Source organism: Lolium rigidum, chromosome 6 (genome assembly GCF_022539505.1).
Source record: "Lolium rigidum isolate FL_2022 chromosome 6, APGP_CSIRO_Lrig_0.1, whole genome shotgun sequence".
Lineage (NCBI taxonomy): Eukaryota > Viridiplantae > Streptophyta > Magnoliopsida > Poales > Poaceae > Lolium > Lolium rigidum.
Window position 1 is genome coordinate 297,788,351 of NC_061513.1, and position 72,089 is coordinate 297,860,439.

The window sequence follows — 72,089 nt, forward strand, 5'->3', positions numbered from 1 at the left end:
TTCTCCGGGAACACAACATCAATGTCAACCTCGATCAGAGTTTGACCCATACGTAGGTTAATTGTGATGCTAAGATGTCTGAGTACTTGTATCACCAATCATTTCTTCCCCACCTTCCCCACTTGAAATAAGCATACATACTAGAACTGTATATATGTAGCAGGGGACAATATATGAAGTCTAAACTCACGTCACTGTACTGTGGCTTAGAATTCGCTTTCACCTTTCTTCCACGTTCCTTCTTCTGCTCTTGAACAGGTTCATCTTCATCCTTTATTTCAATAGCTTTTGTCCTAGCCTACAGGTAAGAACAACATTGTGAACAAAAAAGGGCAAATAATTAAATAACAAGTACCGAAAGACATAAATAAAATGGTGAGCACACAGTGAGAGACCCGTGCAGTTGTGATATGGTCCTTCTTATCAAGTAGAAATTCCAAATAGAGCTATGTTTGTGTCAGCAGCTCATCCAACTTTCTGAACCATGCCCTAAGCATCAAAAGCCTATCTTGCAGCCTCTTCTCTCTTTCTGACCTCCTCTTCTTTTTCGACCTTAAGCCAGGCCTGATATAACTCGTCTACCTCCATCATCACCTCCATGATGAGGGATGCATTTTCATTCTTTATCCAAGCAGCCGGGGGTGGCCTCATGGATCAAAATCCTGCCTTGCGGCATCTTCTCTCTTTCGTGCATCCTCTTCTCCTTTGGCCTTAAGCTGGGCCTAGTATAACTCCTCTTCCTCCGTCATCACCTCCGTGATGAGGGATGCATCGTCATTCTTTGCCTGAGGGTAATAGGCAGAGAAGAAGTTGCATCCACAAACTCAAGCAGCTGTCTCCTAGGCATAGTTCATATCAGGACAAGCAAATCAGAATTGTATAAGCACTGAACTAACAAATGGTGAACAAGTTCATGCAATAGATATGAACACAAATGCAGCATTTGAGTCAACCGGGAATAAGAAGGTATCTTTGAATGTCGGTGGGCTTTGGGGCGAGCAACTTGACACTACCTGCATAAAGATATACACTTGGAATTATGAAGACATATTCAACAATATAGAACTTGCATTTTCACATACAAGCATAGCTAGTTCTGGACGGCGACGTACTGGACCAGGGTGCGGCGAGTGAAGCACGGATGGGTCCTTGGCGGCAACGGAGGGCAGCATGAAAAGCCTCACACCCTAACCGATGGCACCGCTGGAGTCTGTAGAGCATCACCAGCACAGTAAATGGCAGGGCCAGGGGCAAGTCAAACATGCACGACGAGGGAATCGACCGCGGAGAAGTGCCCAGAGCTGCATATCAGTACATGAAAATATAAGCTTGACAGTCTGAATGCTTGACATAGAGAATTTTCAAGTACAATTTATTTTGCTTCAAATCATTGCATGTTGTTTAACTAACAAGCACCACTTTATCAGGGAAGTAAGGAACTTAGAACATAATAATTATATATATATATCTAGTAATGACTGCGGGTAGCAATGTTCTATACTAGTAGACTGTCCGCTGCTACCAATTATTTTTTATTAAAATCATACAAATACATGTTTCATTTCATGCCAAACAAGCCAAGTGAGTAAATACGGCAGATTCATATGGTACATTTAAAGGGGCCAGAAGACAGCAAAACAATGACAAACACACATTCAACAACAGATTAGCAACGGGAGTGAATCTAAGTGGGACAGCCATTTTCCAAGACTAAAGGGAACTCACTTTGCATATTTTTTCCAATCTTTTAGTCATTTATGTATATGATGTAGAAACTTCAGCAAGCACAAATACGAGTAATGTGAACTGAGACACAATCCAACACCTAAATATGTACATCAGTTTTGACACCATGGTTCAGAATTACTGTTCACCATTTGAATAGATCACGTTAATTTACAAAGAAGAAACTGCAGACCAAACCAAGATAAGGACATTATTATTTCGAGTAAACACACTACCTTCACTACTTCGGACCAGTGGTGCTGTTGCCTTCGCTCAGCTCCAGCCGCTCCACACTCCGGAAGATGCCCTCTCCTTCTTGCGGACAATGACACATACTTCAAAGCACAAGCTCTATGAGCTCTCTGCACATTGCAAATTGCATCAACATAACAATATATGTAGTGAATGCTAATTGTCGGTCGTGAATAGAGCACGTATAAGGGTACGTTACAGTTTGGGAGCGGACCTCCCAGGTGGCGATGGCGCAAGACAAGGTCTTGCTCTTCGAGTGTCCGCAGCCTCTGTCATCATCGTGGCCGCTGACACGTAGACCCGGGAGGCAGGGAAAGAGTGAGAATAGTAGCAAGCAAGCCACCAGAGAGGTAAATCCCTTGTCATCTGAACACCTAACATAGCCAGGCTTAGAAGTAGCAAAATAAATCAAAGCAGCAGCAAAAAAATAAAATGTCAAAATGAACCATTCAAATTGTACAAGCAGAGAAATATATGTGTAATCCGACTGAAAAATATGTGCACATTACATATGTTCAGATAGAGCTGATTTGGTACTAAGAGTTTCTGCACCTAAACGCGAAAAGCAGTAGCATTCAAAGAAAAAAAATCCTTAGTATTCCACATGAAAGATATTTACCTAGAGAAATCAAATTGCCCATTTGCATCGCATATCATTCATATCAGTAGCTGATCCTATTAATGCTAGTTGCTCTTATTCCTCCTCCTGTACACAACATGTCATTCATCCATTATCCCTGTTAATAGTTCATATCAATACAACCGAACTAGTGAAAAAAGCTATCTTTACCTACATACTTTCCTCGTGTATACGATTATGAAAAATGGTAACTATACGAATTATTAAATACATAGCTGCCAATTTAAATTGAATTAATAAGATATTAACATAAAAAAACACCATGGAAAATGGTATACTATAAGTATTATTACGTACCTACATAGCAGCGTCACCGGTGCACGCATCCTAAACCACTTCCTGGTGCGTCTTTCTTGCTAACTAACTTCCAACACCATTGCTGATTAAGCAGTTTAATGACAAGTTTTGTTTATTGAAGAAAATCCTACTGATCTTTGTAATAGCTATAAGGTGCCTAGCGAGCATTACGTATGCTTACATAAGAAGATTACACCTGTCAAAGTCTCAAATGTTTTGAACAAATTCTCATAAAGTTATCCATCATTTTGTACTACGCAACATGAATCAAAAAAATGAGTATATATATATTTACACAGTAAACAGATTGCAGTATTCTAACTGTAATTAAAAGCAGCAATCCAATCAATTAATTAGCCTTGTTCAAAAAAAAAAAAATCAATTAATTAGCAGCTACAACAAACTAGGCAAAAGACACAGCCTGGTCTGATTTATATCTCACGGTAATGGGACAACTACTCACAATCCAGTAGTTGGACACTGGTCATAACCCCCAGAGCATGATCCCCTCCACGGTCGGGTGCGCGAACACCTCCCGCAGCACCGTCTCCAGGTCGTCGGCGCGCATCGCCTCGTCGGCCGCCAACACGTCCAGCTCCGTGATCCACACGGGGAGCTTGGTGGCCGCCAGCTTGTCAAGCGCGTCGCAGATCACGTCGCCGACGGGGTGCGTCACATGGCCCTGCACCCCGATCCCGCCCACCGACGCGCCCCGCTTCTGCAGGTCGGTTATCAGCGCGACAATATTGCAAATGTTGACAAAAGAAGTCAACATAACTCAATAGTTTATATATTGCATGTGACCTATTGAAAAGTAAAAGATTTACTGCATGATGAATATAAGAAAAGTAATTTGGTGTTTCTGAACTTTGGATAAACATTAAAGAAAACCAGAAATAACTAGAAAAAAATCACAGCATGTATCTGGATTAATAAAAAACATCCACTTCCTTAAAAGGTCACTGCGAGACTGACGCATATAGGCGTCTTTAGATGATGGAAGTGGCATCATCATCTTGGTAGCAAGCTCATCAATCACGGTTTTGATCATTTTCAGTAAAGGCTCAACAATTTTGGTCTACATATGAATAGCAATAGACCTCAGCAAAACATACTAATGTAGAGAAAATGATACAACATGTAGTAGTAGTAGTAGGCTTGTTATTTTTTATGTTGTTTATCTCTTTGTTTCCTTTTATTTTCTTTTTTATGCTTTCTTATGTCCTTTTTTGTTTTTTTGTTAAAATTATTCATGTTAAATAAATATCTATCCAATTATGTTTGGACTTTCTTGTGCACCAACTTAAATAGTAACACATTAAATAAACCGGTACATCTGTCATTTATTTACCACAATCCGCGTATATGTGAAGTGTGTGAACATAAAATAGTAGATATTTTAAAATTTTAAAATGTGTTTTTTACACCTTTTTTATAATGAGTGCATCTACGGCTATAAACCAAAACACCACCTCCATAAATTTGTTGTTTATTTACGGCAATCCACGTATACATAATAAAAAAGTACTACAATACCTTCCCTTTTGCACACACGTAATTTACATAATAAGATCGTCACAAGGATTAAAAAAACACTAACACGTCATTGCTAAGGTGGTTTATACAATTAAACCAAAGTGAACTTATATAGGAAACTACATGTCTTGCTTAACGATTTTTGAGATAATCTTGCTTGATGAATTGTAAACATAATTGTTTGAGAATCCGCAGTTTATTATCTTCATTTTTATTTGTATTCTATATGAATACTTTAGATGCTATTAATATGAATAGTATATATTATACTGACATAGATTGAAATAATATATAGGTTGAAAGATTATACATATAAAGTAAGTAAGACATATTAAATAAATAAAAGGAATCGGCGATGTACAGTATAAATCTGTTCTTTATTTACCACAATCCATGTATATGTAAAAAATACTACGTACAATACCTTCCGTTTTGCACACACTCTGAATAAATAAATCATCTGCCTAATGGCAAAACGTAACCCCATCTCTTCTATATAGCTAGCTTACGTCGTCATAAATCATCCCAATCCCAATCCCAATAGTAGCCAATAATAGTGGTATTCTGTATCGCACGTACACGTGTAAGTGCGTCGAGTCGGTCACTACTCAGAGGTTCATGTCGAGCACGAGCGGCGCGTCCCCCTTGTGCACGTCGAAGGCGCGCCTGACCTTCCCGCCGGCTCCGGCGGCCAGCTCCAGCACGTACTTGCCGTGGAAGCCCCTGAACTTGAAGTTGCCGTTGGCGTCCACCGTCCCGCGCGCGTGCGACGTCCACTCCGTCCTGAGCCCGACGTACCTGCGGCCGGCCTCGCTGAGCGAGCCGTCGGCGTTGAGCAGCTGGCCGTTGGCGCGCCACATGTGGCCCTGCATGAAGCCCCAGAGCATGATCCCTCCACGGCGGGGTGCGCGAACGCCTCCCGCAGCACCGTCTCCAGGTCGTCGGCGCGCACGGCCTCGTCCGCCGCCGACACGTCCAGCTCCGTGATCCACACGGGGAGCTCCGTGGCGGCCAGCTTGTCGAGCGCGTCGCAGATCACGTCGCCGACGGGGTGCGTCACGTGGCCCTGCACCCCGATCCCGCCCACCGACGCGCCCCGCTTCTGCAGGTCGGTGATGAGGGCGACGTACTTCTCCGGCGTCGCGTTGGGGTCGTTGGCGTTCTCCACGTTGTAGTCGTTCACGAACAGCGCCACAGCGCCGCGGTCGATGGCCGCTCTCTCCAGGAACATGTGCGCGTCAGATGTCGTCGCCCAGTCCAATTAAGCCGAAGAAGGCCGGGTTGTTGCGGAACGCGATCGAAGCCTGCGTCCATCCCGCGAGTCGGCAAACTCGTCAAGCCGCGCGGGACGAAAGCGATGCGTGTGCATGCGTGCTGGACGGCAAACGCAAAGCCGCGCGCGGAACAAAAGCCCCGATCAGCAGCTGGACACATTTCTCGGGTGGGTGCGGGCGCAGGGATCCGGTTGACTTTGACTAATTAATTAATTAGATCCGGCTGACTTCATCGCTCGCCCAAAGAAACGGAAAGGCATGACGCGCGCAGCTCCTCCAAGTCCAACCAAGGGCAGCCACGGTACGAGATTTTGTTCTAAAAACATTACAGTAAAAAGCACCTACTCAACCAAGATGCGTATCAGATCGGACCAAACAAGTAATCAACGTGCTGGGTGCCAAGATGCGGATCGACTAACTTTATTTCTCCACCCACCCATCCGTGTCCATGATTCATACATACTCATAAATCGATTCATATATGCAGCAGCCCAGAAAATGCCTAGCTAGTAGATACAAAGCAAAGGAAGCGATCGAAACGATGATTAATTACCAACCTGATTGTTTCATTCATCGTGCCGCGCCGCGCCTCGCCGGCCCATCTCCCGCCTGCAGGACTCTTCCTCCGTCGAGCAATGGCACGGCACGCCGGCTAGTGTGATTTCGACGGCATTGGCAGCCTCCCTTCCTCCTCTCCTCTCCTCTCCTCTCCTCTCCTCTCCTCGACGAGTAAAGAGTCAAAGTCTAAGTCACACGCGACGCACGCGTTGGCTATACCCCTCCTTGTATATATAGATGGGAGGGCAAGGTTAGAGGAAAAAAAAAGAGCGGCAGATTGGAGCTCCCCAAAAAATTCGTGAGGCGAGCTCGCCACCACCGACCTGCCCATCTGGCTCACCGAGCTCGACGCATGCGAGACCGATTTGGACCTCCGTGCCGACGACTACGAGGTGGTGCTCCGGGAGGCGTACGCGCACCCGGCCGTGGAGGGGGTGGTGTTCTGGGGGTTTATGCAGGGACACATGTGGCGCCAGGACGCCTGCCTCGTAAACTCCGACGGCACTCTCAATTGCGCCGGCGAGAGGTCGGTCACCCTCACAAACTACGATTTCTACTCGTGATGCATTTGTTGAGGATTTTTCTGATTTACGACATGACTCGACCGCAGGTTCATAAATCTGCGACGGGAGTGGACATCGCACGCGCGCGGGAAGATCGACAAGTGACGGAAACTTCAAATTCAGAGGGTACCATGGATCGTACATCGTGCAGCTCGCGACGGCGACAGGGAAGATGCACAAGACGTTCAGCGTCGAGAAGGGGGACACGCCTCTGGTGCTGGATATGGATGTGTGACGACGGTTAATGCACTTACCTCACATATATAGTTCATACTGATAAATACACATACAAACACACTAAATTTTAACCAATGGTATTGGGAAAGGAATTGTACTACCACTTATAACAATTATAGTTTTACATTTCCACATTTGGGTATATATTTGGAGTATTGAGAACTACAAGGTAATTAAGGTGTTGTACTGGTCAAAGGTAACGAACATGAATGAATAAAGTAAACGAGCTATTCCTCGTTTTGTACCGATGAATGATGTGGACTTCTAGGCTCTGTTCTGGTATTGGATGTTTTTGTTTCGAAACAAAGACTTAATGTCTCAATTTCTAATCGTTTTACAACCTTCAGTAATGAAAATAAAATGATATACAGAGTACGTGAATCGAGACATAAGAGATTTTCATGAGACCTACCCGGAAATAGACTGCCTTGGAGGAAAATATATCTGGTGCACCCGCTTTATTTATGGTTCATCCGGTGCATCCCGAGGTTCAAAACAACCGCTGAAAGTCATCAAAAATACACTTGCATGCTAAATTCTACCATTTTGACCGGTACATATATATTGTGATAAATTGTTATTTAGGTTCAGTTGACTAAAATTAGTAGCCATTAATAAATAAAGTAAAAATAATAATTTTGTGTCAATTTTTAAAATCCAACTCAAGCCCTTACCATAATTCCCAATTTGACAATGTGCATGAACCTGCATCCCTAATCTAGTTTATGAGCCTGATTCTGAAATCACACCTCATATACACTGGCCCAAGAGATCTTTCTGACAACAACACATTAACATTTCTGTTCTTGATAGATTCATGTATAAAGGGCTCATGGCCTTGCTATGCTTAACACCTTGGTACTTCACATGGAAACTTTTTATGCGCATTCTAATTTGCACACATTTTGCTACGTGTACCATTTTCATTTTCACTTGTGTAATAATAAAAGTGTGCGAACATATTTGTCAAAATGATTTATCTAAAGTTTGTCTAAATTCGGATGTACCTAATGCTTAGATACATTTAAATTTAGACAAACTTCCGTTATGTTCAATGGGAGGGAGTGAGTACTTATAATATTTTCACAACTCTTACTATTAGTTGCCTATAGTACGTTCACAAAATTAGAACGAAAATAGACGACAAAAAATTAAAAGAAGAATACAACATATGATTTAGTATATAGTACTGGTCAATGTCCTATATAAAAGGCCAACATAAAATTGTGCGCCTTACATTTTGTGACAGAGAGAGTAATATTTTTGCGGGAATAATTACACTATAGGAATTCGTGAAGGTGCCGACGGGCCCATCCTAGGCCGCCAGCCTTTTATCTCGGGCCATCGGCGTAGGGCTCGAACCGGACCGCCCAGCAAATAGGCCGTCAGCATAGAAAAGCCGTCGACGTATTGCACTATGTGCTGGCGGCAACCATCAGCACAGAAAATCCGTCGGAATTGCCTGGCATGCGTTGCCCCTGGAGTTTTCGCCGTGACGGCGAATCGACCCCCCAAATTGCCTTTTAGTTTTTGAAAGAATATAAGGAAATGTTAGAAATTTCAAAAATAAAATCCTTTCAGATAACCATGTATTGTGTGTTCTAGTTGTTAGGAAAATTAATAAACATGAATTTTAATATACTACGCAAATGCCATCATGTTTCGGTAAAACTGTTTTTCTGGTTGCGGACGATCTCTAATGAAAATGTTTTATATATGAAAATATCTACGGAAATTTTTTAGATTCCTCAAAATCAAAAAGGAAATATGAGTTTTTTCATTCGGTGATTTTTTTTTAAAAAAAAATCAAATTCAGTTTCTTGTTATTTGAATACAAGATTATTACTACTTATTGATTGTTGTTTACTCAAATAGTTTTTTTTGGAATTTAAATAATCTAGAAGTGTGATGTTATGGCCCAAAGGTTAATACGATTGATAGGGTACTGTTGTCAAGGAAAGTATACCTTCTCTGCAAGAAACTCATAAGGAAGGAAGGAAAAAAGTTAAGTATGCTGAGATGGAAGCAGTTTAAGGATGAGTGACCGATGGGATGAGAGAGTGACCATGGGAAGTTTTACTATTGGTTTTCTTTTTTTTTTTTTTGGAAAACTGACAAATGGCCATTAACCTCTATGTCGACGGTTGCCGTCGGCATAGCCTACGCCGATAGCCATAGCCTAAGTCGATGATAACCTCAGCTATGTCGATGCCTTGTAATGCCGATGGCAAAATAGCATATGCCGACTGCTAGAAGTTGTTACAACCTTGACTGTTTCCTCTAGTGTTATAATATATTTTTTTGTCTTTTAACTATTATTTCTCCTTATTTATGTACGTGTACAACAATTTTTTGAGGGCAAACAGAGTTTTATAGATTAATCAGCAAAGTAATACACTCTTGGGCAATGAGGTCAGCAATGCCGGAGGAGCATGAGGTGTTCAGACCGCAAGCTGTCCAGATCTCAACCCCTTGTAGAAAAATCCACACTAATCTCGGTTCGTAACTGCCTTTAGGTTCGGTCGCTCAACCCAATCGGCACTAAAGCCCCCTCTTTATTCCGGTTGTGTTGTGAATTGGAACTAAAGGGTCTCCACGTGATTGATCTAGAGCTCTCGGGCTGGAGATGATTTAGTTATGGTTGGTGGAACACCAACCGGGACTAAAGAGCTCCATGTGTGGAATGCAGGAGCCCCCTTTCCTCTGTATTTTCCTTTTGATTTTTATTTTGTTTTTATCATTCAATTATTTTTCATTTAGTGTTTTTATTTTTATTTGGTTTTTTTCATTCAACTCGATGCTACTACATACAACAATGAAGGTACACAACATTGTCATGAATACAGTGATCGAAGTGACCTCTTTCTTCATGCTTGGTCGAACATATTACACACAGTACATATGCATATACAATATAATTTCTCTTACGATCCCCATTGTCTGAATATAAATTCCCGATGGTATTCTCTGGTTGGAGATATGACCTCCATAAGTAAGAATCCCGCCAATTTTCTTGAATTAGCGCAAGGTCGATGCTGTTGAATGACCTCAGTGGCTGGCTAGGAAGTTCCTGCACCCCGCTGAAGGCACCAGTCGGTTGTGAATTTTCAGTACTTAAACAACTTATAAGAGATGACTCATTTACAAACATAGTGTATGTAGTTTAGATGGAACAAACCCTAGCCGAGTGCTCTATTTTTTGAACTTCTTTCATCCATGTTTTGAAGACGGTCTTCTTTGTTTCTGTTCTCCGTGTTGTGGATTGTTGTATATTGTTGCAGTCACTCAGTGTACCAAAGGCTTTCCTCTCTACCTCCTATTTTTATATTGATTTTTATCGTTTTGATTGGTAATGATACAATGTCGGTTTGTAATTTCTTCGAGCTATAAACTATCTAGTTTTTATTTATCGATTAGGCCATGAAAGACAAACTTCAGTGTAGAATGAGAAAACTAAAATTAGAAATCAGAATGTTACATCTACTGTATTTCAGTACGTTTTACAGTTTAGTTCCTAACACGCAACATTTTGCACTGTAGAACAAACCGTGTAGTCCAATGTAAATAACATTAGCTCACTTAATATAGCCACTTATTTGCCGTATCTTATCTTACTTCTAAAAAATATCCAGATTGCTACTGACCTTGAAGCTCTTTCAATCCACACCACACCACACAAACATTAAAACATAACAATTACTGCATAGATCAGGCATCCCAAATATTACTGGCACGGGCGCAGCGTGCCACAGCACATATGCTTCCTAGTGTTACATTATGTGCGATGAGCTTCTAGTTGGGTTTGAGGAAAAAATGAATATATACAATTTTCGGAGAAATTAGGTGCCTTATTGTTAACTTACCCCTATCGAACAATCATTTAGTCATAGATGCATCATTATGATATTACACTAAGCAAAATTAACCAACACCACAATGCTGTTAATATAAACATATACTATTTTACTACCAAATTATATTTTCTACCATTGAAAATATATTTCTTAAATTTTGAATTTATGTTCCAAGTAAAGTGACATTTTTGGGGTTTTCGAACACTTATGGCAACTTAATGACATGTTGTTTATTTGACTTTCCATGTTGCAGAAAAAATAAGAATAATTTGTATGACACCATATTTCTTTTTGAAATGTATGTATATGTATGTGTTGAAATATTTTTACTAACCTTAGATGTGTAACTCACTCGAACTATAGCATATAGTCAAACAAATGTCTCTGTGTAGTTTCCAAAGTGCATGATTGGATATTAAGTTTAAGTAAATAAACATTTATAGGTATGTAAGGTGTCTACCTACAATGGGTTTGAACTTGAATAATATGCATTTCTCCCATTTAATGGGTTTTTAGGCTAATATATGAATTTGATGATGGGCATCATGATAAGTTTGCATCGCATGTGAAGATTTTTTGTGTTGATCAATGGGTAGGAGTGTCTATATGACAACCAAATTTGTAAAAACTTATATATTCTTAATATGTTAATGAAATCAAAGGCTCACAAACGCAATTCTAGGTTAGAATCCGATATTAACTAAACAACCTACGAAGACTAAGCAAGATATGGCACTATGAAAATAATTGTCAAGAAACAACTAATGGGCAATAAAATGACGTGTTCTTGAAGTACACACAACTACAAAGTGACTCTACGGACATAGGTCAGAACCACCGTGGCAATGGAAAAAGAGGTCATTGCGTGGGCTTTTTAATTGATGTGAAGTCCTTGATGGAAATCGAGATAATAAGACCAATTATATGAAACGGTCTTTGTTTGGTCTCCATTTCAATAATGTCATTCTCATTAGGTATGATTATTATGGTTCCACTTGTTTGCACTTAGCTTTATTTGTGTGTCTACAAAAGTAACATATGTTTCAAAATAGATTGAAATGTTTACATCACACACACTAAAATGACAACAAACTTCATTCATAACATAAAACAAATGTATCATTACATTTTTACCATAATATCACCGATTACACACTGTAATGTGAGTAGCAACAATTCTCACTAAGATATAAGATTTTCTACAAGATGACATACGATCTCCGGGTCGCAAAAAGGTTGGGAAGTTGTTTCATTCTTTTCCAAACCACCCCTTTGTCTTAAAGCTCACACAAAGACATATACATGAAAAATAAAAGCGAGAATATGAGTTCCACCTTAGCTCACTATACATATATAACATAAGAACACATAACACGTAAGAACATACTTACATCTCCATACCATAATTGTCGTCTTTGCAACATTCTTGTTTTGAGCCCTTACTCCTTGTGGAAAATGTGCAGAGCCACGTCTTTTGCAAACAAACCGCAAGGTAAGACAACCACGAAGAAGCAACATGAGCACGAAAGCACGACCAACAAAGTAGCCACTCAACAAACACAACCGCGAGGAGAAATCGATGCATCCCTAGAAAAGTAAAACCCACCGGAAGCAAGACCACCGACGTGCAACAACGAAGGCTGAACCCACCACCAAATGTCGCATGAAGAACAATACACAATTTAAACCCCTGGATGGAGAAAAAAAACGCGCACATGATCAAAAGAAGAGTGGCGAAAAAAGAAAGAGAGGAGCCTTATATGCAACGGCCAAGGCTGTAGGATAACGTAGCATAGAAAACAAAAATTTTCCTACCGCGAACACGCAATCCAAGCCAAGATGCAATCTAGAAGACGGTAGCAACGAGGGGGTATCGAGTCTCACCCTTGAAGAGATTCCAAAGCCTACAAGAGGAGGCTCTTGTTGCTGCGGTAGACGTTCACTTGCCGCTTGCAAAGCGCGTAGAAGATCTTGATCACGATCGGTTCCGGCGCCACGAACGGGCAGCACCTCCGTACTCGGTCACACGTTCGGTTGTTGATGAAGACGACGTCCACCTCCCCGTTCCAGCCGGGCAGCGGAAGTAGTAGCTCCTCTTGAATCCGACAAAGCACGACGGCGTGGTGTCGGTGGCGGTGAAGAAGTCCGGCGGAGCTTCGCTAAGCTATGCGGGCAATATGGAGGAGAGGAGCTTGGCTAGGGTTTGGGAGGGGTGGCCGGCCACTCTATGGGGGTGGCCAGCTTGTGGTCTTAGGGTGGGCGGCCCCCTCCCTTGGCCCCTCATTATATAGGTGGATCCCAAGTGTTGGTGTCCAAGTCTTCGAATAAGACCCGAAACCAAAACCTTCCATAAGAGGGGAAACCTAGCCCAACTAGGACTCCCACCCAAAGGGTGGGATTTCCACCTCCCATGTGGGGGTGGTCGGCCCCCTATGGTGGAGTCCACTTGGGACTCCACCCCATCTAGGGCTGGCCGGCCATGATGGTTCCCACATATTCAACGATGACTTTAGTGATCGAATGAACCATTCACATATATTACCAATTCCCTTTGTCTCGCGATATTTTACTTGTCCGAGGTTTGATCTTCGGTATCACTCTATACCTTGTTCAACCTCGTCTCCTGACAAGTACTCTTTACTCGTACCGTGGTATGTGGTCTCTTATGAACTCATTCATATGCCACGCTGCTTCTTCTCCGCTGCCGGCTTCCGAGATCCATTGGATGATCTTCATGCTCGCGCCCGAGCTGCCTCTCTTCGGCTACTAGTACACTCACGGTTTTCTTCATCACATCCATTTCCGTTACCAACCGCGCCACAACATCTTTTTCCCGATCCATCTTTCTCTTACGGCTTCGTAACCGTACGGGTCATCGTTCGGGGAACCCTATTTTCCACGGAATGGGCCCCATGCCTCGTACACGTCCCTCCGTGTTCAGGATTCCCGAGGGCTTTTGTCGTGGCGTCGTTCTCTCCGTTGAACTTGATCTTCCCCTCTTGAGCATCCCTCATTGCCTCAATAAGCTTTTTGGTGGGTGTAATTATTTTGCCCCGATAAACACACTCCCTCGTCTCCGGGTTCAGCCGATCCCCCATGCCCGTACCACCAGCCTTTGGCCCTTGGGTCCCATCCCTCCGTACCCGGACGGATTCCTCGCGCCCTCAGCCTCGTTCTCCATCTTCTCCCACCTAGGCTGCCAAAAGCGATACCCTCCTGGCCCCATTTTATGATTGTACTCCTTCTTGGCCGCATTTTCCTTATTTTTTTTCGATAGTTCAAGGAACTGCTCCGATTTCTTTTGCTTCACAAATTCTGGCCAATCATGTTGCGGTTTCTCATATTGTCCTTTGAAAACCGGAGTCTTGCCCTGGTTGACAAAGTCATGGGCTAGATTTTGCTTGTATTTCCGAATGCGTTGGCCATCCTAGAAAGAGCGAACTGTTTGACTAGCTTGCGCCTCTTCTTGTTTTCCGCAATCTTGTTACCCTCCTCATCGTATTTGCGGTATTCCGGAGGTAGAACGAAATGTTCCATAAGCTTGTTGAAGCAATCTTTTTTTCTCTCTTATCGACAAAAGTGAAACCAACACGTGCCTTCTTTGGCTCATTCCACTCCTGGCGGGTGATCGAGACGTTGTCTCTAACAACGGCTCCGCATTGGCCGACAAACTTGGTGGCGTTCTTGCTGGGCTCCAGCGGCTCTGCCGGTTGCTTCGTCGACAACATCGATGGTGCATGTTTCTCCCGCTTTCATCGTCTTGGTTGCGCCACGCTTTGACGACGTACTCGATTTTTTCGACGATCCGGCCGAGGGCTAAAATAAGAAAGAGAGTCGCGCGCGTTAGTACACACACATTTATTCAAATCAGTTAGTTGTATCACCGTACGCTCAATATGTATATATATATACCTCGGCGCCGGAGGTGGTTGCTACTTCCAATTGAAGATCGTCGTTTATCGACGTTTCTTCGGCATCATCTTGCTGACGGCGCCCTTCATCTTCACCCTCAAGGTTCAGATAAGAAGAGATATCATCTTCTTCTTCTCCGGTCGGCACAAATGGAATATCGCCATTTATGATGCCGAACATATGGTCTTCAGCGTCCGGATCATAGTTCTCCGCAATCGGGTCAGCTCTATCGTCCGCCATATGTCGGTCCCGAAAACATGTAGTCAAAACAAATTAATTAAGTGAAGAAGGGGCGGTGGCGGTGGCGAAAGGGCGGTGGCAAAAGGAGAGGGCGAGGAAGGGGTGGGAGAGGGTGTCGCGGCGGATTCATCGGACAAGTGCCGTGGCGAGGGGGAAGGGCGACGTGAACCGGTTGGGCAAACAGAGACGGCGTGGGACCGGTGGCGAAAGGGGGGCGGCGATGGCGAAAGGACGGTGGCCCTCACCACACCCCCTCCGTATACGCGCGGGGTCGGTGTGTGCATGCATGTCTCTCTCTCCATCTCTAAAAACAAAAAAAGCGCCGCCCCCGCCCCTCCGTATACGCGCGGGGTACCGGGTTTGACGTCGTTATTAAGTTTGACGCGCGGGTACGTACCGGTTCCGTTTGACGCGCGGGTACCGGTTCCGTAAAATAACTAATTCATGTTAAGTTATTTTTTTGTTAAGTTAATTATTTATCCGTCGTTATTCTGCAGGTCGGTGATCAGGGCGACGTACTTCTCCGGCGTCGCGTTGGGGTCGTTGGCGTTCTCCACGTTGTAGTCGTTCACGAACAGCGCCGGCGCCGGGTCGATCGCCGCCGTCTCCCGGAACATGTGCGCGTCGATGTCGTCGCCGAGCCGCTGCCGGAAGAAGCTGCCGTGGAGCATCTCGTTGTTCACCTCGTAGCACGGGAAGCGGCCGTTGTAGCGGGACACGAGGCTCTTGATCCGGGACTCCACGGCGGCCTTGAGCTGGCCGGGGTTCAGGGCGCGCACCCACGGCTGCACCGAGTTCTCCACCGCCCAGAAGATGCAGTGCCCGCGCACCGGCTTCTTGTGCTGGTCGCAGAGGGCGATCCGACTTGCTGATGCAAGCTCCGATCGGCACGACGTTGTCCAGCTGGACCACCCGGATGGACGCGCCGTTCACGGTCACCGACGCCGCCGCGTCGTCGTTCGCGCCTCTCGCTCGTGCGGAACGAAAGCGATGCGGGCCCCGATCAGCAGCTGGGTGCGGGCGCCGTGACTACGCGAAACCTGCGCGTCCTGGATGGCCGAGTTGCGGAACGCGAATCCTGCGCGTCGCCAAAGTCGATCACGTCGCGCGGAACCAAAGCGATGGGTGACTAATTAATTACTCCGCCGTGAAAGGCACCAAGAACTAGACGCGCGCTCTCTTCTCATCCAATCCAACCAAGGGCAAAGTACCAGCAGACTTTGTTCTAAAAAACAATAAAAAGCACCTACTCAATCAACCAAGATGCGCATCAGATCGGACCAAGATGCGGATCCATCCATCCCGGAATTTACAAGACTAACTCTATTTCTCCATCCACCAATCCGCCCGTCCATGATTCATACGGAGTAGTAGTAGTAAATCATAACCAATAAATCGATTCATGCATGCAGCAGCCCAGAAAGGCCTAGATACTAAAAAAAATAAACAAAGGAAGCGATCCACACAATGATTGATTAATTACCAACCTGCATATTGTTCCATGGCGCCTCGCCTCGCCGGTCCATCGATCTCCCGCCTGCGCGCACGACTCTTCCTCCGTCGAGCGATGCAACGGCACGCCGGCTAGTGAATTCGACAACATTGGCAGCCTCCCTCCTGTCCTCTCCTCGACGAGTAAAGAGTCAAAGTCTAAGCCACACGCGACGCACGCGTTGGCTGTACCCCTCCTTATATTTATAGATTGGGAGGCAATATTAGAGGAAAAAAGAGCGGGAGATTTGGGCTCTCCAATTTTTTTTGTTTGGTGGGAGAGAAAGCTGGAATGGTCAAGATGGAAACAATGGAACGGCCAAGATGAAAATATCCACGGATCGCTCTAGTGTCATGCATGGTCTTCCGCTGGTGGTTAAATGCCTTCCACTGATTATGGGGAAATTAATGGCAGAGAAGCAAACCACCCGTATTCCAAGGGGCAAGGGCTAATCATACTCCCTCTGTACCGGTTTATTAGAGCAAGTACAGTAAGATATATACTCAGCTGGCTATAAGAGATAAAATATCATAAATTTCCTTACTTAGAGAAGAGAGATTAGGAGAGAGAAGAGAAATTTGCGTGAATGCCTGCGTTTAATTACTGCATGCAACCAAAATGAAAGGGAACTCGTGCATGCATTGGTCAAACCCAACTAACGGAGAGAGAGGATCGCTGCTATCCAAGAACAGACCCAATCAAAACACCTATTAATTAGAAATCTAGCCTAATTTCTTGGGACTTTCCTAATTTTATAATAAAACTAGTAAACCTGTATGAAGGGAGTACCTGAGTCTCACCTCATTAAGCCCATCTGTATGTCGCCTCTGTTTTCGGGCTAATCATACCTAAGTCTTACCTCATCACGCCCATCAGACCGTCGCCTCTGTTTTCAATGGCAAGGCACGTATCAGTTGGATTTATTTTCTGCAGCGATGAACTTGCTATCTCTCTTACTAAGCGCAGGTGTTGCTTCCAAAGAGGTGAATTAAAGTTAGGACATTCAACCTAATATGTGTTTTACACGGAGAAAAAAAAATTGTCATCTGGATTCCATACGATTCATTGCTGTGGACCGTAAATGAATAGTACACATTTTTCCTTCCTGCTTTGTTTTCTTTAGTGACTTGTTCCTGATTCAATTCCTTGCCTTTGCATGGAAATATCACCTACAGAAATAATGGCTTTAAGCCATTAACCACAAAAAACTAAGCTTTTCACAAAAAACAATAACATTATCATTATGGATTGAGTTTACACACATCCCACATGTTATATGTACCATCTAGCCTGTGTGGATATAAAATACATGAGAGAAGCCACTACTAGTGTATATGTATTAAGTCGCTAACATGACATTGGGTTTCATGTATATGCCAATCTACCAAAGCACCAAGCCTTCTTCTCAACAAAAAGCCAGCTAGTGCAACCTTGAGCTTTTTGGCGAGACCCTCGATGATCCCCACCCTGATGGTATGCTGCTAGGCACATCCTCGATCACCCATCCAACCGCGTCTTCTCCACCGGCAAGGGCCAGACACACATCCAGCCGCTCCAAGTAGGCACTACACCATGCCAAATAGCAAGCACTCGGGACTGATATGGTCATCCCTGCCATACACAAAAACCTTTCTTCAGCAAAGAGGTAAATACAACTCCATGCTAATCTATACTCCCCGATGATGCTCTCTATCAAGCTGAGACAGTAACAATCATATAGACATTAAATACCCATTCAATAAGTAAACTATTTTAAGGCTTGAAGCTCTATCTCTTTCCGGACTCGACTAAAATAGGTTTGTGCTCCAGTGCTCCACAAGTATAAGTATGCCAAGATCAAGACGGTTGACAGTGGTCTACAAGGCAACAGTTGGGCACGGGACATTCATGGGGTTATGGGCATACACGAGATAGGACAATACCTGAGGCTTTGGCAGCTGGTACAACACACCCACCTTCGGGAGGAGCTAGATCGCCCGCAATGGAGACGGACAGCCCATGGCACATACACAACCAAGTCTTGCTACCTCGCTACCTTCCATGGATCCATGACCTGCTCCACCTGGAAGCTCACTGGAAGCCATGGGCGCCACAGCGGGTAAAATTATTCGATTGGCTCACGGGCCAAGACAGATGCTAGACCGCCAACCACCTTACGCAACGAGGTGTGCAACACCATCCCCGCTGCCCACTCTGTGACCAGGAGCCTCGGGACCATGCAACACCTAATATTGGTAGCAGCATGCAAAGGTAGACACACCCAAGCCCTTGCGCAAGGGACTCGCATCTGCTGCCTTGCTCACACCATTGACCTACAACAGAATACACAAGCATAAGGATTCTTTTTTCAAAGATCACCACAAGCTATAGGCTCAGTACTTCAAAACAAGGTTCTGTACCATTATATAAAGGTGCTCAATGGAAAGGGAAGCAAAGAAACTCCAACAACTAAACCATTGGACACCTATGAAATGATTACCAATTTTCTGAACATGCCTCGAACTGCAAATATTTATGTATCAGGAAAATACATTTGAAAAAGAATGTGTGTAGATGTACATGAGAGAGAATATGGGTTCCCTCCATAACCATGCATGCATAATAAGGATTTACTAGCGTGGCTTCATATTATAACCGCGGCTACTGTCTTAGCCTTCCTCTGAATAAGATTTTCATTTTCCGTAATCAGAAACAAGGTTCGTATATGGTCTTATCACCAATGATAGATCAAGTTATTTCAACCGCTAACACCTGTTCTATTCAAAAATCCATTTGAGCATGTAACACAGACTACAAAGTATGCTGGAGCACAGCTGACAAAAAGGACATGCGCATAATCTAGTATGGTAGACAGCAAAAGCATACATACTAGAATAGTGTATATGAAGCAGGGATAATATATGAAGTCTGAACTCATATCATGATACTTTGCCTTACAATTTGTTTTCCTCTTTCTTTCATGACCGTTCTGCTCTTGCACGAGTTCCTCTTCATCCTTAATTTCAACAGCTTTTGGCGTAGCCTACATGCAAAATCCTCATTGTCAAACAAAGAAGATGAAAATTGCTACAAAGTAGAAACATGTACTGAAAGACATAAATAAAATGTTGAGCAAATGAGAGATGCGTACATCTGTGATCCGGACCATCTTCTTAAGTATAAACTCCGAACAGAGTTGCGTCCATCCAACTTGCTGAACCATGCCTTTGCATCAAAAGCTTGTCTTGGCATCCTCTTCTCTCTTTCTAGCATCCTCTTCTTCTTCGGCCTTAAGTCAGGCCTTGCATATATTGAATTGTATCCAGAAACTCATCCGCCATCTCCTCAACCTTCAGTATCGAACTAATCACATTATGTAAAAGGATCAAAAATGTTACGAGAAACTCGACAGACATAATACAAACATCGCCACCAAACAAAAACAAACAGAAAATCAACAAATAAATCTAGAAACGGAAGCTTGTAGGATTAAATCACCTTATCCTCTAGAACATAAATAGGTTATATTGCACAGAAATGCATCAATCCACTAACTTTTGCCAAAATTTGGTACTCCCGTTACTATAGTCCAACTACCCGGGAAAACCTTCCTATGGGAAAATAAACAAGATCACACGAGAAATCGTGGATGATGAATGAAAGTCTGCAACTACAACTGCTGTTATGCTCCATTTCAATCCCCATATTTTTAGCGCAGGCTAGACACCGAAACTCGGAATAATCTAGTTGTTTTCAGCTAGATCAACGAGATTGCCCATAATAAGTTAAAGATTAAGTATTCACGCCAAACGTCAGCAGCTATTGCGCTCAGGAAATGACCTTCCATGTGCAAATGAAAAAAAAAACAAGACTTTATCAAATACAGCACACATACGAATCGGACTGAGCCACCCAAGTTCACAACTTGAAACAGCAATAAAAGACAAAAAAAAATCAAGTAAAACAAAACAAGTCAAAGCAAGTCGTCGCCACAAGACCAACATGCCTCCACCACCACCTCCGACGACGGCGGGCAGCTGCCAAGCGCAGACCTACCAGCTAATATCCAGGCCGGAACAACAACTCGTCCTAGTTTATCACCGTCGTATGCTGGTGGGTTTCTTGCAGCAGGACGGTGTCAGTGAACAAGACCATGCGAGCTGCTTGATGTTCGTCCTCCATTAGCCGCAATAGCTACCTACACACAATCAAGGGAATAAGTGAATGCACAAAATAAAAAAGTACCTAGAATCCTAATTTACAAGGCAATACTTGGATGAATCTTTTTAACCATCATGTGATGATTACTCTGTACAACACCAGCTGCATGCATATAATCTTTGATACCCAATTGAACAAAAAAAAGGAAATACTTTTTAAGATGCATTGGACTGGCAAAAACAAGTTGTTCTCCCACATTGCCACTAGTTCTAATATTCTTTGGCATCAACTAGTGGCCAGAACAAAAATTGTCTGTCATTAAGGACATAGAATCTCGTACAGGACCGCTCTATGGTTACTAATGAGTGAAACCTTTGCCATCGGAACAAAGAGCTATATGGTTACTTAACCTAGAACGGTACAAAATTCTTAAAAAAAAACTTAGTCTTCTCCGGGAACACAACATCAATGTCAACCTCGATCAGAGTTTGACCCATACGTAGGTTAATTGTGATGCTAAGATGTCTGAGTACTTGTATCACCAATCATTTCTTCCCCACCTTCCCCACTTGAAATAAGCATACATACTAGAACTCGTATATATGTAGCAGGGGACAATATATGAAGTCTAAACTCACGTCACTGTACTGTGGCTTAGAATTCGCTTTCACCTTTCTTCCACGTTCCTTCTTCTGCTCTTGAACAGGTTCATCTTCATCCTTTATTTCAATAGCTTTTGTCCTAGCCTACAGGTAAGAACAACATTGTGAACAAAAAAGGGCAAATAATTAAATAACAAGTACCGAAAGACATAAATAAAATGGTGAGCACACAAGTGAGAGACCCGTGCAGTTGTGATATGGTCCTTCTTATCAAGTAGAAATTCCAAATAGAGCTATGTTTGTGTCAGCAGCTCATCCAACTTTCCTGAACCATGCCCTAAGCATCAAAAGCCTATCTTGCAGCCTCTTCTCTCTTTCTGACCTCCTCTTCTTTTTCGACCTTAAGCCAGGCCTGATATAACTCGTCTACCTCCATCATCACCTCCATGATGAGGGATGCATTTTCATTCTTTATCCAAGCAGCCGGGGGTGGCCTCATGGATCAAAATCCTGCCTTGCGGCATCTTCTCTCTTTCGTGCATCCTCTTCTCCTTTGGCCTTAAGCTGGGCCTAGTATAACTCCTCTTCCTCCGTCATCACCTCCGTGATGAGGGATGCATCGTCATTCTTTGCCTGAGGGTAATAGGCAGAGAAGAAGTTGCATCCACAAACTCAGCAGCTGTCTCCTAGGCATAGTTCATATCAGGACAAGCAAATCAGAATTGTATAAGCACTGAACTAACAAATGGTGAACAAGTTCATGCAATAGATATGAACACAAATGCAGCATTTGAGTCAACCGGGAATAAGAAGGTATCTTTGAATGTCGGTGGGCTTTGGGGCGAGCAACTTGACACTACCTGCATAAAGATATACACTTGGAATTATGAAGACATATTCAACAATATAGAACTTGCATTTTCACATACAAGCATAGCTAGTTCTGGACGGCGACGTACTGGACCAGGGTGCGGCGAGTGAAGCACGGATGGGTCCTTGGCGGCAACGGAGGGCAGCATGAAAAGCCTCACACCCTAACCGATGGCACCGCTGGAGTCCGTAGAGCATCACCAAGCACAAGTAAATGGCAGGGCCGGGGGCAAGTCAAACATGCACGACGAGGGAATCGACCGCGGAGAAGTGCCCGAGCTGCATATCAAGTACATGAAAATATAAGCTTGACAGATCCGAATGCTTGACATAGAGAATTTTCAAGTACAATTTATTTTGCTTCAAATCATTGCATGTTGTTTAACTAACAAGCACCACTTTATCAGGGAAGTAAGGAACTTAGAACATAATAATTATATATATATATCTAGTAATGATCTGCGGGTAGCAATGTTCTATACTAGTAGACTGTCCGCTGCTACCAATTATTTTTTATTAAAATCATACAAATACATGTTTCATTTCATGCCAAACAAGCCAAGTGAGTAAATACGGCAGATTCATATGGTACATTTAAAGGGGCCAGAAGACAGCAAAACAATGACAAACACACATTCAACAACAGATTAGCAACGGGAGTGAATCTAAGTGGGACAGCCATTTTCCAAGACTAAAGGGAACTCACTTTGCATATTTTTTCCAATCTTTTAGTCATTTATGTATATGATGTAGAAACTTCAGCAAGCACAAATACGAGTAATGTGAACTGAGACACAATCCAACACCTAAATATGTACATCAGTTTTGACACCATGGTTCAGAATTACTGTTCACCATTTGAATAGATCACGTTAATTTACAAAGAAGAAACTGCAGACCAAACCAAGATAAGGACATTATTATTTCGAGTAAACACACTACCTTCACTACTTCGGACCAGTGGTGCTGTTGCCTTCGCTCAGCTCCAGCCGCTCCACACTCCGGAAGATGCCCTCTCCTTCTTGCGGACAATGACACATACTTCAAAGCACAAGCTCTATGAGCTCTCTGCACATTGCAAATTGCATCAACATAACAATATATGTAGTGAATGCTAATTGTCGGTCGTGAATAGAGCACGTATAAGGGTACGTTACAGTTTGGGAGCGGACCTCCCAGGTGGCGATGGCGCAAGACAAGGTCTTGCTCTTCGAGTGTCCGCAGCCTCTGTCATCATCGTGGCCGCTGACACGTAGACCCGGGAGGCAGGGAAAGAGTGAGAATAGTAGCAAGCAAGCCACCAGAGAGGTAAATCCCTTGTCATCTGAACACCTAACATAGCCAGGCTTAGAAGTAGCAAAATAAATCAAAGCAGCAGCAAAAAAATAAAATGTCAAAATGAACCATTCAAATTGTACAAGCAGAGAAATATATGTGTAATCCGACTGAAAAATATGTGCACATTACATATGTTCAGATAGAGCTGATTTGGTACTAAGAGTTTCTGCACCTAAACGCGAAAAGCAGTAGCATTCAAAGAAAAAAAAATCCTTAGTATTCCACATGAAAGATATTTACCTAGAGAAATCAAATTGCCCATTTGCATCGCATATCATTCATATCAGTAGCTGATCCTATTAATGCTAGTTGCTCTTATTCCTCCTCCTGTACACAACATGTCATTCATCCATTATCCCTGTTAATAGTTCATATCAATACAACCGAACTAGTGAAAAAAGCTATCTTTACCTACGTACTTTCCTCGTGTATACGATTATGAAAAATGGTAACTATACGAATTATTAAATACATAGCTGCCAATTTAAATTGAATTAATAAGATATTAACATAAAAAAACACCATGGAAAATGGTATACTATAAGTATTATTACGTACCTACATAGCAGCGTCACCGGTGCACGCATCCTAAACCACTTCCTGGTGCGTCTTTCTTGCTAACTAACTTCCAACACCATTGCTGATTAAGCAGTTTAATGACAAGTTTTGTTTATTGAAGAAAATCCTACTGATCTTTGTAATAGCTATAAGGTGCCTAGCGAGCATTACGTATGCTTACATAAGAAGATTACACCTGTCAAAGTCTCAAATGTTTTGAACAAATTCTCATAAAGTTATCCATCATTTTGTACTACGCAACATGAATCAAAAAAATGAGTATATATATATTTACACAGTAAACAGATTGCAGTATTCTAACTGTAATTAAAAGCAGCAATCCAATCAATTAATTAGCCTTGTTCAAAAAAAAAAAAATCAATTAATTAGCAGCTACAACAAACTAGGCAAAAGACACAGCCTGGTCTGATTTATATCTCACGGTAATGGGACAACTACTCACAATCCAGTAGTTGGACACTGGTCATAACCCCCAGAGCATGATCCCCTCCACGGTCGGGTGCGCGAACACCTCCCGCAGCACCGTCTCCAGGTCGTCGGCGCGCATCGCCTCGTCGGCCGCCAACACGTCCAGCTCCGTGATCCACACGGGAGCTTGGTGGCCGCCAGCTTGTCAAGCGCGTCGCAGATCACGTCGCCGACGGGGTGCGTCACATGGCCCTGCACCCCGATCCCGCCCACCGACGCGCCCCGCTTCTGCAGGTCGGTTATCAGCGCGACAATATTGCAAATGTTGACAAAAGAAGTCAACATAACTCAATAGTTTATATATTGCATGTGACCTATTGAAAAGTAAAAGATTTACTGCATGATGAATATAAGAAAAGTAATTTGGTGTTTCTGAACTTTGGATAAACATTAAAGAAAACCAGAAATAACTAGAAAAAAATCACAGCATGTATCTGGATTAATAAAAAACATCCACTTCCTTAAAAGGTCACTGCGAGACTGACGCATATAGGCGTCTTTAGATGATGGAAGTGGCATCATCATCTTGGTAGCAAGCTCATCAATCACGGTTTTGATCATTTTCAGTAAAGGCTCAACAATTTTGGTCTACATATGAATAGCAATAGACCTCAGCAAAACATACTAATGTAGAGAAAATGATACAACATGTAGTAGTAGTAGTAGGCTTGTTATTTTTTATGTTGTTTATCTCTTTGTTTCCTTTTATTTTCTTTTTTATGCTTTCTTATGTCCTTTTTTGTTTTTTTGTTAAAATTGTTCATGTTAAATAAATATCTATCCAATTATGTTTGGACTTTCTTGTGCACCAACTTAAATAGTAACACATTAAATAAACCGGTACATCTGTCATTTATTTACCACAATCCGCGTATATGTGAAGTGTGTGAACATAAAATAGTAGATATTTTAAAATTTTAAAATGTGTTTTTTACACCTTTTTTATAATGAGTGCATCTACGGCTATAAACCAAAACACCACCTCCATAAATTTGTTGTTTATTTACGGCAATCCACGTATACATAATAAAAAAGTACTACAATACCTTCCCTTTTGCACACACGTAATTTACATAATATAAGATCGTCACAAGGATTAAAAAAACACTAACACGTCATTGCTAAGGTGGTTTATACAATTAAACCAAAGTGAACTTATATAGGAAACTACATGTCTTGCTTAACGATTTTTGAGATAATCTTGCTTGATGAATTGTAAACATAATTGTTTGAGAATCCGCAGTTTATTATCTTCATTTTTATTTGTATTCTATATGAATACTTTAGATGCTATTAATATGAATAGTATATATTATACTGACATAGATTGAAATAATATATAGGTTGAAAGATTATACATATAAAGTAAGTAAGACATATTAAATAAATAAAAGGAATCGGCGATGTACAGTATAAATCTGTTCTTTATTTACCACAATCCATGTATATGTAAAAAATACTACGTACAATACCTTCCGTTTTGCACACACTCTGAATAAATAAATCATCTGCCTAATGGCAAAACGTAACCCCATCTCTTCTATATAGCTAGCTTACGTCGTCATAAATCATCCCAATCCCAATCCCAATAGTAGCCAATAATAGTGGTATTCTGTATCGCACGTACACGTGTAAGTGCGTCGAGTCGGTCACTACTCAGAGGTTCATGTCGAGCACGAGCGGCGCGTCCCCCTTGTGCACGTCGAAGGCGCGCCTGACCTTCCCGCCGGCTCCGGCGGCCAGCTCCAGCACGTACTTGCCGTGGAAGCCCCTGAACTTGAAGTTGCCGTTGGCGTCCACCGTCCCGCGCGCGTGCGACGTCCACTCCGTCCTGAGCCCGACGTACCTGCGGCCGGCCTCGCTGAGCGAGCCGTCGGCGTTGAGCAGCTGGCCGTTGGCGCGCCACATGTGGCCCTGCATGAAGCCCCAGAGCATGATCCCCTCCACGGCGGGGTGCGCGAACGCCTCCCGCAGCACCGTCTCCAGGTCGTCGGCGCGCACGGCCTCGTCCGCCGCCGACACGTCCAGCTCCGTGATCCACACGGGGAGCTCCGTGGCGGCCAGCTTGTCGAGCGCGTCGCAGATCACGTCGCCGACGGGGTGCGTCACGTGGCCCTGCACCCCGATCCCGCCCACCGACGCGCCCCGCTTCTGCAGGTCGGTGATGAGGGCGACGTACTTCTCCGGCGTCGCGTTGGGGTCGTTGGCGTTCTCCACGTTGTAGTCGTTCACGAACAGCGCCACAGCGCCGCGGTCGATGGCCGCTCTCTCCAGGAACATGTGCGCGTCAGATGTCGTCGCCCAGTCCAATTAAGCCGAAGAAGGCCGGGTTGTTGCGGAACGCGATCGAAGCCTGCGTCCATCCCGCGAGTCGGCAAACTCGTCAAGCCGCGCGGGACGAAAGCGATGCGTGTGCATGCGTGCTGGACGGCAAACGCAAAGCCGCGCGCGGAACAAAAGCCCCGATCAGCAGCTGGACACATTTCTCGGGTGGGTGCGGGCGCAGGGATCCGGTTGACTTTGACTAATTAATTAATTAGATCCGGCTGACTTCATCGCTCGCCCAAAGAAACGGAAAGGCATGACGCGCGCAGCTCCTCCAAGTCCAACCAAGGGCAGCCACGGTACGAGATTTTGTTCTAAAAACATTACAGTAAAAAGCACCTACTCAACCAAGATGCGTATCAGATCGGACCAAACAAGTAATCAACGTGCTGGGTGCCAAGATGCGGATCGACTAACTTTATTTCTCCACCCACCCATCCGTGTCCATGATTCATACATACTCATAAATCGATTCATATATGCAGCAGCCCAGAAAATGCCTAGCTAGTAGATACAAAGCAAAGGAAGCGATCGAAACGATGATTAATTACCAACCTGATTGTTTCATTCATCGTGCCGCGCCGCGCCTCGCCGGCCCATCTCCCGCCTGCAGGACTCTTCCTCCGTCGAGCAATGGCACGGCACGCCGGCTAGTGTGATTTCGACGGCATTGGCAGCCTCCCTTCCTCCTCTCCTCTCCTCTCCTCTCCTCTCCTCTCCTCGACGAGTAAAGAGTCAAAGTCTAAGTCACACGCGACGCACGCGTTGGCTATACCCCTCCTTGTATATATAGATGGGAGGGCAAGGTTAGAGGAAAAAAAAAAGAGCGGCAGATTGGAGCTCCCCAAAAAAATTCGTGAGGCGAGCTCGCCACCACCGACCTGCCCATCTGGCTCACCGAGCTCGACGCATGCGAGACCGATTTGGACCTCCGTGCCGACGACTACGAGGTGGTGCTCCGGGAGGCGTACGCGCACCCGGCCGTGGAGGGGGTGGTGTTCTGGGGGTTTATGCGGGGACACATGTGGCGCCGGGACGCCTGCCTCGTAAACTCCGACGGCACCGTCAATTGCGCCGGCGAGAGGTCGGTCACCCTCACAAACTACGATTTCTACTCGTGATGCATTTGTTGAGGATTTTTCTGATTTACGACATGACTGACTGCAGGTTCATAAATCTGCGACGGGAGTGGACATCGCACGCGCGCGGGAAGATCGACAAGTGACGGAAACTTCAAATTCAGAGGGTACCATGGATCGTACATCGTGCAGCTCGCGACGGCGACAGGGAAGATGCACAAGACGTTCAGCGTCGAGAAGGGGGACACGCCTCTGGTGCTGGATATGGATGTGTGACGACGGTTAATGCACTTACCTCACATATATAGTTCATACTGATAAATACACATACAAACACACTAAATTTTAACCAATGGTATTGGGAAAGGAATTGTACTACCACTTATAACAATTATAGTTTTACATTTCCACATTTGGGTATATATTTGGAGTATTGAGAACTACAAGGTAATTAAGGTGTTGTACTGGTCAAAGGTAACGAACATGAATGAATAAAGTAAACGAGCTATTCCTCGTTTTGTACCGATGAATGATGTGGACTTCTAGGCTCTGTTCTGGTATTGGATGTTTTTGTTTCGAAACAAAGACTTAATGTCTCAATTTCTAATCGTTTTACAACCTTCAGTAATGAAAATAAAATGATATACAGAGTACGTGAATCGAGACATAAGAGATTTTCATGAGACCTACCCAGAAATAGACTGCCTTGGAGGAAAATATATCTGGTGCACCCGCTTTATTTATGGTTCATCCGGTGCATCCCGAGGTTCAAAACAACCGCTGAAAGTCATCAAAAATACACTTGCATGCTAAATTCTACCATTTTGACCGGTACATATATATTGTGATAAATTGTTATTTAGGTTCAGTTGACTAAAATTAGTAGCCATTAATAAATAAAGTAAAAATAATAATTTTGTGTCAATTTTTAAAATCCAACTCAAGCCCTTACCATAATTCCCAATTTGACAATGTGCATGAACCTGCATCCCTAATCTAGTTTATGAGCCTGATTCTGAAATCACACCTCATATACACTGGCCCAAGAGATCTTTCTGACAACAACACATTAACATTTCTGTTCTTGATAGATTCATGTATAAAGGGCTCATGGCCTTGCTATGCTTAACACCTTGGTACTTCACATGGAAACTTTTTATGCGCATTCTAATTTGCACACATTTTGCTACGTGTACCATTTTCATTTTCACTTGTGTAATAATAAAAGTGTGCGAACATATTTGTCAAAATGATTTATCTAAAGTTTGTCTAAATTCGGATGTACCTAATGCTTAGATACATTTAAATTTAGACAAACTTCCGTTATGTTCAATGGGAGGGAGTGAGTACTTATAATATTTTCACAACTCTTACTATTAGTTGCCTATAGTACGTTCACAAAATTAGAACGAAAATAGACGACAAAAAATTAAAAGAAGAATACAACATATGATTTAGTATATAGTACTGGTCAATGTCCTATATAAAAGGCCAACATAAAATTGTGCGCCTTACATTTTGTGACAGAGAGAGTAATATTTTTGCGGGAATAATTACACTATAGGAATTCGTGAAGGTGCCGACGGGCCCATCCTAGGCCGCCAGCTTTTTATCTGGGCCATCGGCGTAGGGCTCGAACCGGACCGCCCAGCAAATAGGCCGTCAGCATAGAAAAGCCGTCGACGTATTGCACTATGTGCTGGCGGCAACCATCAGCACAGAAAATCCGTCGGAATTGCCTGGCATGCGTTGCCCCTGGAGTTTTCGCCGTGACGGCGAATCGACCCCCAAATTGCCTTTTAGTTTTTGAAAGAATATAAGGAAATGTTAGAAATTTCAAAAATAAAATCCTTTCAGATAACCATGTATTGTGTGTTCTAGTTGTTAGGAAAATTAATAAACATGAATTTTAATATACTACGCAAATGCCATCATGTTTCGGTAAAACTGTTTTTCTGGTTGCGGACGATCTCTAATGAAAATGTTTTATATATGAAAATATCTACGGAAATTTTTTAGATTCCTCAAAATCAAAAAGGAAATATGAGTTTTTTCATTCGGTGATTTTTTTAAAAAAAAAATCAAATTCAGTTTCTTGTTATTTGAATACAAGATTATTACTACTTATTGATTGTTGTTTACTCAAATAGTTTTTTTTGGAATTTAAATAATCTAGAAGTGTGATGTTATGGCCCAAAGGTTAATACGATTGATAGGGTACTGTTGTCAAGGAAAGTATACCTTCTCTGCAAGAAACTCATAAGGAAGGAAGGAAAAAAGTTAAGTATGCTGAGATGGAAGCAGTTTAAGGATGAGTGACCGATGGGATGAGAGAGTGACCATGGGAAGTTTTACTATTGGTTTTTTTTTTTTTTTTTTTTTTGGAAAACTGACAAATGGCCATTAACCTCTATGTCGACGGTTGCCGTCGGCATAGCCTACGCCGATAGCCATAGCCTAAGTCGATGATAACCTCAGCTATGTCGATGCCTTGTAATGCCGATGGCAAAATAGCATATGCCGACTGCTAGAAGTTGTTACAACCTTGACTGTTTCCTCTAGTGTTATAATATATTTTTTTGTCTTTTAACTATTATTTCTCCTTATTTATGTACGTGTACAACAATTTTTTGAGGGCAAACAGAGTTTTATAGATTAATCAGCAAAGTAATACACTCTTGGGCAATGAGGTCAGCAATGCCGGAGGAGCATGAGGTGTTCAGACCGCAAGCTGTCCAGATCTCAACCCCCTTGTAGAAAAATCCACACTAATCTCGGTTCGTAACTGCCTTTAGGTTCGGTCGCTCAACCCAATCGGCACTAAAGCCCCCTCTTTTATTCCGGTTGTGTTGTGAATTGGAACTAAAGGGTCTCCACGTGATTGATCTAGAGCTCTCGGGCTGGAGATGATTTAGTTATGGTTGGTGGAACACCAACCGGGACTAAAGAGCTCCATGTGTGGAATGCAGGAGCCCCCTTTCCTCTGTATTTTCCTTTTGATTTTTATTTTGTTTTTATCATTCAATTATTTTTCATTTAGTGTTTTTATTTTTATTTGGTTTTTTCATTCAACTCGATGCTACTACATACAACAATGAAGGTACACAACATTGTCATGAATACGGTGATCGAAGTGACCTCTTTCTTCATGCTTGGTCGAACATATTACACACAGTACATATGCATATACAATATAATTTCTCTTACGATCCCCATTGTCTGAATATAAATTCCCGATGGTATTCTCTGGTTGGAGATATGACCTCCATAAGTAAGAATCCCGCCAATTTTCTTGAATTAGCGCAAGGTCGATGCTGTTGAATGACCTCAGTGGCTGGCTAGGAAGTTCCTGCACCCCAGTGAAGGCACCAGTCGGTTGTGAATTTTCAGTACTTAAACAACTTATAAGAGATGACTCATTTACAAACATAGTGTATGTAGTTTAGATGGAACAAACCCTAGCCAGTGCTCTATTTTTTGAACTTCTTTCATCCATGTTTTGAAGACGGTCTTCTTTGTTTCTGTTCTCTCGTGTTGTGGATTGTTGTATATTGTTGCAGTCACTCGGTGTACCAAAGGCTTTCCTCTCTACCTCCTATTTTTATATTGATTTTTATCGTTTTGATTGGTAATGATACAATGTCGGTTTGTAATTTCTTCGAGCTATAAACTATCTAGTTTTTATTTATCGATTAGGCCATGAAAGACAAACTTCAGTGTAGAATGAGAAAACTAAAATTAGAAATCAGAATGTTACATCTACTGTATTTCAGTACGTTTTACAGTTTAGTTCCTAACACGCAACATTTTGCACTGTAGAACAAACCGTGTAGTCCAATGTAAATAACATTAGCTCACTTAATATAGCCACTTATTTGCCGTATCTTATCTTACTTCTAAAAAATATCCAGATTGCTACTGACCTTGAAGCTCTTTCAATCCACACCACACCACACAAACATTAAAACATAACAATTACTGCATAGATCAGGCATCCCAAATATTACTGGCACGGGCGCAGCGTGCCACAGCACATATGCTTCCTAGTGTTACATTATGTGCGATGAGCTTCTAGTTGGGTTTGAGGAAAAAATGAATATATACAATTTTCGGAGAAATTAGGTGCCTTATTGTTAACTTACCCCTATCGAACAATCATTTAGTCATAGATGCATCATTATGATATTACACTAAGCAAAATTAACCAACACCACAATGCTGTTAATATAAACATATACTATTTTACTACCAAATTATATTTTCTACCATTGAAAATATATTTCTTAAATTTTGAATTTATGTTCCAAGTAAAGTGACATTTTTGGGGTTTTCGAACACTTATGGCAACTTAATGACATGTTGTTTATTTGACTTTCCATGTTGCAGAAAAAATAAGAATAATTTGTATGACACCATATTTCTTTTTGAAATGTATGTATATGTATGTGTTGAAATATTTTTACTAACCTTAGATGTGTAACTCACTCGAACTATAGCATATAGTCAAACAAATGTCTCTGTGTAGTTTCCAAAGTGCATGATTGGATATTAAGTTTAAGTAAATAAACATTTATAGGTATGTAAGGTGTCTACCTACAATGGGTTTGAACTTGAATAATATGCATTTCTCCCATTTAATGGGTTTTTAGGCTAATATATGAATTTGATGATGGGCATCATGATAAGTTTGCATCGCATGTGAAGATTTTTTGTGTTGATCAATGGGTAGGAGTGTCTATATGACAACCAAATTTGTAAAAACTTATATATTCTTAATATGTTAATGAAATCAAAGGCTCACAAACGCAATTCTAGGTTAGAATCCGATATTAACTAAACAACCTACGAAGACTAAGCAAGATATGGCACTATGAAAATAATTGTCAAGAAACAACTAATGGGCAATAAAATGACGTGTTCTTGAAGTACACACAACTACAAAGTGACTCTACGGACATAGGTCAGAACCACCGTGGCAATGGAAAAAGAGGTCATTGCGTGGGCTTTTTAATTGATGTGAAGTCCTTGATGGAAATCGAGATAATAAGACCAATTATATGAAACGGTCTTTGTTTGGTCTCCATTTCAATAATGTCATTCTCATTAGGTATGATTATTATGGTTCCACTTGTTTGCACTTAGCTTTATTTGTGTGTCTACAAAAGTAACATATGTTTCAAAATAGATTGAAATGTTTACATCACACACACTAAAATGACAACAAACTTCATTCATAACATAAAACAAATGTATCATTACATTTTTACCATAATATCACCGATTACACACTGTAATGTGAGTAGCAACAATTCTCACTAAGATATAAGATTTTCTACAAGATGACATACGATCTCCGGGGTCGCAAAAAGGTTGGGAAGTTGTTTCATTCTTTTCCAAACCACCCCTTTGTCTTAAAGCTCACACAAAGACATGTACATGAAAAATAAAAGCGAGAATATGAGTTCCACCTTAGCTCACTATACATATATAACATAAGAACACATAACACAGAAGAACATACTTACATCTCCATACCATAATTGTCGTCTTTGCAACATTCTTGTTTTGAGCCCTTACTCCTTGTGGAAAATGTGCAGAGCCACGTCTTTTGCAAACAAACTGCAAGGTAAGACAACCACGAAGAAGCAACATGAGCACGAAAGCACGACCAACAAAGTAGCCACTCAACAAACACAACCGCGAGGAGAAATCGATGCATCCCTAGAAAAGTAAAACCCACCGGAAGCAAGACCACCGACGTGCAACAACGAAGGCTGAACCCACCACCAAATGTCGCATGAAGAACAATACACAATTTAAACCCCTGGATGGAGAAAAAAAAAACGCGCACATGATCAAAAGAAGAGTGGCGAAAAAAGAAAGAGAGGAGCCTTATATGCAACGGCCAAGGCTGTAGGATAACGTAGCATAGAAAACAAAAATTTTCCTACCGCGAACACGCAATCCAAGCCAAGATGCAATCTAGAAGACGGTAGCAACGAGGGGGTATCGAGTCTCACCCTTGAAGAGATTCCAAAGCCTACAAGAGGAGGCTCTTGTTGCTGCGGTAGACGTTCACTTGCCGCTTGCAAAAGCGCGTAGAAGATCTTGATCACGATCGGTTCCGGCGCCACGAACGGGCAGCACCTCCGTACTCGGTCACACGTTCGGTTGTTGATGAAGACGACGTCCACCTCCCCGTTCCGGCGGGCAGCGGAAGTAGTAGCTCCTCTTGAATCCGACAAGCACGACGGCGTGGTGTCGGTGGCGGTGAAGAAGTCCGGCGGAGCTTCGCTAAGCTATGCGGGCAATATGGAGGAGAGGAGCTTGGCTAGGGTTTGGGAGGGGTGGCCGGCCACTCTATGGGGGGTGGCCAGCTTGTGGTCTTAGGGTGGGCGGCCCCCTCCCTTGGCCCCTCATTATATAGGTGGATCCCAAGTGTTGGTGTCCAAGTCTTCGAATAAGACCCGAAACCAAAACCTTCCATAAGAGGGGAAACCTAGCCCAACTAGGACTCCCACCCAAAGGGTGGGATTTCCACCTCCCATGTGGGGGGTGGCCGGCCCCCTATGGTGGAGTCCACTTGGGACTCCACCCCATCTAGGGCTGGCCGGCCATGATGGTTCCCACATATTCAACGATGACTTTAGTGATCGAATGAACCATTCACATATATTACCAATTCCCTTTGTCTCGCGATATTTTACTTGTCCGAGGTTTGATCTTCGGTATCACTCTATACCTTGTTCAACCTCGTCTCCTGACAAGTACTCTTTACTCGTACCGTGGTATGTGGTCTCTTATGAACTCATTCATATGCCACGCTGCTTCTTCTCCGCTGCCGGCTTCCGAGATCCATTGGATGATCTTCATGCTGCGCCCGAGCTGCCTCTCTTTCGGCTACTAGTACACTCACGGTTTTCTTCATCACATCCATTTCCGTTACCAACTGCGCCACAACATCTTTTTCCCGATCCATCTTTCTCTTACGGCTTCGTAACCGTACGGGTCATCGTTCGGGGAACCCTATTTTCCACGGAATGGGCCCCATGCCTCGTACACGTCCTCCGTGTTCGGGATTCCCGAGGGCTTTTGTCGGGGCGTCGTTCTCTCCGTTGAACTTGATCTTCCCCTCTTGAGCATCCCTCATTGCCTCAATAAGCTTTTTGGTGGGTGTAATTATTTTGCCCCGATAAACACACTCCCCTGTCTCCGGGTTCAGCGATCCCCCATGCCCGTACCACCAGCTTTTGGCCCTTGGGTCCCATCCCTCCGTACACTGGACGGATTCCTCGCGCCCTCAGCTCGTTCTCCATCTTCTCCCACCTAGGCTGCCAAAAGCGATACCCTCCTGGCCCCATTTTATGATTGTACTCCTTCTTGGCCGCATTTTCCTTATTTTTTTTCGATAGTTCAAGGAACTGCTCCGATTTCTTTTGCTTCACAAATTCTGGCCAATCATGTTGCAGTTTCTCATATTGTCCTTTGAAAACCGGAGTCTTGCCCTGGTTGACAAAGTCATGGGCTAGATTTTGCTTGTATTTCCGGAATGCGTTGGCCATCCTAGAAAGAGCGAACTGTTTGACTAGCTTGCGCCTCTTCTTGTTTTCCGCAATCTTGTTACCCTCCTCATCGTATTTGCGGTATTCCGGAGGTAGAACGAAATGTTCCATAAGCTTGTTGAAGCAATCTTTTTTTCTCTCTTATCGACAAAAGTGAAACCAACACGTGCCTTCTTTGGCTCATTCCACTCCTGGCGGGTGATCGAGACGTTGTCTCTAACAACGGCTCCGCATTGGCTGACAAACTTGGTGGCGTTCTTGCTGGGCTCCAGCGGCCTGCCGGTTGCTTCGTCGACAACATCGATGGTGCATGTTTCTCCTGCTTTCATCGTCTTGGTTGCGCCACGCTTTGACGACGTACTCGATTTTTCGACGATCCGGCCGAGGGCTAAAATAAGAAAGAGAGTCGCGCGCGTTAGTACACACACATTTATTCAAATCGGTTAGTTGTATCACCGGACGCTCAATATGTATATATATATACCTCGGCGCCGGAGGTGGTTGCTACTTCCAATTGAAGATCGTCGTTTATCGACGTTTCTTCGGCATCATCGTGCCGACGGCGCCCGACATCTTCACCCTCAAGGTTCAGATAAGAAGAGATATCATCTTCTTCTTCTCCGGTCGGCACAAATGGAATATCGCCATTTATGATGCCGAACATATGGTCTTCGACGTCCGGATCATAGTTCTCCGGAATCGGGTCAGCTCTATCGTCCGCCATATGTCGGTCCCGAAAACATGTAGTCAAAACAAATTAATTAAGTGAAGAAGGGGCGGTGGCGGTGGCGAAAGGGCGGTGGCAAAAGGAGAGGGCGAGGAAGGGGTGGGAGAGGGTGTCGCGGCGGATTCATCGGACAAGTGCCGTGGCGAGGGGGGGAAGGGCGACGTGAACCGGTTGGGCAAACAGAGACGGCGTGGGACCGGTGGCGAAAGGGGGGCGGCGATGGCGAAAGGACGGTGGCCCTCACCACACCCCTCCGTATACGCGCGGGGTCGGTGTGTGCATGCATGTCTCTCTCTCCATCTCTAAAAAACAAAAAAGCGCCGCCCCCGCCCCCTCCGTATACGCGCGGGGTACCGGGTTTGACGTCGTTATTAAGTTTGACGCGCGGGGTACGTACCGGTTCCGTTTGACGCGCGGGGTACCGGTTCCGTAAAATAACTAATTCATGTTAAGTTATTTTTTTGTTAAGTTAATTATTTATCCGTCGTTATTCTGCAGGTCGGTGATCAGGGCGACGTACTTCTCCGGCGTCGCGTTGGGGTCGTTGGCGTTCTCCACGTTGTAGTCGTTCACGAACAGCGCCGGCGCCGGGTCGATCGCCGCCGTCTCCCGGAACATGTGCGCGTCGATGTCGTCGCCGAGCCGCTGCCGGAAGAAGCTGCCGTGGAGCATCTCGTTGTTCACCTCGTAGCACGGGAAGCGGCCGTTGTAGCGGGACACGAGGCTCTTGATCCGGGACTCCACGGCGGCCTTGAGCTGGCCGGGGTTCAGGGCGCGCACCCACGGCTGCACCGAGTTCTCCACCGCCCAGAAGATGCAGTGCCCGCGCACCGGCTTCTTGTGCTGGTCGCAGAGGGCGATCCGACTTGCTGATGCAAGCTCCGATCGGCACGACGTTGTCCAGCTGGACCACCCGGATGGACGCGCCGTTCACGGTCACCGACGCCGCCGCGTCGTCGTTCGCGCCTCTCGCTCGTGCGGAACGAAAGCGATGCGGGCCCCGATCAGCAGCTGGGTGCGGGCGCCGTGACTACGCGAAACCTGCGCGTCCTGGATGGCCGAGTTGCGGAACGCGAATCCTGCGCGTCGCCAAAGTCGATCACGTCGCGCGGAACCAAAGCGATGGGTGACTAATTAATTACTCCGCCGTGAAAGGCACCAAGAACTAGACGCGCGCTCTCTTCTCATCCAATCCAACCAAGGGCAAAGTACCAGCAGACTTTGTTCTAAAAAACAATAAAAAGCACCTACTCAATCAACCAAGATGCGCATCAGATCGGACCAAGATGCGGATCCATCCATCCCGGAATTTACAAGACTAACTCTATTTCTCCATCCACCAATCCGCCCGTCCATGATTCATACGGAGTAGTAGTAGTAAATCATAACCAATAAATCGATTCATGCATGCAGCAGCCCAGAAAGGCCTAGATACTAAAAAAAATAAACAAAGGAAGCGATCCACACAATGATTGATTAATTACCAACCTGCATATTGTTCCATGGCGCCTCGCCTCGCCGGTCCATCGATCTCCCGCCTGCGCGCACGACTCTTCCTCCGTCGAGCGATGCAACGGCACGCCGGCTAGTGAATTCGACAACATTGGCAGCCTCCCTCCTGTCCTCTCCTCGACGAGTAAAGAGTCAAAGTCTAAGTCACACGCGACGCACGCGTTGGCTGTACCCCTCCTTATATTTATAGATTGGGAGGCAATATTAGAGGAAAAAAGAGCGGGAGATTTGGGCTCTCCAATTTTTTTGTTTGGTGGGAGAGAAAGCTGGAATGGTCAAGATGGAAACAATGGAACGGCCAAGATGAAAATATCCACGGATCGCTCTAGTGTCATGCATGGTCTTCCGCTGGTGGTTAAATGCCTTCCACTGATTATGGGGAAATTAATGGCAGAGAAGCAAACCACCCGTATTCCAAGGGGCAAGGGCTAATCATACTCCCTCTGTACCGGTTTATTAGAGCAAGTACAGTAAGATATATACTCAGCTGGCTATAAGAGATAAAATATCATAAATTTCCTTACTTAGAGAAGAGAGATTAGGAGAGAGAAGAGAAATTTGCGTGAATGCCTGCGTTTAATTACTGCATGCAACCAAAATGAAAGGGAACTCGTGCATGCATTGGTCAAACCCAACTAATGGAGAGAGAGGATCGTTGCTTTCCAAGAACAGCCCCAATCAAAACAACTATTAATTAGAAATCTAGCCTAATTTCTTGGGACTTTCCTAATTTTATAATAAAACTAGTAAACCGGTATGAAGGGAGTACCTGAGTCTCACCTCATTAAGCCCATCTGTATGTCGCCTCTGTTTTCGGGCTAATCATACCTAAGTCTTACCTCATCACGCCCATCAGATCGTCGCCTCTGTTTTCAATGGCAAGGCACGTATCAGTTGGATTTATTTTCTGCAGCGATGAACTTGCTATCTCTCTTACTAAGCGCAGGTGTTGCTTCCAAAGAGGTGAATTAAAGTTAGGACATTCAACCTAATATGTGTTTTACACGGAGAAAAAAAAATTGTCATCTGGATTCCATACGATTCATTGCTGTGGACCGTAAATGAATAGTACACATTTTTCCTTCCTGCTTTGTTTTCTTTAGCGACTTGTTCCTAAAGTGCTGATTCAATTCCTTGCCTTTGCATGGAAATATCAGCTACAGAAATAATGGCTTTAAGCCATTAACCACAAAAAACTAAGCTTTTCACAAAAAACAAAAACATTATCATTATGGATTGAGTTTACACACATCCCACATGTTATATGTACCACCTAGCCTGTGTGGATATAAAATACATGAGAGAAGCCACTACTAGTGTATATGTATTAAGTCGCTAACATGACATTGGGTTTCAAAATTGAAAATCTGAGACATAAGCCAACATACATATTATTATATCTGGATATAAAATTCATGTATATGCCAATCTACCAAAGCACCAAGCCTTCTTCTCAACAAAAAGCCAGCTAGTGCAACCTTGAGCTTTTTGGCGAGACCCTCGATGATCCCCACCCTGATGGTATGCTGCTAGGCACATCCTCGATCACCCATCCAACCGCGTCTTCTCCACCGGCAAGGGCCAGACACACATCCAGCCGCTCCAAGTAGGCACTACACCATGCCAAATAGCAGCACTGGGACTGATATGGTCATCCCTGCCATACACAAAAACCTTTCTTCAGCAAAGAGGTAAATACAACTCCATGCTAATCTATACTCCCTGATGATGCTCTCTATCAAGCTAAGACAGAACAATCATATAGACATTAAATACCCATCGAATAAGTAAACTATTTTAAGGCTTGAAGCTCTATCTCTTTCCAGTCTGAGTAAAATAGGTTTGTGCTCCACAAGTATGCCAAGATCAAGACGGTTGCCAGTGGTCTACAAGGCAACAGTTGGGCACAGGACATTCATGGGGTTATGGGCATACACGAGATAGGACAATACCTGAGGCTTTGGCAGCTGGTACAACACACCCACCTTCGGGAGGAGCTAGATCGCCTGCAATGGAGACGGACAGCCCATGGCACATACACAACCAAGTCTTGCTACCTCGCTACCTTCCATGGATCCATGACCTGCTCCACCTGGAAGCTCACTGGAAGCCATGGGCGCCACAGCGGGTAAAATTCTTCGATTGGCTCGCGAGCCAAGACAGATGCTAGACCGCCAACCACCTTACGCAACGAGGTGTGCAACACCATCCCCGCTGCCCACTCTGTGACCAGGAGCCTGGGACCATGCAACACCTAATACTGAATTGCCCATTCTCTCGGCAAACCTGGCATGAGGTGCTAGCCTGGCTCAGGATGCCGACAAGTGCCAAACCAGGAGGCATCACTGATGGAATTGGTAGCAGCATGCAAAGGTAGACACACCCAAGCCCTTGCGCAAGGGACTCGCATCTGCTGCCTTGCTCACACCATTGACCTACAACAGAATACACAAGCATCAGGATTTTTTTTTCAAAGATCACCACAAGCTATAGGCTCAGTACTCCAAAACAAGGCTCTGTACCATTATATAAGGGTGCTCAATGGAAAGGGAAGCAAAGAAACTCCAACAACTAAACCATTGGACACCTATGAAATGATTACCAATTTTCTGAACATGCCTCGAACTGCAAATATTTATGTATCAGGAAAATACATTTGAAAAATATTGTGTGTAGATGCACATGAGAGAGAATATGGGTTCCCTCCATAACCATGCATGCATAATAAGGATTTACTAGCGTGGCTTCATATTATAACCACGGCTACTGTCTTAGCCTTCCTCTGAATAAGATTTTCATTTTCCGTAATCAGAAACAAGGTTCGTATATGGTCTTATCACCAATGATAGATCAAGTTATTTCAACCGCTAACACGTGTTCTATTCAAAAATCCATTTGAGCATGTAACACAGACTACACAGTATGCTGGAGCACAGCTGACAAAAAAGGACATGCGCATAATCTAGTATGGTAGACAGCCAAAGCATACATACTAGAATAGTGTACGTGAAGCAGGGATAATATATGAAGTCTGAACTCATATCATGATACTTTGCCTTACAATTTGTTTTCCTCTTTCTTTCATGACCGTTCTGCTCTTGCACGGGTTCCTCTTCATCCTTAATTTCAAAAGCTTTTGGCGTAGCCTACATGCAAAATCCTCATTGTCAAACAAAGAAGGTGAAAATTGCTACAAAGTAGAAACATGACTGAAAGACATAAATAAAATGTTGAGCAAATGAGAGATGCGTACATCTGTGATCTGGGCCATCTTCTTAAGTATAAACTCCGAACAGAGTTGCGTCCATCCAACTTGCTGAACCATGCCTTTGCATCAAAAGCTTGTCTTGGCATCCTCTTCTCTCTTTCTAGCATCCTCTTCTTCTTCGGCCTTAAGTCAGGCCTTGCATATATTGAATTGTATCCAGAAACTCATCCGCCATCTCCTCAACCTTCAGTATCGAACTAATCACATTATGTAAAAGGATCAAAAATGTTACGAGAAACTCGACAGACATAATACAAACATCGCCACCCAACAAAAACAAACAGAAAATCAACAAATAAATCTAGAAACGGAAACTTGTAGGATTAAATCACCTTATCCTCTAGAACATAAATAGGTTATATTGCACAGAAATGCATCAATCCACTAACTTTTGCCAGAATTTGGTACTCCCGTTACTATAGTCCAACTACCCGGGAACAACCTGCCTATGGGAAAATAAACAAGATCACACGAGAAATCGTGGATGATGAATGAAAGTCTGCAACTACAACTGCTGTTATGCTCCATTTCAATCCTCATATTTTTAGTGCAGGCTAGACACTGAAACTGGAATAATCTAGTTGTTTTCAGCTAGATCAACGAGATTGCCCATAATAAGTTAAAGATTAAGTATTCACGCCAAACGTCAGCGGCTATTGCGCTCAGGAAACGACCTTCCATGTGCAAATGAAAAAAAATAAACAAGACTTTATCAAATACAGCACACATACGAATCGGACTGAGCCACCCAAGTTCACAACTTGAAACAGCAATAAAAGACAAAAAAAATCAAGTAAAACAAAACAAGTCAAAGCAAGTCGTCGCCACAAGACCAACATGCCTCCACCACCACCTCCGACGATGGCGGGCAGCTGCCAAGCGCAGACCTACCAGCTAATATCCAGGCCGGAACAACAACTTGTCCTAGTTTATCACTGTCGTATGCTGGTGGGTTTCTTGCAGCAGGACGGTGTCGGTGAACAAGACCATGCGAGCTGCTTGATGTTCGTCCTCCATTAGCTGCAATAGCTACCTACACACAATCAAGGGAATAAGTGAATGCACAAAATAAAAAAGTACCTAGAATCCTAATTTATAAGGCAATACTTGGATGAATCTTTTTAACCATCACAGCTGCATGCATATAATCTTTGATACCCAATTTGAACAAAAAAAAAATACTTTTTAAGATGCATTGGAATGGCAAAAACAAGTTGTTCTCCCACATTGCCACTAGTTCTAATATTCTTTGGCATCAACTAGTGGCCAGAACAAAAATTGTCTGTCATTAAGGACATAGAATCTCGTACAGGACCGCTCTATGGTTACTAATGAGTGAAACCTTTGCCACCGGAACAAAGAGCTATATGGTTACTTAACCTAGAACGGTACAAAATTCTTAAAAAAAAACTTAGTCTTCTCCGGGAACACAACATCAGTGTCAACCTCGATCAGAGTTTGACCCATACGTAGGTTAATTGTGATGCTAAGATGTCTGAGTACTTGTATCACCAATCATTTCTTCCCCACCTTCCCCACTTGAAATAAGCATACATACTAGAACTGTATATATGTAGCAGGGGACAATATATGAAGTCTAAACTCACGTCACTGTACTACTGTGGCTTAGAATTCGCTTTCACCTTTCTTCCACGTTCCTTCTTCTGCTCTTGAACAGGTTAATCTTCATCCTTTATTTCAATAGCTTTTGTCCTAGCCTACAGGTAAGAACAACATTGTGAACAAAAAAGGGCAAATAATTAAATAACAAGTACCGAAAGACATAAATAAAATGGTGAGTACACAGTGAGAGACCCGTGCAGTTGTGATATGGTCCTTCTTATCAAGTAGAAATTCCGAATAGAGTTGTGTTTGTGTCAGCAGCTCATCCAACTTTCTGAACCATGCCCTGAGCATCAAAAGCCTACCTTGAAGCCTCTTCTCTCTTTCTGACCTCCTCTTCTTTTTCGACCTTAAGCCAGGCCTGATATAACTCGTCTACCTCCATCATCACCTCCATGATGAGGGATGCATTGTCATTCTTTATCCAAGCAGTCGGGGGCGGCCTCATGGATCAAAAGCCTGCCTTGCGGCATCTTCTCTCTTTCGTGCATCCTCTTCTCCTTTGGCCTTAAGTCGGGCCTAGTATAGCTCCTCTTCCTCCGTCATCACCTCCGTGATGAGGGATGCATCGTCATTCTTTGCCTGAGGGTAATAGGAAGAGAAGAAGTTGCATCCACAAACTCAGCAGCTATCTCCTAGGCATAGTTCATATCAGGACAAGCAAATCAGAATTGTATAAGCACTGAACTAACAAATGGTGAACAATTTCATGCAATAGATATGAACACAAATGCAACATTTGAGTCAACCGGGAGGTATCTTTGAATGTCGGCGGGCCTTGGGGCGAGCAACTTGACACTGCCTGCATAAAGATATACACTTGGAATTATGAAGACATATTCAACAATATAGAACTTGCATTTTCACATACAAGCATAGCTAGTTCTGGACAGCGACGTACTGGCGCAGCGAGTGAAGCACAGATGGGTCCTTGGCGGCAACGGAGGGCAGCACGAAAAGCCTCACACCCTAGCCGATGGCACCGCTGGAGTCTGTAGAGCATCACCAACACAGTAAAAGGCAGGGCCAGGGGCAAGTCAAACATGCACGACGAGGGAATCGACCACGGAGAAGTGCCCAGAGCTGCATATCAGTACATGAAAATATAAGCTTGACAGTCTGAATGCTTGACATAGAGAATTTTCAAGTACAATTTATTTTGCTTCAAATCATTGCATGTTGTTTAACTAACAAGCACCACTTTATCAGGGAAGTAAGGAACTTAGAACATAATAATTATATATATATATATATATATATATATATATATATATATATATATATATATATATATATATATATATATATAGAGAAAAGCTTTTCTATTTTGTGACTCCATGGAGGTTGCAATCTTGGCTGTCCATCATGCTTTGAGATTCCTTCTCCGAAGCGGTCAACACTTTCCATGTTTACATTTCCTTGTTTAGTTGTGAGGTTGGAAATTTCCTCTTTGGCTGGTTTGGGCCCCGTTTCTGCACATGGCAGATGTAAGCCTGCTCCACCGACCGAGTGTGCTGTTCGAGGTGTTTCCCTCCTGTGAGGTTGCTCTTCCGTGTAAATTTGCAAAGGTTCCATATGTTCCGTTTCTCCCGTTTTAATCCCGTTTTCGTCTCTCTCATCCAGATCGTGGAGGCAGTCCCCGAGCCACCGAGCCCACTCCCTCTCGCTCACCCTATTCGTATCGAAGCTCCATGGAGTTGAAGATGGTCTCCATCCGTCACCCCTCCCTCTCTCCGCTCCCTTTCCCCGGCCAAGCTAACCTCGCCCCTTGAGTAGAAGAGTCCCGGCCAGATCCGTGGAGAGCAGCCACCGGCCGGCCATGTACTTAAGGAGCCGGACATATCCGGCGAGATCCATAGGGAGATGCAGGACGGCAAGGAGATCCGGCAGAAGAAGAGCAGCAAGAAGGTACTCTTCCTCTTTTACTATTTCTTAAATTCGATCTTGTTCATTTGAGATCTTCATGGAGCGCAGCGCAGGGCGGATTAATTAGAAATCTTACTAACTTTTATACTAGTAAGATGTCCCCCAGGTTGGATGCGTTTTCCTTTTATTGCTATGTCTATCTTTTGGTAAATAGAAGCTGGAGCTATCAGCAAGGGCATCGCCTTGTGTACTGACTGATAAGTAAAGCAAAATGCATTTTACCATGTGATGGGACGAAGGTGGTTCTCCTTTGGCGGGGTCACTCCATTAGTGATTGCGTGCCTTAACCTGAGAGACTAACCTACTTAGCTGGATTAACATCCTTGAGATGTTCTGAATTTGTTTGAGCACCGTTTTGATTCAGAGTACTCAAAGACTAAATTCGAAGGGGCTTCTTTTGAGTTTCATGTTTGAAAAGATTTTGATCTACTATAAACTGATATAGAATGATCTGTAAAAAAACACGGAGATGGTGTCTTGTTTTAGTCACTGCAATCAATTATCTCGATGCAGAAGTCTATTCACTCCATTTACCTGGCACCGTTCAACCCAACATAAGGCTCTTTCTACTTTTTGTTCAGGCACCATCATCAAATAAGGCAGACACTACCTAAATACACGCGATACATAGGCACTTTGGATTTGGGTGGTTCGAACCTTTCGCTCTGTACACAGGCACTTTTTATTTATATGTGTAGCTCTTTACGATAAATTGAATATCTAATTCAAGCTACATTAATTTACTCTAGATTTTTTTTCTTTTGGTAATGTCACCTCAAGAACTTCAATATTTTCCATAGTGGTTTTCAAATTAGATTTTGTACTCCCATCTTGGATGACAAATTAGATCCATAGTAGGCACCAAAAGATCGTGAATGTGCTCCTTTTCTATTTTCCAATTTGTGTCATGCATGTGAAAGTGAATATTTGCAAATCTGTATGAGGTGTTCAATCTTTTTCCTGCCATCAATCGATTGTTCATGGATGATTAATCGTTTCTTATATGAAGCCTCACGTTTGCTTCATAGAGGGTTTCCCACATTTTTTTACTGTCAGTCTCATAGCTAATCTCATTTTTGTTAAAGTAAATCGAAGTTTTATTGCAGATAAAATGGTGCTGATGGTTTATGTTAATGATTCTTGATAAGCCATGGAGCTAGACTGGTCACAAGCGTATTGGACAAGCTGGCATGGTTATGAGCATGTTAGTTCTGTACTTCTGTGCCATGGGATTGCATGCATGGCCCTGATTTCGGGATCCTAGCCAGGTCTTGTTCAGTAATTTGTTTAGATTTTGACCATATGGTGGTTCTTGTTCAACATTTTCTTTTTTTCTATTTACTTATGTCCAACCCTCAAATATTGCAGCAACGGTGACCTGTTCTTGGGTGATTTTGATGGAATGGATGCTGCAGAAATTTCCTTTATCTTGAACGAAAAACATCTCTAAATTTACTTGATGCCACTACTTTATTCTATAAATTCAGCATGTAGAGTTAGTAGGTTTAACTGTGCTTGATTTTTGTCATCGCTGACCAGGCGGCAATGATGTGGTCGGAGGCAGCAAGTGATTTCCTTGGTCATCAGTATGGGCACCATTTGAATGTAGGCTCAGAACCATTTTGTCGAACACACATGCACCGTTTGAATGTATGCCTAGAACCATTTGTCGAGTCAAAATTTATGTTTAGTCTGTTCAATCTCCGTCAGAGCTCAATACTCCTCTGTTAAATCTTTGGCTCATGTTTATGTATTTCTCTTTACATTTTTGATTCTGAATATAGTTGTTTACATTTGCTTGCAGCTGCAGCGGACAGCTTCTCGGGTAATTTAATATGGGCTCCGCTTAAATGATCGTGATGCACTGTTTTGTGATTTGTGCAGGCACCGAAAGATTGCGAACAGGCTCCATTCGTTTTGATTTTGCTGGCGCTGAATCTTGCCGTCATGAAGCTTCATGGTGCACTGTTTAGATTGGATAGCATGAAAATAGTTAGGGGGCACTTGAGTGTTAGCTCGTTTTGTTTTAGACCCCCTGCAATATTTCTTGTTCAGGGTGGTGTCTATAGTTAGGGGGCACTTGAGTGTAAACTGGCATGCAGCTGTAATCCAGTCTCATGCTAGTCTCATTTTTGTATAAGTAACTCGAAGTTATATTGCAGATAAAAAATTGTGCTGATGGTTTATGCCAATGATGCTTGATAAGTCATGAAGCTGGACTAGTCACAAGTGTATTGGACAAACATGCATGGAGCTGGCATGGTCACGAGCATGTCAGTTCTGTGCCACTGGGCTGCATGCATGCCCCTGAGTTCAGGATCCTAGCCAGGTCATGTTCAGTTTGTTTATATTTTGACCATACGGTGGTTCTGGTTCAGCATTTGGTTGACATATGCTTAGTCAGTTTGCATCTCCATTTTCTAGGCATTGGAGATTATACCTGGACCTATTTATGGAGATCTTTTCCCAGCTTTGTGCTAAGTGTAGCACTGTTTTGCCCCGGACATTCATCACATTTGGGTATCTTCTTTTTTCGATCAACGGGCAGGAGCGTTAGCATCAAGTAACATTAGCTTACATAATATTTGATCAAATAAATCCTTCTTTCATGCGCTGCAGTTTTGGATAGCTTCTAAACGTTCTCTCTAGTGGTTGTTTATGGTGCTGATGTATTTTGTACATGCAAATAATAAACGGTGCTTGCATTTTATTCTAGTGCTGCCTGTAGTCTTTGACCAAAGGTGACTGTAGTCAAAAGCATGCTCTGACATCATATGGGCTCATATCGAAAAAATCAGGAGCATGACACGGATAATTATGGATCTCTCGAAAAAAGGCTGCCCAAAAAGCTACCACAATGAGGAGGAGAGAGAAAGATTTTGTCACTTTAAGCACCATAAAGTCACACATGTGACCCGGATAAAGAGGAAATATTATTTTAGGGCATTGAAGAAGAAAATTCCGTTATAGTTATGAGAGAAACAAGAGATCCAAGTGGGGGTGGACCCGAACCTATTTTAGCTTTGACACGTCACGTGATTCGAAAAAGCTGATCACATGTCTCGATTGAGGTGAAAAGCTAAACCCTATAGGGTAGATTAGGCTAGGTTAGATTACCCAAAATAGTACCCGTGTAAGAGGAAAAGAGGCAGTCCCTCTTGCCATTTTGAAAGAAGAATATTCCGTTACGGTTATGAGAGAGAACAAGAGATCCAAGAAGGGGTGGAACCAAACTTATTTTAGCATTGACACATCACGTGATTCGAAAAGGTGGTCACATGTCTCGAAAGAGGTGGTCACATGTCTCAAAAGATGTGAAAAGCTGAATCCTATAGGCTAGAGTAGGCCAGGCTAGGTTGCCCAAAATGATACATGTGTAAGAGGAAAGGTGCCGGTCCCCCTTGCTATTTTGGATTATGGGTGTGTAGAAACCAAACAAAGTGGATCCTTTTAGGTAAAAAAGTGCGGATCTCAATGCGAATGAGTGGTTCCGATTACACCCTCCACTACTTACAAACATAGCAAATCCACACTCTATATATATATATATATATATAGTAATGACTGCGGGTAGCAATGTTCTATGCTATTAGACTGTCCGCTGCTACCAATTATTTTTTATTAAAATCATACAAATACATGTTTCATTTCATGCCAAACAAGCCAAGTGAGTAAATACGGCAGATTCATATGGTACATTTAAAGGGGCCAGAAGACAGCAAAACAATGACAAACACACATTGAACAACTGACAGATTAGCAACGGGAGTGAATTCTAAGTGGGACAGCCACTTTCCAAGACTAAAGGGAACTCACTTTGCATATTTTTTTCCAATCTTTTGGTCATTTCTGTATATGATGTAGAAACTTCAGCAAGCACAAATACGAGTGATGTGAACTGAGACACAATCCAACATTTACCAACGCCTAAATATGTACGTCGGTTTTGACACCATGGTTCAGAATTAAATGCAGACCAAACCAAGATAAGGACATTATTATTTCGACTAAACACACTACCTTCACTACTTCGGACCAGTGGTGTTGTTGCCTTCGCTCAGCTCCAGCCGCTCCACGCTCCGGAAGATGCCCTCTCCTTCTTGCGGACAATGACACATACTTCAATGCACAAGCTCTATGAGCTCTCTGCACATTGCAAGATGCATCAACATAACAATATATCTAGTGAATGCTAATTGTCGGTCGTATAAGGGTACGTTACAGTTTGGGAGCGGACCTCCCAGGTGGCGACGGCGCAAGACAAGGTCTTTCTCTTCGAGTGTCCGCAGCCTCTGTCATCATCGTGGCCGCTGACACGTAGACCCGGGAGGCAGGGAAAGAGTGAGAATAGTAGCAACAGAGCCACCAGAGAAGTAATCCCTTGTCATCCGAACACCTAACATAGCCAGGCTCAGAAGTAGCAAAATAAATCAAAGCAGCAGCAAAAAAATAAAATGTCAAAATGAACCATTCAAATTGTACAAGCAGAGAAATATATGTGTAATCCGACTGAAAAATATGTGCACATTACATATGTTCAGATAGAGTTGATTTGGTACTAAGAGTTTCTGCACCTAAACACGGAAAGCAGTAGCATTCAAAGAAAAAAATCCTTAGTATTCCACATGAAAGATATTTGCCTAGAGAAATCAAATTGCCCATTTGCATCGCATATCATTCATATCAGTAGCTGTTCCTATTAATGCTAGTTGCTCTTATTCCTCCTCCTGTACACAACATGGCATTCATCCATTATCCCTGTTAATAGTTCATATCAATACAACAAAACTAGTGAAAAAAGCTATCTTTACCTACTTATGAAAAATGGTAACTATACGAATTATTAAATACATAGCTGCCAATTTAAATTGAATTAATAAGATATTAACATAAAAAAACACCATGGAAAATGGTATACTATAAGTATTATTACCTACATAGCAGCGTCACCGGTGCACGCATCCTAAACCACTTCCTGGTGCGTCTTTCTTGCTAACTAACTTCCAACACCATTGCTGATTAAGCAGTTTAATGACAAGTTTTGTTTATTGAAGAAAATCCTACTGATCTTTGTAATAGCTATAAGGTTCCTAGCGAGCATTACGTATGCTTACATAAGAAGATTACACCTGTCAAAGTCTCAAATGTTTTGAACAAATTCTCATAAAGTTATCCATCATTTTGTACTACGCAACATGAATCAAAAAAATGAGTATATACATATTTACACAGTAAACAGATTGCAGTATTCTAACTGTAATTAAAAGCAGCAATCCAATCAATTAATTAGCAGCTACAACAAACTAGGCAAAAGACACAGCCTGGTCTGATTTATATCTCACGGTAATGGGACAACTACTCACAATCCAGTAGTTGGACACTGGTCATAACGTAGTGATAAATGGCAGCAACATTTGAAGATGCACAAATATGTAATAAATGACTTTTTTCAGTTAGAACAGAGCAATTTTTTTGTCAATGTACCAAAGATTTTTACACATAATTTTACTATTGTGTACCCAGCAAATCAGATTTCAGTGACTGTCATATCTAAAACCATGACATAAAGACTAAAATGGCACACACACCACAGAAAAAATATTAGATTAGAACGGAGAGTAGGCTCGTGAGCTAACAGGGTAAAAATATAAGGAACAAGAGTACATGAAGCATCCACGTTTCATCATTTCCTCCAAATTAACACACATAAAGACATAAAGAAACAAACAAAACTTTTCCATTGCTTAGTATATTTGGGCCCAAAGATAAAAATCAACAATAAAATATTATCGTCTACCTAATTTAGATGCAGCTGCTAAACAAAGTTGTGCAGCCAAACCAGAGTTGGACCGAATCCACCTAATGCTGACAAACAAATAAAAATGAAACATCATCTCCATCAGCATCAGGAAGTAATCCATTTGAGAGCACCTAGAGTCGGTACCTTGTGATGCCGATGTTGATGAGCTTCTAAACAGCAGCGCATGGGCGATCAGCTCTACCTCCTGCACATCCTGGACAACCCCAACTAGCCATCAGACCCTGCACATCCATGGCCTCCCACTCACGGCAGAGTAGGCTAGTGAGCCGTGCCAGCCGGACTCGCTGGCCTTGGTGGTGACCACCAAGCAACGATGTCTCTTTCGGAGACGCTCCTTGCATTGTGTCACAGAAGACAGGTCCTCCGTGGTTCTTCTCGTGTCCTAGTGGCCGACGTGAAGATAGCAAGACTGAACAACCTTGGCCATGCATACATACAAGTCAGATATAAGACTGGAGATGTGATGGTGATTTGCTTATAGAACTAAGTAGCAAAGCAGTATACCATGACAATGAACCATTGAGACCACTAACACCACTTCAGGCACGGTTGGTGAGTGCTCCTCTGAAAGAGGAGAATGCGTTTACTTCTGGTATTTAAGCTTGCAAAATATAAGAAAACAAATTAGAAAATAAGGACAACATGGTGGGAATTTCAACAAAGGATATGATTTTACAAGGACGTTACCTTGCAGCTCTCAGGTTTATACGCATGTCGCTTGCACCGAGAAATCCGGCGCCTGCAATTCTTTGCTTAGAACCTGAGGAAATAAATCATAAAGCATATGTTACACAAAGTAAAATGAGTTGGACTGAATATACAGACCTAATGCTGATGGACAAAGAAATACTAAACAACATATCCACCGGGCAGCAATCCATTCGAGGGGTGGTGGCCCTTGGGGCGTGCCTCCTGTATGATGTGGACACACCCTAGCCGGTCATCAAATGTTCACAACGGAATAACCAAAACTACAATATTTTCGTATCAAAGTAGTGTTACTTAATCTAATAATAGAAGTTGATTAGCTGAAAGGTCTATCACACATGCGCCTTATGAGGCAAATACATCATGTAGAAGAAGATATATCAAAGGCATCAAAAATGCACCGAAAGCCTGTCATATAAGAAGGATTATATCAGTTACAAGATATGCAATAGTAGACTCAGTGTGTCGTGTAAGGTCCTATGTACTACATTTGATCTGTCTACATCTATCTATTAGCTTAAATAATCAAACATGGGATTCACTAACGAAAGACAGCATACCAAATTAAGACCTCTAAAACTCGACATAGAGCTGGATCATTTTTAACAGATTTGTTGTAGGCAATAACACCAGGATAGTATATATATGTTGTTAGCTTCTGCCAAAATTCCTACATATTCCGGAATCGCGACAATGTCTGATTGAGTATCGAAATCAGTATGTGCAAGCTGAAATGGGAAAACACGGAGCAAACCGGTCAGAGGCCCAGAGCCCTTATTTGAGATTGGACACCGTGATAAGCTCCACCGAATTTGACAATCCAATGCCGGAAGGACATTTGCTTGTATAATTTACCGGCGAGGGATCACCACTCCTGCGATTCATCGGCCCTCCGTGGCTCGCGGCACCGCCGGCGCCACCCGTTGCCGGCCTGAAGACAGCCGCATCAAACCTGCGCGCGACACATCCAGGCTAGGTCGGTGGAGCCGCACATCACTGCACGCGCGCCGGTGAACAAGCAGGCCGCGACACCATGGTTGCAAGGTCGGCGGCGAGGATGTGAGGACGTGCAGCAGAGGGGACGGCGGCCTGGTGTTTGGGTTGTCGGCTAGAAATGTGAGCTACAGTGGCCTCGGTTAGGGTTGAGTGGGCTGGTGGGCTTTTGGCCCAGCAAACGCATTTCTCATCTCGTTTACGATGGCAGCATGAGACAACCTGCGGCTAGGTCATAACTCATAACTTCTACGGTACCATATGCAAATTGTGCAGTAGAGAAATGTTGGTCTATTGCCTGGGTGTGTGTAAATGGACTCCAGGTCGCTGATTTTTGCAACTCAGCAACGCTGAGTCAAAAGTTCAGAGTGTTGCATCGCTGTTTTCTACAACTCAGCAATGCTGAGACAAAGTTCAGACTTGCAGAGTAGTTAGCTGTTAAAGACGTCCTCGAAATAGGCTTTCGCCCCGCTATATTAATATAGCAACCACACGATACAACGAGCACGCTGGGGCCGCAGCACAACCAAGCCCAAAAGAAAAGACACAAAAAGAAAGAGAAGAGAAACAAAATGCTGTCATCGGCAACTCGACGGAAAAACGAAGACGAGTCGCCACCGTTGCGCCCTCCGGACATGTCCCACCACGCTCCTCGCACTATGGACCGCCCCCATACCAAGCAGCACCTCCAACAAGGAAAGCGGCGATGGCGCCGCTGCTGCCCGGACAAGTCCTAGGGTTTCCCCCGGTACGCCGCGGCGGGGGTGATGAAGGAGGTACACCCGATGCCCTTCAGGAAGGAAGGATGGCACCCGCAGGCGTCACCGCATCGGAGCCGAACGAGCCGGCAAGGATTTCTCCTAACCCCAACCACCACCACCCTGAACGATCCAAAGAGCCCACCCAACATGTCGCCCACCAGCATGCGCCACCACGGTCTTGACTACAACTTTGCCGTCTCACTACGGACACCATCGCGAGGCCTAGAGGAGGGAGAGGGATAGCGGGTAAGGGGCAGCAGCACCGCAGCCGCGCGGGAGGGCACTACCTCCACCGCCTTCGCGGTAGCCGACCGGACGTAGTAGCAGAGACACACCAGGCCCGAGCTGGCCCGGCCGGGCCCAAACTGGCCCGTGAAGTCTCCGCCGCCGCGCTGCAGCAGGCCGGCAGCAGTGCCACCACCATCTAACCCCGCCGAAGCACCTCCGCCACCTCCAAGGAACGACCACAACGCGCATAGGGCAGTCCGTCCAAGCCCAGATTGGGCCCAAACTGGTCCAGATTTGGGACGAGACGACCTTGCCGGCCGCACGCCGGCGACCAGCCTGCCGCCTACCCGCACTACGTCGCCCCTCCGCCAAGGAGCAGCGCCATCGCCACCGAATCCACCCAACCGCGCCGGACCGACAACCGCCGAAGAGCACCGCCGCGGGCGCCGAGCTCCGCGCCTCCTTGCCACGCGCGCGGGGAATGGCCGGCCGCCGCCGCCGGCACCGCACGAGCAACGCCCGGCGGCCCGCGCCGGCGGCGGCGGAGGGGAGGGGGAGGGGAAGGGGTTCGGGCGGCGGCGCTAGGGTTGGCTCCTCTCGACCGCGCGGGGGGCGAGAGCGAGCCCAAAGCGTTTTCCCTCTCGGTTAGGGACTTAGGGTTCCTCCCGGGTAAGGGGCAGCAGCACCGCCGCCGAAGACGTTCAAGTCGAAGGAATCACGTGACTTTATGTACAGTATAAGTTTTTAAATTGCTCGGGATGACTTGAAGACACACAGGGTACTCGTACATAGCTGAACCTCAAGATCCAATCAAACGTTTTTAAGGTTGATGGAGATTGAGTTCTTAAATTGATGAAGATTGACAAAGTTCAGTTAGATGTATTCAGTACATAGATGCCCATCGCCTACGTACGTGAAGCTCTAAGATCCAATCAAGCCAAATAGGAAAAAGAGATGTACAACAAGAAAAAGATCAGAGAACAAGATGGCAGGGCCTACGTACGCTGCTTGGCAATTGGCCAGCGGCGGCGAGGGCATGCACATATATGCATGCTTCTCCTTCCTACCTCCGGCAGCTAGCGGCATTTGCTGAATCGTGTCGCCGGAAACGTGCGTGACTGATGCTACCTGGGATTCATGGGTTGAAGATGAGGCGATTTATGTTGGAGGCGGGGGTTGTGGAGGAAGGTTTGTGGATCAAGAGATGAGCGATTCAGGGGATTTATATAGAGCGATGGCACGCGGATGTGAGCAGGGAGGAGGAGCGTGGAATGCGGAGAAACGATGGATGGAGGCACGATCCGTGGGAAGAGCGAGAGATGAAGCCACAGCCATCGGATGGGTCATGGATTTATGCGCGGGCTGCCGCTGGTTTTCAGGAGCCTGCGACAAGCATGGATCTTAATTGATTTGGTTTAATTAGCTTACTCTAAACAACATGGATTTCGTTTCGTTTGCCTTGGATTGAGTCCAACATCACGAGCGCGTGCGCGTCAAGCCGCCCGCGCCCGGCGTGGGCACTGACAGAGATGGTATTCCGTCGATCGCAGCGCACGGTCAGTGCAAATGAATTAGCAGTTCCTCATCTAAATGATCGATCAGCTCCTAAGGGCATCTTCAGCGGCGCGACAACACCGTGACCGGAAATGCGTCTGGCACCACCTCCAGCGAGGCAACGCAAAGTGACCGGGCCGTCCGCGGAGACGCAAACTTGGCCCAAATATGCGCCTAGGATGCGTCTCTGGCGGACGCGGAAAGTGTCCGCTCGCGTCTGGCGGACGTTTCGTCCGGCCCGCCTGGCAGTGACGCAGCGTCGATGCGTCTTCTCCGCCAGTACTGGCAGCGAGGCGTCGCTTCGGCAGTCTGCGGCCGCGTAAATGGCGATGCCTCGCGTGGCACGCGGCCGTCACCTACCTCTGCGCACGTAGTAATGGCGATGCCACGCGTGGCGCGGCCGTCGCCCTGCCTCCGACCTATATATACAGGGGCGCGAGCATCTCACCTCCTCCCCACTAAATCCTAGCCGCCGCTGCCGTAGCGCCGCTTCCTCTCAGCCTCCAGCAGATCCACCATGACCAGCACCGGACGCGGCCAGGCTGCCGCGCCTCCACCTCCACCTTCACCTCCCACTCCACCTCCTCTGGCCTCGAGCTCCTCCGAGGAGTTCGACTCCGAAGACAGCACCGACCTCCTCCACCCGGTCAGGGACGCCGCGGCCCTGGCTGAAGCGGAGAAGGAAGCACAGGAGGAGCTGGCGGGCCACGCGGCGTTGGACGCCGAGCTGGAACAGCGCAGGCTGGCGGCCGCCGCTGCAGCAGAGGACTCCGACTCGGAGATATCTTGGTCCTCCGATGACCCTGATGCGCCGACGCCGGAGGAGAAGGCGGCGGAGCAGAGGCCCCTCGTCGAGTCTTTCGAGACGCTCAAGGACGTCGCCGCCAACGCGAGGCTGGAGCAGTGCCTGCAAGAGGACGTGGCGGCGCACCGAGCCATAGCGGCCGCGCGGGAGGCGGCGGAGAAGCAGGCGACGGAGCGACGCAACGACGGTGCCGGCCCGTCAGGAAGCAAGTAGTCTAGGCCTATAGATCTACTTTGTATAGTTTTTATGCATTTTTATGTACTACTTTGAATGTTTTTAACTATGTTGCAATTCAAAAAATGGATCACCCCGGTGGGAGCACACCCAGACGCAAACGGATGAGCGGACAAAATATGTCCGCGGGGCGACGCAAACGGACACTCGCGACCACTTTTGGGCGTCCGAAATGCGTCGCGCCGCTGGAGATGCCCTAACCTCGCGCGCTGAGTAGCGAGCCTATGCATGCATGCGCCTCGTGGCCTACGTTGCCCTATCTAGTCTAGCTTATACTACCAGATATATAAAGATGTGTATACACCATCCCAAGAGACCTAGCCTTAGCTTGGAAAAAAAAGAGGAATGCAGAGATCGCACAAGGAGAAGACAGACTTGGTCCACCTGTTCTACTAGTTATTGCAAGAGAAATGTCTTGGGCATATCAATCTCATTTATTGAAACTTGGCACACGAATGTCAAAGCACCAAGCTGAGTGAAAATCCATGGTGCAAACATGCACTGAACTTTTGCTGCTCTCGCTATTGCCACCTCTGTGTGGTGTTTTCGATGTAGCATCGATCGGCTGAAGGAAGTGAGGGAACCCATCGAATGGCATCGGACACGGTCGACAAATATGTACATAGAATTTCACTGAGGCTTATAAGTGTTATTTTCATTCGTTGGAAAATATTTGATTGAGCTTCTAATTTTCTGGCATGTCGGTGGCCAGGGTAACTGCCTAATTCATTCTGACAAACATGGGTGGTCAACTATTCGGTCCATGGCATTATATTACAGACAAAATTCAGTGCAACAAGTAATAACCATATGTTTTTCTAACTTTTTTTAAGGTATAGCGCTGGGATAGCTTTTTCGCCGCGTCTTTTTGTTTGTTTATATAGTAAGGTTTATTTGGACAGGGTGTTTGTGCACCCAGGTTTATTTGAAATTCATTTTGAACATATTTAAAATATAAAAAATACAAAAAATATCTCGTGTATATCTTGACATGTTACATGCTCACAAAGTTGTTTTCAGCAAAAATCGACATGTTTTATGCCATGTGTAAAAAAGACATTTTTTGTTGCTAAAATAATCCATTTCTTGAGACAGTATTTTTTATTTTTTACATAGGACACGAAAAATGTTGGTTTTATGTGAACTTTACGTGCGAACATAGAACATGTCCCTCTACACATGAAATTTATTTCCTTACTTTTCTAATTTTTTGAAATATGTTTTATACATATATACTGCTCCCAGGATCAATTTTAAATTCCCGGTTGATATATGATAAATTAGAGATGCTTGTCTACATGAAGATTCCAAGTCTTTGCGCTGACCTACTACATATGCTTGCTTAAGTCGATGCAATTAAAGTGCAAGCTTCGAGTATCATGTTGGGGGTAGGGGTTGGAGGGAGGTGTCGCTCTTCTGGCTGGTTGCTTCAGGTGACAACCAACGATTGGTGCGTGAGTTTCCTATGCATATTTTGTTTGTTGGTGTTATCATCGGCGTCGGGCAGAGGCGGGAGGGAACCATAGACTAATTATTAGTTAGCGTGTATGTTAGGACCCCATTTATGCCCTTCTTAGGACACCATGCAATAGGGGTGGGTTTCCAACCCTTGCTCTCGCGATTTCAGGAGAAACCCTATTACAAGACATCTACCCATTGTTTTCCCATCTAAACTGGTGATTCCATGTGGATTTTCTTTTGCATTATTAGAATAGCTCATGGGAACACGACAAACCAAAATAATTATCTCAAGTTCTTATAATAGTATGGTCAGTGGGCTCGAGGTGGGGTTATGCACCATTAGTGAAGCAGTTATATGAAAAATAGTCCTATTTGTGAATCATGTGCTACTTCGATGTTGGTGTCTTCTCTTCTTTAAAACACCAATATATACTCATATTAGGACCCCATACCACCGGGAAGAGTTTTCGATGTTTTCCCGTGTGATTTTTATGTGTTCCTCTATTTTGCAGGCCCCCATGAATTCTACCCCTTGCTTTCCATCGAGTTTGCCAATTTCGGGCTTGTGAATTTCATATTTGTGTGTGTTATAATGGGTCTAAGGAACGTGAATAGCCCAAATGTGATCAAGTTCTTAAAAAAGTTGCGTCGATAGATTCGAAGTGGGCGTTTTTCATTGTAAGTCCAAAATATTTGTGTCTGGTAGTCCTATTTGTGAAGAAATTGCCACCTAATATTGGTTTCTCCTATTTTGCACCACCATGAAATACCGATATCACAACCTCATGAATGATAGAAAGACTACTGAATCTTTCTCAGGTGAAACCCTCTTCCGTGGGACCCACGATATATATCCCTGGTTTTCGGTCGAAAGTGGTGATCCCATGTAACTTTCCTGTTTTATTTTGTTTTAATGGCTCGCATCAATATGAAAAAACCCAAAATAGGCCAAGTAATTACAAGAGTTTTGTCGGTCGCCTAAGTAAGGTCATTCACTATAATTCCAGAATCGTTGTGCAGGATAGTCATATTTTTTGAGGAAGTGCCAAATCATAGTTGTGTATTGGATTTTCCTATTTACACTACCCTTTAGTACCCATATCATGAAATCATGCACGATAGGAAGAGCTTTGACCCTTCCTCGCTCAACTTTAGTCGAAACCCAGTCCTGTGGGACCCCGATCTCAACCCCTAGCTCGTGATTACATGTGAATTTACTCTTTATTTGAGAACATGACAAACCCTAAGGAGATGCCAAGGTCCTACAATAGTTGTGTTGGTGTCTCTTAGTGAGGTTCTACACCATTAATTTAGAATCTATGTGCCTCATAGCACTATTTGTAAATTAGGTACCACTTTAAATTTTTGTAATAGTTTTTCTTGTTTACATTACCCATATCAGGAACCAAGGAAGAGGGTGTATAGTTTTGACCCTTCCTCGTGCAATTTCATGCGGATCCATATTATGTAGAACCTGCCACATTTGCCCTCTACCTTTCTGTTGATTGTGGTGATTTCATGTGACTTTCCTATTTCTTTATCTTATATAATAAAAAATTGGGAACATGAAACCCAGCTCTAGGATCGGTTTTGCTGGTGTCATGCGCACATCATGGGAGTAGACATACGGGCCATCTCAGTAGCTAGCAAGTTGAGATGAGCTCAGCTTAAGGATGGTAATTTGTAGGGTAGATAAATACCATACACATGCCCATATAGCTAGCGGATACATAATTCTACCAATAGGCGTACCCACGGGTATGACACTTTACACATATACTCATACCCGATGGGTGCCCGTACCTATTGGGTAGCCGATGGGTAGGTCAAGTAGTACACACGTTATTCATAATTTTACATTCGATAACACATTTGATTAAAAATCAATTATCCCAACTCAATAACATGTGGTTTAATAAATGATGATTATGAACATTTAGAAATCACAATCTAATACTCTAACCCATAAGTCATCAAGAGTAGAACGTGTTACATGAAAATTGACTATAAGCATGTATCATTTGGATATACCCGCAGATACAATGCTATACCCGTAACCTACCCATGACTTAACGAATAGGCTATGAGTACTGCTCATGGTTATAAAAGTGTGTCCATATCATGCCCATGCGGGTACAGTATCCAAGGTTACCTGTACTCATGAGTAAAACTGCCATCCTTAGCTCAGCTGGCTTGTGGATGCGCACGCATAGACTGTCACGATGAGTGTACCGAATAGCTCGGCAAAAATGGCCCACACCAGGAGAGTCTATGCTCAACTTTCAAAAGATGGCATTGCTACATGCATTTAAAAATTAGTACAATCAGAGAAATTTAAACAAAAGTCAAATTATGGAAGTCTTATCTTGGAGTAAGAACTCTTGGTAAACTCGTAAGCTTTATTAAAATTTTAAGTGATTTTGCATTTAATGGTTTTTTTACTTTCATTTGATTGCCAGAGTTCAAGTTTATATGTCAACGTTCTCGTGAAATCTCCAAACTGCGCTGCTCTAATTTTAAAATGTTCAAAGTTTCATCTACATAAATTAATCTCCAAACGCCGATGAGCTGCGTGGTGGTGATCTCGCCGTAAGGCAATGTTTGTAGGGTTTTGAGTGCACATGGTTGTATGTGATTATGAGAGAGTCTCGTGCAGACCCTCTCCTGACCTTTATATAGGAGGCCAGGTTCCGAGAATCTGCATGAATTCGACTACGATACAATGAGATTTGATCTAATTCTTTCCTTATGTGACGTCTCCTCGTCTTGTTCATCAAGAATCCGCCACCTTCCTTTAATCCACCGCGTAGCCGATGTATTGGGCCACCCTGGGCTACGATGCTTCAGTTGGGCCCCTTGTTGGGCTAGAGGAGGTAGACAAATGCCGGTTACGTGAAGGGTAATGCCACATCAGTGTATGATGTTATTAAAAATTGAAACCCTACCAAGTTTGACCAAATGTTTATGGGAAAAGGAAAAATCAACATCTACAATATTGGATATCCATATTGAGAAAAATATACTCTATGGTGAATCAATTGATATTGATTTACTATTCTAGATGTTCATAATTATTTTTTTGCATAAACTTGGTCGAAGTTAGAAGATGTTTACTATAGAGTATATACTAAACTTATATGACTGATATTTTTGGATGAAGTATGTGTTATCATGGAACTCACCGATGGACCTTCGCATAAACTATATTTTGGAAGTCCTCCCTAATATTACCAAGGTGTTTGGTTCGTGATTTTGTAACGTAACCTGATCATGCTGGTAACATATATATAGCGCTAAAACATGTTTCGGTTATGTTACTTCGGTACTTGATTACACATAATCAAAATACAGCCCAATAGAAATTTGATACCGCCGCCGACCTGGTTGCCCATCACTTCTTTCTCATGCCCGAACTAGTCGCTCATCACCTTGGGCATGCATATGTCCTCTCATGTGAACCGCATCGTCACCGCCGGGACGACACTGCCTCCACCGCCAGTTCTCTCATTACATAGAGTTACCTTTGATGAACCGATCAAGTTGATACTTTGCCCCACTACATTTACGTACATTTTTAGACGGAAGGCTCAAAATGAGCCCGGCTTTGAATTAACAAAGCCATCAACCGGCTAGGAGTTACACCAAGAATTACAACACACGTGCGCTGAGCGCACACCGCAAAAACACAAGAAGACAACACATAAATGTCAAGCCGAAGCGCCATTTGATCCATGAAGAGGGAGCCTTGTCTTGTGTTGCACCGGAGCGATCACGGCCGAATCCACGCCAACAATCCTCCACCGCACCGAGACTGCAACCCAAGGGGGAACTCAACGACGGGCCGGCCACCTAGCAGAGCTTGAGGAACCAAAGGAGGGAGGATCTTACGGCGACGCCTCCAAGAAGGTGAATGCGCAAGAATGCGTCATCGTCGACGGCAGAGATAGAGGTCCTGCAAAGTTTTCACCCAGACCCAAGAGCCACCACCCCTGGAGCTCGGGCTAGGTCCAGACCACAACACAACATCATCCCCTGGCATTGGGATAGGCACATCGGCAAGAGCTACGACCAGACGCCGACCTAGCAAAGCCCCCCAAGGCACTAGGAAGGAAGTCAGCTACCGCAACAAACCGTGTAAAAGCAGCCAGACCGATGTTGCGAGAGGGCTGCGACACCAGCGAGAGGTCGCAGGGTGATCCGCAAGACACTACCAGGGAGGCATGCACGAAGTGAGGCTCCCAAGGAGAGCAGAATGAGGTGGAGGGATAGGATCCATCACTTCGAGCAGGAGCGACATCATCGGGACACCTTCAACAAGGGAGCGACACCCGCAGGTGACGCCGTCACCGGCACAGGCCACAGCCATGTGCAGCTTTCGCGGAGGTCCAATCCAGATCGAAAATCCAGACACCATCGTGAGGACGTAGAGTAGACAGAGCAGAAATAACTGCTGCGCCCCGACCAAAGCCGCGCTATGAGCTAGCCCCAGCTAGACTCATCCGCAGGGTGAGCGCAAACGCAGGCTGGCAAAGCCCGGCCTGACCCAGATCTAGACGTCACATACACTAGGTCGGCGGCAACACGACAACCCCACCATCCCCAGGGCGCCAGCACCTGCACAAGCACGACCATAGTGGCCGGAGGAAGAACATACTATAGCCACGGGAGCAACTACAGTACGAGGCACGCTTCCAACCCGGCGAGCATGCATCAGCCCCGAGACCCATCCCAGATAGCCAACCAGGACATCACCCCCAAGCGACATCAGAACAACGAACATCCATATCGCCAAATCCAGGACCGCTGGCCCCAGATCTGGCCCGCGAGCACGAGGTCAGCCATGATGGTACACCACCCACGGCCGGCAGACAAGCATGAAAAGTGGGAACAACCAGGCCCGTCTGGCCCAAATCTAGGACCGCGGGCCTAGATCTGCCCGCCGCCACCACCCACGCCACGTGCAGCACCGGCGGTCAGGGCGCTGCCCAAGCGACCCTGACGCGGCCGTCCATCTCGGCAGACCACGCCGGGAGCCAAGCCAGGCCCGGAACCAAGCCCTAGTGGCCCAGATCTGAGCCCTAGGCAGGCCAAAACGTGGCCGACGGCGGCTAGGCAGCAGCGCGCGCGGCGCCGTCGCCACGCCACGGCCACCACCCACACGGCCCCCAACGGCCGGAGCTACACCAGCCCGAGCCGGAGCCGGTGCCGGCGAGCCTCACCACCGCACGGCAGGACCTGCCCCGTCGAGTCCTAGACGTGCGCGGGGGAAGGGGAAAACCGCCGCTGCCAGCACCGCCCGGGCTTTGCCCGGCGGCTCCCGCCGGCGGCGGCGCGGGGGGGAGAGGAGGGAGGGGGGAGGAGGCGGGGAGATGGGGCGCCCCGGCCGCCACACCGGGGGGGGGCGACGGGAGCGGAGCGGGGAGAGAAACTTCTATGACCTCCAAACGTGATTTTCTAGGTTTACGTACATTGCCGATGTACTTTTATTACATCTCCGTTTTACATTGCATTTCATGAACCAAACACGTTCTACATGTGAGATCATGCATTCATTTTGTGCTCTATCTTGATTAGTTGCTATATTAATATAACGGGATGAAAACTTATTTGGAGGAGGAACTGCTCCGTCAAACGCGGCGTTCTCCCGCGCAGGAATTTGGCTCACGCGCCCAAAATGCGCCAAAAGGGCCCAAAATTCGAGCCCATCAAGAAATGCGTATGGTGAGTGACCTACCACCCAACCACTTTGATCCACCTCTGCCGCCGGCGGGGCTAGATCTCCGACCCTCGGAGGAGCAGGAGGTCCATGGCGACGGCGGCGCCATGGCATCCATCTGGTGGTAGTGACCCGGCTCGGCTCATCCACAGGGCCACGCCGCCTCCTCCCTCCGAACCACTTTCATCCACCTCTGCCGCCGGTTAGATCTCGGCCAACTCCGACCCCTCCCCGGAATCCCCTCCACCCCTCTCTCTATCTCTCCACCAAATTCGACCCCAATGCAAACCCTTCGGTACAGAGGGGAAAGGTTCGGCTTTTCTCCTCCATGGCGGCCGGCGGCGCGGCTGCGGATGGTGGTGAGGCGGAGGGGAGACGCGGCGTCACCGTCGGAGGACCAGGAGGTCCATGGCGACGGCGGCGCCATTGCATCTGGTGGTAGTGACCCGTTCTCGGCGACCGGCTGCTCCGCGCGCGGTAGATGCGGCCGGCCAGCGAGTCCCGGCCTTCACCGACGCGCGCGACCTCAGGACCTGCAGCACGCCGGCAACCGCGGACGGGCGCCCGTCACCCCTCCTCCCCTTCGATCCTCATCGAGACCGGCCTCCACCGCCCTCGATGGCAGCATCCACGGCGGGCTGCTCGTGGTGGGGTACAGAAAGGTGGTTGCCGGCGATGAGATGCGCGTCCCCGCAGAAGAGAAGGCGGCGGACGACCTGGACATGGTCGACGAGGCGCTCGTCCAGCCCCAGCTCGACGAAGACGTCCGCGATCCTGACATTGGCATTGAAGGTCAATTTTTTTTCTCTCTGGTTGCCTTCGTTGATTATCGCTATTGGTGATTAAGTGCTGTGCAAATCTGCTATTGTTGATTAACTGCCTCTCCTCGCAGAAACGTAGCGACCAGGAAATCTGCTTGAGAAGGAGCTCGTCCCAGCTCCAGGAGATGTCCTCAACGCCCTGCATAAGGTCATTTATACCTTCCTGTTCTGCCATGTACTGCCCTGATACTGCTAGTGCTTACCATGTCGACACCCTGCAGAAGGTCTACTATATTTACTGCATGCACTTGATCGAATTTGTTTCATTGTTAATTCACTTGCCTATGCGTTGTGGCTTTTCTCGGGCCGATTCGGTCAGGCTACTGTATTCTCCTACTATGCCACAGTTTGGTTTGCATGTTCAGGTTCTAAAATATTATTGACTCAGTAGTAGTTTCTCTTGTCTAGTTGAACTCGTGAGTTGTATCCTATAAAAGAAAAGAGTTGTTTACTATCTATCCATTATTATTTTCATCCTGCTGATTCACATTCTTGGATGTGCAGTAATTTTGAACCAAAGCTGCTTTTTATGCTAGCTGTTGAATGATTTATATAGCGGTAATTTTGATACCCTGGTAATTACCTAAGATAGTTTAGAAAACTGAAAATCATAATTGGCTTCTTCCTATTAAAAATCTAGGCATGTCATCTCTTCCTATTTAAAGCACTTTTGATCTTTTATACAGTGTTAGATATCTGAACTTTATGCTAAATATCTGGAAATGTAATGATGACGACTGCGTGTAAATTTACAACTTTCAGCCAGCCGTGCTTACTACTGCTGCATGTATATCTTGCTTTTTGTTTGAAGTTTCAAAGCTGCTGTCTAGGTGTTGTGCGTTAGTGGTAGCTAAATCTGTATTTATTGTTATAAATACATGCTCTAAATGATCAAGTGATCATCTGATATTGTATTTGCATGATCAGCGCATGTTTGTGTATGTTTTATGCTTAGTAAATTGATTTGGTAGCTTCCTGTTTCTGAGTTATCCAAGCTTGTGCTTTTTCTGTCAATTCTGCCTCTATCATATATCTTAACTGAGTGCTTGTTATTGTTTGGATCAAATGAATTCCATGAATCTGGCGTCTCTTTTGGAGTCTTTCTTGAATATCATTGTTTCCTTTGCTGACCATTTTGTTTTGTTCTTGTTCGAAGATAAGGAGTACTAAACGACGACGGTGCTCTTCGACTCCATGTGTTTTGGGTGAGTTTCTGGTTCTCCCTTCTCTAGCTGCTTTTTATGCTAGCTGTTGAATCATTCATATAGTAGTAATTTTGATACCCTCATAATTAACTAACAGAGTTTATAACTGAAATCATAATTATCTCCTTCCTATTTTAAATCTGGTCATGTTCACCTCTTCATATTTAAAGTATAATACTGAACATCTGGAGAATTCTTTTGATTTTTTAGACAGCGTTAGATATCTGAATTTTATGCTAATGATGCGGAAATACAATGATGATGAGTGCGTATAATTTCAGAACTGGCAGCCACCCGTCCTTTCAGAACTACTGCTGCATGTATGTTCCTTTTTTGTTCAAAGTTTCAAAGCTGATGTGTAGGTGTTGTGCATTAGTGGTAGCCAAATCTGTATTTTATTGCCATGAATACATGTTATAAATGATCAAGTGATCATCTGATCTTGCATTTGCATGACCAGCACATGTTTGTGTATGTTTTGTGCTTAGTAAAATGATTTGCTAGCTTCCTGTTTGTCAGTTATCCAAGCTTGTGCCTTTTCTGTCATTTCTGCCTCTATCGTATCTCCTAATTGAGTGCTTGTTATTTGGATCAAATGGATGTCATGAATCAGTCGTCTTCTTTGGAGTCTTTTCTGAATATCATTGTTTCCTTTGCTGACCATTTCTTTTGTTCTTGTTCGAGGGTAAAGAGGAGCGACCAGCATATGCTCGAGTAGAAGCTCGTCCCAGCTCGAGGAGTTGTCCTCAACCCTGACCATGTCGATGCCCTGCAGAAGGTCATTTATTTCCCCCTGTTCTGCCATGTACTGCAGCCTAGCTTTTGATACTGCTAGTACTGATTAATCACTGCTTCATTTTGTACTATATTTACTGCATGAATTGGATCGAATTTGTTTCGTTGTTAATTCACTTGCCCGTGTTGCTGCTTTTCTCTGGCTGATTTGGTCAGGCTATTGGTATTCTCCTACTATGTCACAGTTTGGTTTGCATGTTCAGGTTCTAAAATATTATTGACTTGTAGTATTGTCTCTTGTATAGTTGAACTTGTGAGCTGGATCCTATATCTAGACAGCCACGAGACATAAAAGAAAAGAGTTGTTTACTATTTTCACCCCGCTGATTCACATTCTAGAATGTATAGTAATTTGAACCAAAGCTGCTTTTTTTATATCTAGCTGTTGAATGATTCATATAGTAGTAATTTTGGAACCCTGGTAATTAACAAACTTAGTTTAGAAAGCTGAAAATCATAATTGGCTTCTTTCTATTGAATCTGGTCATGAATGCCATGAATCAGGCGTCTTTTTTTGGAGTCTTCTCTGTATATCATTGTTTGCTTCGCTGACCATTTCACTTTGTTCTTGTTCGAAGATAAAGAGGAGTACTAAATGACGACGGTGGCCTTCATTTCTTCGACTCCATGTGTTTTGGGCGAGTTTCTGGTTCTCCATTGTCTCCCCCAGATAACCCTTCCCTTGCAATATTGCTGTTTTAGTAGCTGTTTTCCTTTGCTGCAACGCCGGTAGTCTTTGTTATCATGTGTGCACTATTACTGTGAGTTGTTTGATGTGCGATTTGAATATCGAAAAAGGGGAAAGTGATGGCAATATTTTCAACATCTTTTTGCAGATTGATCTTGCATTATTTAAAGTCTAAGTATGCATGGAGCAAGGCAAAGCATAAGTATGCTCTTTCCTAGTATTGATCTACGCATTATTAGAATTAATGTATGAACTTTTCTTATCGATCTACACTTAGAATTTGGTTGCTGATCGACTGTTTAATTGGTTGGTCGATGTTGGTGCTGTGTTGGCGATGAACCTGGTTACTAGTGCCGCTGAAATTTTCGTTGATACTTTGAAATTTACTTTTGCCAAATTTGCTTTAGAGATAAGCATTGTTTTTCTTTAGGATAACAAGGAGGACAGTAACCTCTGTTTTGGTTTCAAGTAGTAGATACATATTGACATGCTTGTTATGTTCAAGTGTTTTTGCTTGCTGCATAACAAATGAATGAGCGAATGAAGGGTGCATGTGTGTTTATGAGCGGCTCTTATTTGGAGTCTTGTATAAATCTCAGTGTTTGCTTTGTTGTGGACCTGAGCATGCTTTGTTCTTGTTTGGGGATAACGAGGACTGTACAACGACAGCGGTGCGCTTCGTCTTGCACTCGACGTGTTTACGTAAGATTCTTGTTCCCCATTGCTGCAATTTGTTAGGCTTGTGTACATGGTTGGTTATGTGGTGTCTGTACATGCTCATTGCTGGACTGTAGTCTCCAGTTTTCCGTCTACATCATTTTTTATTGTCATCTAGCGTCTGTACATCCTTTTGAGATTTACTCGCCGTGGCTTCTCTGTCTTTGATTGATTCACTCGCTGCTGTTTGGTTGTGTGGGTGCAGGTGCAGCTAGCCAAGCGTGAAGTGTGGGCAGGCATTCGCGGCAAACAGCTCCATTGTTGGCTTGCTCCGGCGCGGCGTGGCTGTCGTGCTGGGTGCGCTCTTGACAGGACCGGTTGTGCTGCTGATGGTAATAATAGGGAGTAGTAGCCGAATTCCTAATAATAAGCTGTAATTGTTTGCTTTTGATGTACGTGTGTGTGTGAGTATTATGTACTCGTTGGAGAAGTTAAGTGGCAATGGTCTGGTCTGTTTAGAAGAGTTGAGTTGCAGCAGCTTTGAGATGCCGCGTGCGTTTTAATATTGTGCAGTCGGGGTTCATTAATGAACGAATGATTAATTACAGGTGGCATCCATCGTTTCAAGGGTTGAGTGATGGGGATCGAGTCGAGAGGTCCGAATCATACACACGCGCGCGTACGTGACGGAACGGATGACGAGAGAATCTAGCGAGCGATCGAACTAAGAGGCGTGACAGAGGGAGGCGCCTCCAGACCGAGCGGAAAGGAGATGCGACGGAATTGGGCCGGCCCATGCGGGACTGTCCTCGACGGGTTAGCGCAATCTCCTTGGCTTCAAAAAAATCTTCTTCGCTTCAAGCGTAGGATAGGGAGGGGAGGAAACCCCTCGCCCCCACCAGCCAAGAGCTCAACAACGGAGCAGGGAAACCGTCTAACGAACACATAACCGCTCGCGCCCTCGGTTCATCGCAGACACGGCGGCTAATCTGAGCTATAATTGGACTGTCTAGCGCTCGGCGCCACGGTCGCGATCGCGCACGCCTCGCCGCCCGACTCCTATCGCCGGCCGTCGCGCAGCAGGAAGCAATACTCCCCGACGCGCTCCGTCGCAGCCGGACGCGATCCGCCTCGCTCTGGCTCCGCTGGTACGTTCTTGTGTCCCGAGAGCCTTGTTCTTGGATTAGTTCCGTTTTCGTTCATGTGATCGCAATTTGAATTTCGTCAGCTTCGGACGGCGCAGAGGAGGGCTCTTCCTCCGGCCGCCGCCCACCTTCTCGAGGCAGGAAGCAGCCCCACCCAGAGCATTTCATCGCCGAGGGAGATGAAGCTACGACCAGCGCCAAGGCTCGCCGGAGCGGCATCGCCCTCAACAGGTTCATCACTTCTGTCCTCGTCGGCTCATCGGCCTCTGACTCTGAGTGGGCGAGGAACATCACGTCCGGCAACACGGCGTCGGGGGCTTCAGGATCACGGACGCGAGCAGCCACACCGCCCGCGCCCGCGGGCTGCGGGCCGCGATCACCCATTTCGGAGCCTCATGCGGCGGCCCGCTCTCCTCCGCGCCGGCGGCGGCGCTAGCTGGTGAGTCCTCCGAGCGAGCCCGACGGGAGAGGGAGGCTCTCGTGCGTGCTCGCTATTTCGTCCTTGCAGAAGCGGGACGAGGTGCATTTTTCGTCTATACAGATGTGAAACTTTTTTCAGTGACAGTTAGCAATCTGAATTCTGAATTGTTCAAGGTTCAGCTAAACGGTTCATGGTTCTGGTTCTGCAGAGGAACAAAAGTCCCTTGAATCCCTTTTCTGGACGTGGTTTTTGTACGACCCATCTCTGTTAGAGCGTACCATTGTCGAGTTAGTGACTTCTGAGCTTGGTGATCTGTCTACAACTGAAATTTTGGAGGTACTCAAGTTAGCATGCACGTGCCTGAAACTTTTGACATACTGAACTTTTGTCTCTTCAGACTTCAGGTTGTCTCATCTTGCAGTTTTGTGAACTCTATTCTTCAGATTGTTATCCATTGTGTCATCTTGCCTTTTTCTGAACTCTGCTTCAGATTGTTATATCCGATGACTCAGCCTGCAGATTTCTGAATTCTGATTATTTTTCTGGGTACCGTACCTGCAAAACCTTCTCCATTTTTGTCTTTTACAGTAGATAAACTCTTCCAGCTTTTAATCAGTGCCATTGTGTTATTGTCATCGTAGACTGAAAATTATGGCTTAAAAGGGCTGGTCATATTATAGATTCAACGACTTAACATAAAACGTTTGGTTCAGGATAATCCATCAATCATTATCAGAAAATAAAAGCTACTCTCTCCGAGTCAATTAAAAGAGATCGGAGGGAGTACATGGTGGTTCAGAATTCAGCAAACGATATAGCTTCATAACAAAAGAACGTTTGATGTTCCTCTGCTCTGAAGCATACAATACAAGGCCTTGCAATCCCTTCTCTGTACATAGTTTTTGTACTTAGAGCATAGTAGCGTCGTGGCTTCGAGCTATGTGGGCCATGTGGCCATGGTGGCTGTGTCTGACTGTAATTCAGAGTGCATTCAAGTCAGCGCAAGTCCCAGCCCTTCTACGCTTGCGGTTTGCTGAATACTGTTTCTTGAGTAATAAGGTAGGCGTTCTGCCATTCAATCAGATTAAAGCTGAGTATTTACAGGGTAACAGAAAAACCAAACAAAAGGCTAGCTCTAGTTTCTGCCCTCTTCAGGCTTCACATTCTCTTGGAATACCTTGTCTATCATGTTGTTGCTTTTCAGAGTGGGACTGCGGGAGATTCGTGTCCGCAAAGGAACACGGGTATCACCGAACCCCAAAGGTTCGAAAACAGGGGACTCAGAAGGACGCCGGCGAACTCCCGACGTTGGCACTGTAGCAATGCACATGGCAGTTACCCAGGTTCAGGGTCCTCGGAGAGGTAAAACCCTTATTTCCTGCTTTGGTGGATGTATTTGTTGACGTCAGAAACCCACCGGCGGGCAGCGACGGGCAACACAGTAGAGCCGGGAACAACTAGGGCTGCGGATGGCCCCAGTCCCTCAGAGCGACGGCCCGCAAAGCCTCCTGGTCACACGACCGATGCTATCGCAAGGGCGTGCCACCCGACCTATACCCGGTCGGGAAGGTGTTGGATGGTGCCTCGCTTAGTTTCCTGCGAGGGCATACACGTAAACGTTAAATACGAGCCTCGATCGGCTCTCGAGTTATCCCGTGAATCGGCTCAAAGAGCCGATCCACCCATGATTCGAACTAGGTGTCCGAATATATGGTGGTCCCGCTTGATCAAGGTAAGCCGATGAGATCTACGACGATTTAGGGTTTTCACCGCATAATCGGATCATCCTACTCACGATTGGGCCTCGCGCTCGCGTACGGTGATCATAAGCCGATCCTAGACGGGGCCTAAAAACCAACACGAAGTTGATCCTCGGAACATCCTGTCTAGGGCTAGCAAACTTCACCCTACACGCCGCTGGATCCTCCAACCCCTTGTAGGGCCTAACTATTGCAGATATTAAACTAATCCTTGCGAGCAAGGAGCAACCGTAACGGATCGGATCTACTAAACTATGATCAAGCGGGGTGCCGCCCTACACCTAAGATAGGTGTAAGGGCGGCTAGATATGCAAGGGTTGCACTACGATAGCATATGATATGAAGAACAATGCTAACCCTAACATATCTAAGATAACTACGTTGCTCGCCATCAAAAAGGCTTCAACGACGAGCAACGCATGAACAACGTGGGCAGGCTTGTGCTGCCTAGATCGCAAGATGCGATCTAGGAAGCATGGTGCTTACCGGTAGAAACCCTCGAGACGAAGGAGTTGGCGATGCGCCGAGATTTGTTTGGGGTGAACGTTGGTTGTTGTTTATTCCATAAACCCTAGATACATATTTATAGTCCAGGGGACTTTCTAATGTGGGCGTGCACTAAACCGTGCACGGGTAAGATTCTAACTTCTAAACTAAGATGCGATCTAATATGTTACAGATACACGGGCAATTAAGCCCAACTTGGTATAAAAGGCCGATTCACGTATTTCTTCCATGTATATATCTTCAAGTCCATTTTGATCGCGGCCCACCTCTGACTCGGTCAAATTCTGGTGATAACACATGCCCCCCTGGTTTTGGAAATGACATTTCCAAAATCATTAAGCTTCCGTTCGTCGGGTCATGTCGTGGCAGAGCAGAACTGCCGCAGAATCTTCCATCATTACGCCTCGCCTCCTGGGCTTCTCTGTTCGAATTGACAATTTCGACACCATGTCCTCGAGAACCGTCATGGCATTAAATTTCCACTACACTCCCTTTATTTATCTGTGCCAAGCGGTTCACCACTCCATCCCCTTGCTCTGCTCTGTTCACCAGCGCCAAAAACCCCCTTCCCCTGCAACCATGTCTTCCTCTTCCTCCTCTGCCTCAGGCCTCCCCCTCCAACCGTCTCCGAAGAACAAGAAAGAGGACGACCTCTACCCCGGGGCGAACCCCATCTCCTCTGACAAGGAGAGGACAGAAGGAGAAGTAGAGAAGACCAAGGCCTCCCCCTCCGCCAGGCTCCCGTCGAAGAAGCGCTCCCGCACATGGGCGGACAGCGAGGACGACGATGACGACGAGGAAGGAGAAGAGGAGGAGGAGGAAGATGATTCCTCCTCCTCTGCTGGATATCCGCCGACGAAGCGCTTCCGCAGCTGGGCGGATAGCGAGGATGATGATGATGACGAGGAGGAGGAGGAAGCCCCAGCCGACGGCTGGGGCAGCAGCGGCGAGGACTTTTCCGGCAGTAGCGCCGATGGCGACGCCGATGACGACGCTAGCGAGGAGTAGTTATGTAGGATCAGTAGTCCCTTGAGCAGTCGGCTCTTCCTTCGTTCTTCTTTTGATCAGTCGGCTCCTCATTGTAAGAAATCCCAATATTAATGAAGAATTTCCTTTAACTTGATTTCGCCGATTTCCCCTCTGCCAATGCGTAATGAGCCGATAGCAACGCATCGGCCACTTCAAATCCACCCTTCAACTCCTCCACCGA

The 72,089-nt window shown here is 44.9% G+C and overlaps 3 pseudogenes; all 3 read right to left on the reverse strand.

Moving 5' to 3' along the window:
- The window catches only part of LOC124664429, a 16,768-nt pseudogene extending 16,117 nt beyond the window's left edge, over positions 1–651 (reverse strand).
- A 4,407-nt stretch (positions 652–5,058) lies between these two features.
- On the reverse strand, positions 5,059–24,862 carry LOC124664430 (annotated as a pseudogene).
- Positions 24,863–26,233: 1,371 nt separating this feature from the next.
- Positions 26,234–43,121, reverse strand: LOC124664431 (annotated as a pseudogene).
- Between the last annotated feature and the right edge of the window lie 28,968 nt (positions 43,122–72,089).